General features: G+C 39.8%; 1 long non-coding RNA gene across 1 annotated transcript; it reads right to left on the bottom strand.

Moving 5' to 3' along the window:
- Positions 1–17623: 17623 nt before the first annotated feature.
- LOC134432414 (uncharacterized) lies at positions 17624–47004 on the bottom strand. The gene is made up of 3 exons (XR_010031328.1): positions 46915–47004; positions 45100–45204; positions 17624–18134 (listed from the first exon to the last, which is right to left on the bottom strand). It is a non-coding gene; the product is annotated as an uncharacterized LOC134432414 (long non-coding RNA).
- Positions 47005–72089: the final 25085 nt, after the last annotated feature.

Genomic DNA, 72089 nt, shown 5'->3' with positions numbered 1-72089 from the left:
CAGGCATTTATGCCAAAATGGAATGCAATATGAATCCCACAGAAGACTCCTTTTCATCCTAATAACACTATTACTTTGTTGGTCATTTAAAGTAAGTTATATATTTTAAATATCTGTGCCTCTGAGCTCTGAAGATTTATATCTGCATTTCCTAGATAAATCCAACTGCCATTTTACATTTGTAATTCTGTCCTAAGGAAGCAAGGTCGTGTAAAGCAAAGAGGTGAACAACAGAGGTTTACAACTACAGGTAAAGCTCTGAAATATTCTGTCCATTTAATTTGTACAGAATTAGTTTGTAATTTAATTTAAAATTATTTAAATTAATTTTGGAAATGAATGTGTAGGAAATTTTGCACATTTCACAACACACCTTTGTGATAGTGTTTTAAGGCTGCATTAATTATGTAATAGATGATAGAGCACTCATTCAGATCCCTGATATATCTCAAACTTTACTTTTAAAAATTAAATAGTCCAGGCAGTCCCACCACAAATTTCAAGCTCTATCCTTACAGTGCTAACCTGAGCAGTGTGCAGGACACACAAAGAGCCCACCCACCCCTGGAGGGTGTCTGAAGCCAAGATCAGAGCTTTGCCAATGAATTGGGTTTTTTCTGTTGTGTTTTCATTTCTCTGCAACCTGAGGAAGACAGAAATCCCTGTTCTGTTCTCTGGTTGGCAGCACCTGTATGACCTGGGTGACCAGGAGGCTCCAGCCACCATGTGCTGCTCCTCAAAACACCTTCAGGCACCACCCCAGTGACACTGAAAATGTGTTCTGGATGTCTGCACAAGGAAAGACTGATCCCAGAGGGACAACTTCCAGGGATGTGAGACACCCAAGGAGAACAAAAGTAACAGGAGACATGGAAATTGAGGTAATATCAAGCTGAAAAACTAGACAAAACTAAATTTAAAGTCATGTTTTAACAGAGCAGATTGAAAAGATATTCTGAAAGATAGCATCAATTGTTAAATCTCTGAGATAGGAACTGGAAGTAAAAGGACAAATCATGTCAGTTTCATCTGGATCACTGCTCTCATGGATTTATTTTCACATTTAAATTATACATCATGTATTGATTTAATGAAGCCTCTCTCACATACAGATTCCAAACTGTTACAGGCTGCAAGATGCCTAATCTGCGCTCTTTATTAAAGAATTCCATCCATTGCTTAGTCACATTTTCTTGTCCATGAATCCAGAGGCAAATATGATGCACCACACAGTGAGATGCAAATTACATGTTAGAAAGGTCTGGAAGGACAAAAGCTAGAGCCAGAAAAACAAGTTAATTTTGACATCACGACTACAGACAATCAATTTGAAAAGGAGACCAAAGGAAGAGCATTCACTAAGCCGCCACTCACAAGTTAGAGGTAAAACTAAAGAAATCTGAGGGACTCAGTTTTGGTTGGTAATTCCTGGCTTTGAAAGGGGGAAGTTCAAAATTCAGGCTGCCCTGCTGTACCTCAAACTGGGCAAGTTAATCCTGGGACATGTCCAAGTAACTATTACTTGTGAAAATTTTGCTCATAAAAGCATCTGGCATGTCTTGGGATGCCAATGCAAGCCTATTTTCTATGCACATCCTCTTTTCAGAAGGCACATGTGTTCCTCTTGGCTGGAGTGCAATCCAATGCCATGGGAGGGATTTTTTTTTTTTCATTCTTTGAAATGGGCTTTTTAAAATAATTTTCTTTTTTAAACTCACTTCATACATTTCAGTGTAGTTTAGGTTGCAAGTTGGTAAAGAGATTCAATCTCATTCTGCCTTTAAAAATTTGAGGTGGCATTTTAGTAAACACCAGCTGGGTGAAAAGATTCTGCTGTTGTGCTATTGCAAGTCTGGTGTAGGTCCATAAAAGTGTTTTTGGTGTATGCCAGCACTTAGCTCATGGTTGAATTTAATCAGTGATAGTAGCCCTACTTTGTTGAAATTTAATAATATAAAGTCTTGGGAGAGAACAGAAGTTAAAATATGCAGGGTAGAAAGAGGTCAACATTATTTGCTATTTCCATATGGGTCTCCTTCAGATGCCTGAGCTGCAGTAGGTGGTTGTTGCAACTTCCTCTCTGCTACCTCATGACAGCTCTCAACTAAAAAGCAGATGAGAAGTTTTGCTCCTGTCCCTTTTGTTTGTACAGAGACTGTTTCAATAATTCTTTTGTCATGATCTGAGCCAAAATACTCTTGGATCAGACAAATGACAGCAGTGCTCCTAAGGAAGTTTATTGGCCTTCTGAGAACCTGAAATTAAGGCTTGCGTGGTTGCAATACAAACTATAAAGAGAATCATTCTTTAGTAGAGAGGGTTCGCAATAATAAAATAAAATTCTCCTCACTGTTACAGTCAAAGTCAGAAATAGAAGTCAGTTCTATTTCAGTTCTCTGGATTTTTTTTCTCCCAAAGCCCTTTAGCAAAACACCGTCCAATTCACAGAAAAAAATAATAGGATCTAATATTTCAAAAATCAACAGCCTAAGTAAGATTAACAGATTTATTTTTTTACTATTAACTCCTTATGCAGATGAATTAGAAATCACCGGTTTGATTAGAAATGTGAAACTCCAGAAAAGGGGAAGTTCAGATGCCTTGAGTATTCTTAATCAGATAATGTCAGAAATTCAGACATCCCTGCCTGGGTAACTGTGAAATTAATGTTGTATTGCGCATCTTGTAGGTGTGCACGCAATGAAATGACCAAGGTGTTGTAAGGCATCTGTTCTCCTCCTTCCTGTGATCCTCCTTCTGCTTTGGTCATCTCCACAGATGAAATAATGAGTGCTATGGTTTGAGCTCTGCCAACACATGGAAAGTCTCACTCCATCCTCAGTAAATGGGGAAAGAGGCACGAGGAGTGCAAGCTCCAAGGCTCTTCCTGGAGGGTGTGTACAGGTGTGCAGGGGAGTCCCAGGCCCTGCCCCGTGGGGGAATGACCACCTCTCCCCAAGGCTGAGCAAAGACAAAGCAGAAGCAGCTTCCAAAGGAAGCCCCAGGAGGACAGGAAGGCTGCACAGTGAATGGCCAGAGAGAGTCAGACGCAGCTCCCTGGGACTGTGGCTCTACACAGAGAACTAGAAGGCAGATTCGCCTGAGCAGTAATTGAGATAGTTACTACGCCATGACATGACATTATAGACTCTTCTTACATATACAGAAATCTCCACTTTTTGACATACATTGACTTCAAACAGCACTTGTTATAAACAAGCATTTTATTAAAATGTCAGGTTTCACTCCCTTGAAAAGGCTGACACAGAAATCAGCAGCTCCAAAACAATTCCCTGAAATCTGTGTGAAATGAAAGAGGGCAAAACAGAGCAAGGCAGAAAACACAAACTTTTGCAACACTTGGAGCCAGATATATGCCCCTCCCAAGCCCTTCTAATAATTCACTTTCATAATTCAAAAATGGTCAACTGAATCTTCCTCTCTCATGAGCCAAAAGCCTGCTTAACCTTCAGCAACAAAAGCATCCTCTTTTCCTGCTTGTTTTATTACACAAACCTTCCAGTCACCTAAAAGTAGAGATGAAGAACAGAAAACTAAGACAAAGTTAAGCTTGTGGCTGAGGTCTTATTTTATCCACAAAGTGCCATTTCACATTCACTCCAATTTTGCCATTCAAAGTACATTAAAATTCCATAGTTTAAAGAATTATAGAATCACAAGAGGGGTCAGGTTGGAAGGGACCACTGTGGGTCATCTGATCCCACCTCCCAGCTCCAGCACGGCCATTCCAGAGTAGGTGGCACAGGATTGCATCCAGATGGGTCTGGAATATCTCCTGTGAGGCAGACTCTGCAGCCTCTCTGGGCAATCTGTTCAGTGCCCAGTCACTGCACAGGGAAGGAGTTCTTCCTCACATTTAGGTGGAACTTCTTGGGCATCAGTTCCTACCCGTTCCTCTGGTGCCACTGCTGGGCCCTGGAGCAGAGCCTAATCCATCTTCTGAGCCCTCCCTGCAGACACTGACAGACAGGGATGAGGCCCCTTCTTAGAAGTCTCTCCTTGAGGCTGAACTGCTCCCTCAACCTTTCCATGTAAGAGTTCCTTCTTCTAGTCCCTTCTTCACCTTTGTTGGCCTCTGCCAGACCCAGAGTCTACTTCATAACCTCTTGCACAAGGCATGGTAATATTTGTCTCTTTACATCCTTATTGCAATCAAGTGCCCAACACCTGTGTTTGATAGATTGTCCAGTATCACCAGTATCACTCAGGACAGGGCTGGCTGCCACAGCTAACCCTGTAAAGCAGCTGATCAGAACCTGGAAGGCCCTGTCCAATGCAGGAACTTATGGTACAGTCTTCAGGTACTGGTCAGGAGGGAACAGTGTGCATGTATTGCTAGTGAGGGCTCAGCTTCTCCCTTCTGTCATTCCAGTTCCCCTCTTGCATGCTTCTTCTGAGTAGAGTTGCAGCATTCCAAGACCAGCACTTAGAAAACACAAATATTTAGAGTGGAACTCCAACTGAACATTCAGACTGTGGTTTGTCCACATGAAAGTGCTTTAATGTGGTTGCTTTCTGGCAAGCAGCAAATTCTAAAAGATCTCTTTGATCTACTTCCATCTCCACCCAACAGGTGAAGGTAAGTCACAGCTGCTTTTGAGTTTCTGCCATGTAAAGGGGTGACTTTACAAAGGTTGCCTGGGGATGATTTTGAGCACCCTGCATTTACAAGCCTCCTTCCCTCTGCTGTCTGCACTGGCCCCCTGCAACTACTCAGCACCTGATAGGATGTTTTCCTGTTAGACATTTCCTTCAAGAACTATTTGCTTTCACAAATATTGTCTTTTGACATAGTTCCAGGCAATTTCCAACCATTTCCCTCATAAGAATTATTCTTTATTTCTGTTTTTTCTGGCAGGTGTTGGCCTACAGGTGCTAGATCACAACTAAGACCCTGTTTTGAAAGTCCATCTAGAAACAAGTGAATTTTATTGTATTCCCTGGGCTTTCCTTCCACACCAATGAATCTGGAGGGGAAACAACAAAACAGTAGGGGTGATGGATGGATTGAGAGCAGCCCTGCAGAAAAGGACTGAGCAATCTTGAGAAGGAAATATTGGATATGAGCTGGCACTGTGTGCTTGCAGCCCTGAAACCCCTCTGTACCTGTGTCTAAAGGGGGATGTCCAACAGGTCAAGGGAGGGAATTCTGCACCTCTGCTCGAGTGAAAGCCAGGAGCAGAATGCCCGTGGATGCTGTGGATGTCCCATCACTGGTAGTGTTCAGGGTCAGGTTGGGTGAGGGACTGAGGAACCTGGTCTGGTGGAAGGTATCCCTGACCATGGCAGGGGGCTTGGACTAGATGATCTCTAAAGGTCCCTTCCATCCCCACCCTTTCTGTCATTTCATCATTTCAGGGCACATGGGACAGGGGAGAAAAAGAAGTGAAATGTGATCGTGGCAGTGAGTTAATATGGGGAGTATTGGGGTACAGATGTGCAAGGAACTCAAGATGAAATCTTGGGCAAGAATCCTCTTAAAGGATGAAATCTCCATCTCCTGGAGTATCTGGGGCCTTAATTTCCCCAGGAAAAAGGGGAATATCTTGGTACTCTGAAATTCCAGCTGCTGCCTGCATATTTAGACGGTTAAAAGTCCAATTCCAAATGAAAAGGAATATAGCTGCATACTTTGACAGACACTTACTCCTAATAACAACACAATGAAGTACTGATGAACAAACTTCCATCTTTTTCCATGTGGATTGTGAAGCACAAACGTATGGCAATGGACATCCTCCGTTTGCACAGGTTTGAAGAGAGATCTCTGCACACTGAGGCAGAGCCACGTGGTGGTTGCACACAGCATCCTTGCCTGACACCAGCCAAGCCTCAAACCAGGAGAAATTAGTTCCAAGTGAAGAAAGAACTGCTTGGACTGATGACTCTCAGGGATGACGACAGCCAGAGGCAAGAGGGCATGATGGCATAGCATGGCCCATGTGGTGATGGGTCCTGGGCTCTCCAGAGTCATGACAGGGTTCCTCTGGTCCTTGTACCCCACTCTGGAGGGACAGCAACTCCAGCTCCTTCCTGAGGCTCCTTCCTCCTGCTGCGGAGGAGCACAAAGGCACTGCACTCCAGAAACACAGACACTTGGGAAGTGGAGAGGGATCTGGCACTGTGGGCAAGTGCCAGCAGGAGTGGATGGGGCTGGAGCAAAACATTCCTTCCTGCTTCTGCCTGAAGCACTGACACAACCCACAGGGGTGGGAGACTCTCACCTAGGGCTGGTGCCAGCACCCAGGTTCTCCAAATCCCAGCATTGCCCAGGGAAAGGCAGTGACAGGAGGAGGCATCATCCAGCCACAGGCAGGCCATGCTGACTGGTCCCAGCACTCTGCTCCTCACAGAAAACCTTGGCGAGGTGTCAGGAGCAGGGATAAGAGATGGCCATGGACACATGATGCAGGTGGTCAAGGCAGAACAACATGGACAAGCTGAAAACACAAAAAATATTTTCATCTTTCTCTTGACAACATGCACTGGTGAGGACATCACCTGCTGATGGAGGGTGACATCAGCGAGAGGCCCATTGTGACATCACCAAGCACGAGATTGTGACATTTCCCTCCTCACTGCTTAAATACAGACACGGGCAGAGCCGGTGCCAGTCTGGCTCTGGCCTGAAGTCCTACCAAGTGAGGTGCAACTGTGTGACTTCAAGGTGTGGAGGATTGATCCAGGTTTCTCTGGTGCTTAGTGGTGCCTGTTCTTGGCAGGTCCCAGTACCAGTCCCAGAGCAACCAGCAGGGTTTCCCCAGTCCTGCCTAGTTGGGGCAGAGCATACTTGCAACACTGACAGGAAACATCCCCCAGTCAGACATGGGCAGGTGACAGGGTTTTAGGGAGGTGGGAGGCTCTCCGTCTCCCTCCTCCCCTCTCCTGCAGGGTGTGACACCAGCAACAGAGAACAGCTCCTGATCCTCAGCGCTCTCCATGTGCTGCACAGGCCAAGTATGGCCACAGAGATGGGTGGCAACTGTGCCATCTGCCAGGACACCTGGGATGATGTGGCTACTATTCTGCCCTGTGGCCACCACTTCTGCCGCGGCTGCATCCTGCGATGGGCACAGACAAATCCATCATGCCCACTGTGCAGAGGAACCATAGAGACTGTCAGGTTTTCTGATGATGCTGGTGACTATCTAGAGATCGTCATCACAGCCCCTGAGCAGCGGCCAGCAGCCACAAGCTCGGCAGGGAGAGCTCCCGGTGGCCAGGATGGGAACAGCCCCCGTGGCCCTGTGCCGGCCCATCCCTCTTCTCCTCAGGGGACAGCAGCCAGAGCTGTCGGTGGTGTCCTGCCCGAGGTCTGGGCACAGCTTTTCCGTCGGCGACGGGAACTTCTGGGTCCTGTACAGACTTGGCTGCGCCAAAGGACAGAGACCATCCAAAGGGACCGGTGGTGGATGGCAAGGAGCACACAGAGTGCCATCTTGCATGCTCTCTGTGTGTATGGGCCAGACCAGGAGGTCATGATCCAGAGTTTGCAGGGCGTTCTGGAGGAACACACAGTGCCACTGGTCCAGGGCACCATCAACATCATTGCGAGACACTGCAGCTCGGGGGCCCAGAGGCTGCTGCGCTCTCAGGCTGCCGCAGATGAGGATGATAGCCCAGCAGCCAGCAGCACTTCCAGCAGCTCCAGTTCCATGTTCTCCAGCTTCTCCAGCCCCAACAACCCCAACACCTCCAGCCCCAACAACCCAAACTCCTCCAGCCCCAGCAGCCCCAGCTCCCCCAGCTTCTCTAGACCAAACAGCCATGACTCCTCCAGCCCCAGCAGCCCCAGCAGCCCCAGCAGCCCCAGCAGCCCCAACCCCAACAGCCCCAGCAGCCCCAGCACCCCTAACCCCCACAGCCCCAGCTCCCCCAGCACCAATAGCTTCAGCTCCAGCTCTTGGACATGGACTCTAGCCAGCAGCCCTGAAGCCTCCGTGGAGGAAGAGGAAGCTGCCACAACGGAGGCCACCCCTACCAGGGGAGAAAGCCACCCCCCAGCTGTTCCAGTGTCCCCAGAGCAGGACCAGCCCCAGGAGGAGGCAGGTCCCTCTGTCCAGGGCACCAACCCCAGCCCCTCTGCTCCCACCCATGGCGGGCACTGCTCACCTGGGCGGCCCCGACGGTCCCTAAAGAGAAAGGCCCCAGATGATGAGGACTCTCTCCACCCCTGCAAGAGATCCCACCACCACTAGCAAGGCTCTTTCAACCCTTTAATTAAGAAAAAATAAATAAATTGTTATTTCCCTCACACAGTCCTTGGGCTCTGCTTCCTCAGCCTTTCCCTTGTGCCCCACCTTGGGTGGCAGCCATGTCCTGTGGGGCACAGCCCTTGGCCCAGGGCCATGGGGGCAGCACCTTTTCCCACAGGAAATTCAAGGATCCAATCTCTCTGGAACTCTCTGTATGGCATCTTGTCCCTCAAGATAGTCAACAGCCCCTCCCAGTGTGAGATCAGCAGCAGCCTTGAATTGGGACATTTAACTGCAGCATCCCAATCTTTAAAAATCCCAGCCTTCTCCTCCAGCCCAGCCTCCAGCTGTCCCTCACTTGGTCAGTTCCCATGAGGTATCCCACAACCATCCAGGACCACAAGACCCTGCTGACAACCTGGCTGCCCCGATTCAGACACATTTTCCTTTATTCCCACAGTTCTGTACCTTGAACAATGAGAAGGGGTCCTTGTTTGGTCAGCAGTGAGGTGTCAGACTGCCCCTTGCTGACACAGTGCCCTTCCCAGTCTTCAGGTTTCAGGCAGGGAGGACAGCTCGCAAAGGCAGGAACGCAGGAAGAGAGAAATTGCACTGCACCTCTGTTGCACCATTTGTGCATTTGCAGATTTTCCTTTGTTTAGGGGCCCACATGCTGTCATTTGGAGTGTGTCCTTGTTACCTCAGGAGTGCTCCCAGGAAGGAGGCCTGGCCTTGTCATTGAGCAGATGAAAGAACTGCTGCTGAAACCGAAGACAGAGAGAATTCCTTCCTGGGTTTGGAACCCCTCTAGAACAGGACCCGTTCTGCTGAGCAAGCAAAGCTGAACATCCCACAGCCCTAAACACAGGTGCTAAGTGTCCTTGTGCCCATCACGCTCAATCCAATAGGGCTGCAGAGAGAACAAACTCTGACCTTAAATCAAAAGGCACAAAAGCTTGTACCAGGCCTGGTGTGAAAGGCCTGGATGTGATGGCCTCTCCCAGGGAGAGAGATGAGAGGCCCTGTGAACAGACACCAGGACTGTCCCCAGGAAACCATGGCAAGGTGTCAGGAGCAGGGAATAGAGACAGGGCCAGGGACATATAATGCAGGTGGCTGAGGGAGAGCATATAGAGATGTAGAAATTGAAACCAGGAAACAGTATTTCCTTTGTTCTCTGACAACATGTGCCTGCAGGGATGGAAGGCCTGATGTGGCATCACAGTATTAGAAATGAACTTTTAGATACAATTAAATGGGGACAAAATCACGGTAGCGAAAGAAATCTGCTTCTTAGTAACAATTCACCAGAGCCACATGGAGCAAAACACACACACTCTCCAAAAAAAGGACTACATTTTATCCCGTTTCCTGGCCAGGGGTGGTCCCCTTCCTCTTTTCCATTGGCTAGATACTCAGGAATTTCTATTCTCTCCTGATCACCTACTTTTCTGTCCCCTCCCTTCTCATCCTACTTCCTTTTTGGTCTTCAACCTGGCTGCCTTCCCAGCTCACAGCAACGCCCAACAAATTAACTTGAGCAAATCCAAACCAGAAATAGCAACACATAGAAACAACAACTTTTGGTTTTTTACCTAATAACCTTTTAACCTAATAACTTCAGCAAAATATTATCTCATCTCTCACAACAGGGTAGAGGACTCTGATGTCACCAGCCTGTGGATGGTGACATCAGACAGTGCTAGTTTGTGATCTCACATTTCCTCACTGCTTATCTTGGAGTTCCAAGGACTTGGAATGTCTTTTGGGCTGTCACAGGGGTTGGAGGCTGGTGTCAAAGAGCAGTGGGCTGTGACATGACAGGGGGATGGACTGTGACATTGTGCCCCTCAGTTCTTCCATTCAGACATTCTCAGGGCCACTCTGGCTCCAGCCTGAACTCTACTGAGCGAGCAGCAAGGCCGAGAGGATCAAGCCAGGCCTCTCTGGTGCTGGGCAGGGCCTGTTCCTACAGGATCTCGGTGCCAGTCCCAGACCCATCACTCCTGGAATGGCCACAGAGACGGACGGCGACTGCCCCATCTGCCAGGACTCTTGGAAGGATGTGACTTCTGCTCTGCCCTGTCACCACCACTTCTGCCTGGGCTGCATCCTGCGGTGGGCACACAGAAATCCCTCATGCCCACTCTGCAGGACACCGATAGAGACCGTCAGGCTTTCTGAGCACGCAGATGAGCATCTGGACACGGCCAACACCACCCCCGAGCAGCTGCCAGCGGCCACGGGCCAGGCAGGGAGAGCTCCCGGCCGCCTGGACGAGAACAGCCCCCACGGCCCTGTGGCGTCCTGTCCAGCTGCTCCGCAGGTGACACTGTCCCCAGCTGAGCAGGGCCTCTCAGGGCTGGAGCTCCCGGGTGGCCTCCTGCCCGAGGTGTGGGCCGGACTTTTCCGTGGACAGCCGCAGCTGCTGGAGCCTGTGCGGCCCTGGCTGCACCAGAGGCTGGAGGGGATATTCCGGCACTGGTGGTGGCTGGTTGAGGCCGCAGAGAGCTCCATCCTGCACGACCTGTGCATCAAGGGGCTGAACGCCGAGGCGTTGGTCCAGGGGCTGCAGCCTGTCCTCGAGCAGCACACGGCTCCGCTGGTGCACGGCATCATCAGCATCATCGTGGGCCAGTGCAGCGAGGAGGCCCAGAGGCTGCTGCGCTCTGGTGCCATCAGGGACGAGAACAATGGCCCTGTGGGCAGTGCCAGCTCCAGCTCCAGCAGCACCAGCAGCTCCCAGACCAGCAGCTCCTGCAGGGGGGCTCCTGCCCATGGCCCCAAAGTCTATGATGTGGAGGAGGAAGCTGGCACATCGGAGGCTGCCTTCCCTGGGGGTCCCAGCCACCCCCCACCTGTGCCTGTCCCCATGGAGTGGGACCGGCCCCAGGAGGAGCCACAGCAGGAAATGGTGACAGTGGCAGATCCCTCTGCCGAGGCCAGCAGCGTCAGCCCCTCCACCCCTGTCCTGGGCTGGCACCAATTGCCATGGGGACCCTTGCACCCTGTTAAGAGAAGGGTGCCCAGCCCCCAGGACTCCTCCCAGCCCTGCAAGAGGCCAACCCACTGGCAACTCTAGCAGGGATCTCACAAATCTTCATTGAAGAAAAAGGAAATAAATTGTTATTTCTCTCACACAGTCTCTGGGTGGCGCTTTCTCCCTACAGGGCAGCAGAAGCCAAAGGCAGAGTGGGCAGCGGAGGCAACTGAGCCTGATGCAGGACTGCGCTCTCAGCCTGCCTCCAGTGCTCCTCTCTGCCCAACCACTGGCACATTTGCTCTGGCTTCTCTGTGCTGCCTGGTACCAACCAGGACAACCTGCAGAGAGTAAATTTTCTGGCAGGAAAGCAGGTCTAGTGTAAATCTGATCCTGAATCATAATTTTATCTCAATATCCCAATCAAATAAAGTTTTTTCAGCACAGATTTATTGTTACTGATAATGTTACTGAAGGATAAAGTAATAAATTTGACACAACCATTATTAAATCTGGGAAAATACTTTATAAAGCAATAGTCTTCATTTCCTATTAATAAAAAGCCTGGAGTTGCCCAGTTTGAGGGAATTTACTGAAATTATATGTCAAGTAGATACACTATCCCGGGAGAGTAAAATAAAAATGACTTGTTGAAAGAGAAACCAATATAATAGTGCTGGATGAGAATCATATATCTCATGGGTAACACATGACTGAGATTAATGGGGACCTAGAGATTTAACAGCAGACGGATCTATTTCTTGTTTTTCAGTTTATAAGAGTAGAAAGTTTAGAAGCCACATTGTCTTTTAATGAGAAATAAAAAATCACCTTTTCAAAAAGTAGGAAATACAGTTAATTTTCAAATCTTATTATTTTAAAATATTTTAAAATAAAACTAAAAGAAGAACAGCAACTGTTTTAATTCAGTAAAGAAAAATTGACTGGGAGGTGGATAATGCACTTCATTGCCAAATATTAATTTTTTTCTTTTTCACTTCTTTCAGTCTGTCTCCACAGCAGACCCACATCATTTTTGTGCTGAGGACCCCAGAGTTGAATGCACACCTCCCTTGACTTCCTGGATAGCCTTCTTTTCATGCAGTCCAGGGTATCATTCGCATTCCAGGTTTCCTGCACATGTTGTACCTCTACCTGGAGAAGGACTGGGAGTAAGCTCTGCCTTCCTAATGACTTTAGAAACCAGCTTTCAATCTGGCCAACAGATGTAAATGTCAAACAGAAATGAACCAGAAATCCTACAAAATAAATAATAATATAAAAAGGGAAATGCCTGGGAGACATAGACACAAGAATGCCTGGAAAAGCAACATACAACTGACCCTGGTGACAGATCCCTGAAGTATAGATGGGCTCTCCAACCACTGTGATAACTCTGCACAGTATCAGGGACAGCTTTAGCTGGGATTAATTTTAAACTGTCCAAGTCAGACACTTTAGGTAGATAAGTAATAGGCTTTCAAATGCAAAGCCATTTTAAGAGTAGGCTGGTAGTTTTGACATTCTGCTAAGCCTCCAGCTCTAGATTTCAGTTTTTCATTCTCTATATGCATCTTAGAAATATTGTGGAAATATTACCAGTTCTCTTTCCACTGCCTCCCAGTGGGTTCCATTCTTTAGATCTCGTTGGCCTTGCCTTGGTTTCGAGACTCTTTTTCAGAATAGCCTTTAGCTATGTCAGAGGCTCAGGAAGCTGCCAAAGAAGGCTTTGGACAAAGTTCTTTGTTTGTCATTCACTTAGTATGAGTGAGCATTGTTCCACATGGACAGACTCGAAGAAAGGGTGCTTTGATCCCAGCTGCAGCCATGGAGACAGCTGGATGAACATGTTCATATTTGGCTTAGCGCTTCCTTTCACCTTCTCTTCCACCTTCAGATCACCAGTGTTAGATATGTTCTTTTCTTGAGGTCCACTGCATCTCTCAGGAAATAACTAGGTTGTTATATGCTCCATTGTACAACATTTTTACATAGTACTACCTATATAAAAAATGTCTTGAGATGTTTTCTTTGTCCCCCTCTGAGCTCAGATACACTGGACTGCCTGTGAACTGCTCTTGATGAGTGGCCATGAGTATTGCTCTTGGTGTCCATTTTTCCAAACTGGTTAATCCTTTGCTCATGTTATTTACATTTTGCCACAGCAGGCATTGTCATCTATCCTTTATAGATGGCTGCCATTGCTAAGTGCTACAATGTTACTACCAACAGTGTAAAAGAAAGGGCTCAACTGGAAAAATATTAGTCAGCAATGGAGTTTCAACTAAATCTAAGTTTTTTAGAAAACTTCAATTTCTTTTCTATTTTTTCAATTGTTCTAAAGAACTGGGAATAAACCACATCCCCTAAAGCAAAACATGAAATGTCATTGCTAGAACCTCTTTTCCCTACTTCTAAGACATAAAGCAATCATCTTAGAATCTCAGAGATTTGTGTCAGCTCTTTTCTCTGTCTTTTTTGACTTTTCTTCTTCTACAGAGATGTCATATTGGTTGTTTGATTAATCTGGGATCTGTAATACCTTTTCTACCCAAGTACCAATGAGGTATCATAAAGTTTTAATGAAAGGTTTTTAAATAAGTCACAGAATCATAGAATAATTTAGATTGGAAAGAACTTCTGAACATTTGTTATTCAGATGCCTTTGGACATTTGTTATTCACATCCTTTGTTCTCATATTGGCTGACTGTTGCAAGAACTATCTCTCTCCAAATTAGTGGATATCCTGGACTTGCCACAGGATGGAAGTACAGAGAGAGAAAAGGGTTTTAATGACAGGATACAAAGGGATATTTGGACATTTGCAGTGGTGCTGGGGACTGGAGGAACTGCTGGAGCAGTGCAAGACAATTGAGTTATGAGAGCCATGGAATGATAACTCTGAGTTACAAATCACCAGTAGTTCTTTTCCATTTAAATTCAGTGACGAGGTAGGTGTCTGGGATAGAAACACTTACATTAATCTAAATCCAATATTCAGCAATGGATATTTGCTGAATCAAACCAGAAACTCAAAAGTAATAGAATGGTCTTTTCTTTTTGCCATGGGGACCCTTGACATGCTCCCTTATTTTCTCTAAAGGAACTAACAAAGACATGTACACACACACACAAAAACCTCACAGCAAAGTGGAATTTTTAAGTGTGGAGTTCAAGGTCAAACTTTGATTTTAGAATATCTGTGGGATTCCTCTTCATTAGACATGTTCAAATGAAGTTCCAGCAGTTCCACACAAAAGAAGGAACTCCAGGAAAGGAAAATGCATATTTAGAAAGGAATATTTTCTAAAGGGAAACCTAATTTAAACAAATATTTAAAAGCACCACTGAAAAATTTAAAATTTGAAAACCTGCAATGCTTTTGGATTTTATTTTTTCTTATTTTCTTTCCTGCAGAGTACTGCCTATATAATATATTTATTTTCCTGCTATTTCTCCCAAATTTAATTATTTTAAATGAATTGTCATATTTACTGAACACCACTGATGTTGTTTTTATAACATTGCAGTCAAACTGATAAGTTTAAATTTGTATTGCCCTTGTAGTGAAGCATGTAAGGTTTTAAGACACAATTAACTTTGAAATACCCAGAAAACCTTCATCAGCTTCTTAATGAGATAACAGCAATTTAACTCCCTTTCACAAGAGAGAATTACCCTTTTAATTCCTAATCAAGGACTTTATGAAACTGATCAAAATGATCCTGTGATATTCAAACAAAATCTGTGGTATTTTCTGTACAAATAACTGACTACTTTTAAAGTTTTGTTTTTCAAAATCTTATCCCAAAACAACTAACCAACCAAAGTAAAACAAAATGGAAAATCCTGACAAAAAGTCATTGAACCTTCACCTTAAAATAAAAAAGGGAGAGCTGTGCTCTTGCAGAAGTGAGATAGAGCTATCATAGAAGAACTGAAATATTTCTTGTAAAATATTTCAATTTCTTGTAGAAACAGATGGGCAAATTTCAAAGACAATTTTAAATTTCTTTTTTAAAATTTAAATTTAAAATTTATTTTTAATTTTAATATTTTGGTTTAACATTCAATATTAACTTTTGATAGGTTTGCCTGAACAGCACAAATAAAGGACCTAAGAGAGAGAAAAAAAACTTTATTAAGCATGATATAATTCCAGAAGAGTAGGTGGCAATACCTGTGATGAGAGCAGGAGCATTTTCAGGATGTATATTTCTCCATGGAAAAGCGTCACTCTCAATAGTTATTAATACTTGAGGAATGAGGGACTCCCTTTCCCAGATTCTTCATTCTCCCACAACAATTAGCTGCTCTCTGCCACACTAGTTGATGCTAAACCAAGCAAGTTTCAATTTATTACTAAATAAGCCCAGGTGCTCCACTTTTTTTGCTTGCAGAGACAAGGACAGAGAGAATATAAAATGAACTGCCTTGAGAATCTCATATCGTCAAAATTTTAGAGTAGCTAAATGCAGTGCTTCCCAAGTGCAGAAAATTTGTCATCTTTTTATTTTTTCCTTACTTTTTTTAAATTATATTAAGCTGTTTGAGTGATAATGTCAGCTACACAAGTTTTTATCTCCCACATTTTAGTTATCTTACTAGTGGAATTATAAAATTGCTTATATTTTTACTGTTGGTTTTCCACTTGTTGATTTGGAAGTTATGCTTGGCTACTGTTTTTCTGCATCTCTCTGGATGGAGAAGAGCACATATAAACACAGCTCCAACAATTTGAGATGGATGCAGCGTTTTATAAGCTGCCCTGGTTGGTAACAACCATTATTTTTGAAGCTGAGGTCACACTTGCACACAAACCCAGCCATTTGTAGGAGGATTGTACTTTATCAAACTTATTTTTACTTGGTGAATTTGTTTTCTTCTGCTAACCACACCACAGTCAGCAGTAAGCTGCTTACAGTAATCTCTCTTCAAGCACACTTATTTATGACAAAGCCCAAATTCCTCCTAGTGAAGGCAATTTGCTGAGATGCCCTCTGCAGTTAATGGCAATTCAGAGGCACTAAGCTGAGTTGCTCAAGTGTCTAAAAAATATCTACTTCTCTCTACAGGTTGTAGTGAATTTCTAAATAAAAACCAGCAAATAATCACAACAACAATTGAAAAAAGCAGCCACTTTGGTCGAGTCACCTTGATTTGCCTTCACAGTCAGACCTTTCACCTGTTCTGTACCCTTGCAAAGGGTGAAGTTTATTCTTTTCAGGATGAAGATGGGACTGAAGGTTCCAAAACTGCTTCTATATTTTGTAGCTGAAATCCCATCCACTCCAGGGCAGCTCTAGTCAGATCTCCTTTGCTGGAACCTTTGGAATGAGGAGTGCGTCGTTTAAACTCAAAGCAGCCCAATTCCCACCTCTGTGGTCTCATCATGCTCCTTATTGATCCACACTATTGCCTAAGAACTCCAAGACCACTGTATTAAATATTAATTCAATACATTTTGATTTTTAAGATACATCCTTTCAGAAAGTCTGTACAAAAGCTTTTGAACTTCTCTCCTCCTCACTCTAAGAGTTTCAGGCACAGCAGCCCCTTAAATTCTGAGGAAGCGCAAAACCTTTCCATTTCATCTCCTGCTACAATTTCACCAAGTCTTCCAGAAGGAAGAAAACAGAAATCCTTTAATATTCCATTGAAATCTTCAGCTTGTAAATCACATCTTTTTTCCAAGGAATACTTTTGAAAACTACCTCCCAAAGGGAATCTTTCTGTTAGCAGATGGTCTGGCAAAACCCATGTATGATCAAGTAATAAGACAGAGTTTGTACTCTCACAAATTTTTCTTCCTAACACGTCCGAAAACCTCTATTTTTTCTGATTTTCTTTCTTCTTTAGAATTTGTGAGCAGAAGACAGGAATATTTTTGCCTGTTGGAAGAATGCCATTGCAATGTGCTGTTGATTGGGCATGCTCTTGTCCTTCCCATAAAGAAAAGACACTGAAGGACCAGAAACATCAGGGATTTTGTGGGAGGAGATAGGAGACACAAAATCTGTTCATTATTTAAGTTCCCTTGAATAATTCTGCAAGTTTGCAAAGAGCACAGAGACGCAGTCCCTAGATTGAGGCCGTTACTCACATCTGGCATCCCCAAATCTTTGCTTCACAATTTTCATGTAGTTTGTAAGTGAGGGATAAATCCAAGATTGGTCCAATTAGTAAGGGTAAAAGTAGACTTGGGGTTTGATGTGTGGGGATCCCTGCAGTCCCAGAAGGGATGTTGAGACCAATTTCTTTGGTTTCATTTCCTCACAGAAAAAAAATCAAGGAAAAAAAAGCCTCAAAACACACAAACACGCTTGTTAAAGCAGTTTATTATAATAAGAAAAATAGTCATTTGACATTTACATTGCTGTTTCTGTAGATATTTCAGGCAGAATAGTGTACATATCAACTGTGGTTCCTGTAAGTTATGTTTTCTATGAATTAGAAAATTATATTAATATATGAGGCAAAAGCATCTTAGTTTTGGTCAGCTAGTTGGCTGGACCTTATGCATGATATATTAACACCCTCATTCCAAGAGATGAGATAAAAGTCACCATAATTGAAGCAGCCAGCTGATGGTCACAACTGCCATGCTGTGGTTTGCAAGTCATGTGTGTAGCCATGCGAAATGGAAAGCTACCAGCGAACAAAAGCATTTGAAGTGCATTTATTCCAGCAAGTGTGGAAGAAAAAACCAGGACCAGTCACCCTGATTTCTTGCAAGAAACAGATGATAAAAGAACTTGAGAGAATTAGCATGTAAACACAGATAGATTGCTGCAAATGCCACCCTTCCTGCACCAGAGTACATGTGTGGGAAGATGAGCAGTTCATCAATGACCTGTTTTCAGATTTCCCAGCAGAGCAATGTCCTTTCAGAGAACCATCTTTCTCTCCATAAGTACTATCGGTTTTGTTCTAATGGCTGAAACAAAAAAAATCCAAAGGAATACTTTAACACAAAAAGTATTTCTTTTAATCCAATACCAGAGGAAATTCAACACTTACAACCATATTACATAATATAATAATTTAGAGCAACATAAATTGGAAGGAGAAGGTATAAAATTCTGTCTTTAGATTATAATAATTTGCAATAAAATTGATTCCTTTTGTGGAGTGGGTCATAACATTAGAGTTCTGATTTCTGGTGGAAGTATATATAAAGTTTACTTAATTTGTTATTTCAAATCATCTCTATATATCTGGTGAGCTAGGTGAGAATGAAAAGTGACAGTAAGAATGGTTCTGCATTGGTCCAATTGGATGCTAAATTCTTGAGGTTAGGTATCCAGGTACCATTTATGAAATCTTACCAATGCCATGTTTGGATTATTAAATCAAAAAAGCAGAAAGGCCCAAATATTATCCACTGCAAAGAGAGGGATTTCAAAGCTTCACAGGATTGTAGCATTAAGCTTTGCACTCCATTTCCTAGAGGCATTCAGTAGCACAATATATGAAAAAATTTAGGGCTTGTACAAGAAAACTTTTCTAAAATCAACCAAATTCTAGAGGTGTGAGGGAGACCTTCTTTAAAGGATAGCAAGGTTTAAAGGTTTTCCAGAAACAAAAGCTTTCAAAAAAACTGACAACAAAAATTAATTTAGGTTTCATGTCTCTAAACATAATGAAGTGATGGGATCCAACTGCTTCCATAGATTTAGAGCTCAGGTAGAATTTCCCTTGAGGTATCTTTAGGGAAGATGCCAGTTCAGCATAATAGTCGAAACATTATTATTTACAGCCTAAAATTCTATTGCACTTTTCCTCATAATTTTCAAAATTTAGGATACATTTTTATCTCTCCCCTTTTTTCTTAAAATCATTTCTGTTTTTATGGATGCTCATCGAATTTAGATTACATAATTCATCAAATTTTTGATTTGACCAGTCAGTGTAATACTAGATTAAAAAAAAAAAAAAAAGTGGGCTGTTAAAACATTTTGATTACTCTTTTACATCAGGAAAAATCATGATAAGTACCTGGTAAATACTATCACTAGCTATGGAAGATATTTATACATCATTATCTAGATGATGAAATGCCTCTACTTTAATACCAAATAGGTCAAAAAGCAGAACATTTTTTAGTTTGGGAAAGAAAGAATATTATGCATAAATGGAAAAAGAGAAAAAAGGGATATAAATGATATGAAGTTACTAAAACATCAAAGCATTCTTTCCCAAGTTTTTCCTATCAGACTTATCTTTAAAGAAAAGAAATCTTTAGAGTATTTTAAAAAGTCTGAGTGCCAGTGCTCATGTCACAGATCGTATGCCAGCCAGCATAAACCATTGTTATTCCAGAATATTTCTTTATTTTTCTCTCTAGTTCCAAGGAAGAATTGACAAAGACATACTGATAGTGATTGTTGTACCAAGTGTATGTATCATTACATATAATTTTGTGAGGCATCTTTCATGTATACTTTAAAAAAAATTGTACACTAAGAACTGAACATCTGAGGCATTCAAAACCATGTGAGCTGAGATCATTTCTACAAAGAAAAAGCTATGTCCATATGACATGTATGGATAACTTTAATTGAATTAACTCATTGATTACTTAGATTTAACCATAAATTTGAGCCTGTACCTTAATTCATTAATATCTTAAATATTGCAACATCAGTGTGCATAATCTGAGACAAGGCCAACTATATTGCAACCACATGTGTAAATTATGAATGTCTCATTAAAAGCATTACAGGGATATGTGTTGATGTGGAAGCTGTAGCTATATTCTATCATATCATCCATTTCTAAAAAACACAATTTCACTATAAACCATGTTAATTATAGAAATGGATTTGAATAAGTTGCTTACAGCAATGATAACATCATTTCATACACATGTCTTATATATTTGTCACTGTTCCTAAAACTTTTTAAATAAAACTGCAATGTATTTTAATTTTCCCCAGGCTTTCAAACTGTGGAGTAAATGCAATGCATAATAACATTATTATACATGCCAGTCTTTTTTAGGAGTAATCGTTGCACATGATATCAAATGCAGTTGTGTTTTCCAAGTAAGTCCATCTATAAGTCCATCTACTAGAAAATAAATTGAGATTAATAGGTTATTTCTCGAAGACTGCCCAAATAGCTCATTCTTAAGAATGTCACCTGGTTTAAAGGTCATTTAAATATCTCCTACCATGTTGTGTTCCTGCAACCTCCTTCATTTGAAGAGATTAGAATTTAGGAAGTGAAAAATGTGAAAAAAGAATATCAGGATACTGTCAGCATTCTACTCTTTTCAGGAAGAAAAATTTTAGTGAGTATCTTACATTCCCATTTTTTTCCTCTGGAGGCAAAATCAAGATTTGAAGTTTTTTGGTGTTATGTTAGAAGTACCCCTTTTCTCTTTCTCAACACAGTATAAAACCACTTTAAATTAAATGGGAAAAGTTAAGTCTGCATAACAAATCACTTAATTAGAGCCATGTAATTAGCTTGCCTTGAGAGAGCCCAGTAAAAGCAGCATGTTCTCAGTAATTAGTCACCATAACAGTGAGATGAGAATAAAAGACAGAAAATCACTAAAATCTTGGTATAGCAATGCAGTCTACTTTCCTTCTTCTAGTCAGGTTAATAAATGCCACAACAGTATGGATTTAATATTTCAAGATAGATTTCATATTCTATCAATAAAGAAATAGGGCAGCTAAACTCTAAAAACAAACAAATAAGCAAAAAATATGTTCCTTCTTGAATTTTTCAGTAAAATCCTGTAGCCATTTGTAAGGAGCAGTCCCTTCCATTAAAGGTTTCTATCTGCTTGAGTTTTCTTTTTTCATCTGCAACTTATTTTTGTAAAAAAATTCAGACACTCTTGTTAAGGCACACATCACCTTTTCATATGAGTTGCAGAGTCTTTGATATGTGTTTTCTTGGCTGTAAATTCCACACTGTGACTCCATTGCAGACTGCCTATAATCCCTTCAGCACCCCATATGTTCATGCTTTTTAATATCATCCTGTTCTTTTTCTTCACAGTTCAATAAGTTTGTGATGCCAACAGTGACACAAATTGAGTCCTAATTTACATGTCCTCTTGATAAGTATCATTACTAGAAATTAATTTTCTGATTAATTTCTGGTAATGATTAATCTTCTGAGTCAAAATGCTGATCAGATATTCATGTGTGCATAGGTAGGTGTGTATAATGAACATACACATAGCTGTGAAAATTATGTGTAAAAGAGTAAAATGTATTAGAAAAAATAAAATTTCCCTCTATTCTATATTCACGGAGGGAGAAGAGGAGGTAAGACAGACTGTCAACAGGTTTCACATGGTCTAGCCAAAGGAAAATAAACCAGTAGAAAATATCACATCATTTAGTTTGGTTGAGTTGTCCATATGGCAGGAAAATGAGTCTATAATGATTAGTCTCCATCACAAGTGGAGCCACTAAACTTCAATACTTGAAGGCTTCTCTAAAAAACAAAAAAAATTAAAACCAGAAACAACCACAACAATAATTTTCTTCCTGTAAGATAAAAAAATCACACATCAATATATTCTCGCTACTGAGTCATATCATGGATCAATTCACACTCCACTTTATCTGGAATTTATGAAAATTTATGAAGTTAACTCTTCTAGGCATTTGGCTGGCTAGGCGCAATTTTCTAGTATAATATCCAAACATTTTTAAGCGTTGCTGTCTGCCCAAATAATTAATCTTTTCCAGGATGAAGTGGAAGAAAATGATGTGGTGATGGCCTGGTGATTCATGACTGGTTCAAGACATACCATCAGGATGCTGGGCTGTAATCTAAAGGTTGAAGAGAACAGCTCTTTAACAAACACTTATTCTCAAGCCTTATGCATTCTATCCAGCTGTTAAGTACTCCCACTTCCAGCTTACCAATTATAGGAAATCATTATAATAATTGTATCCAACTGCTAGTTAGACTCAGATATAAAATGACTGACATGATAATACACTATTAAAATTCATAGGAATGGCAAGATATTAAATCAGTAGCATTTCCACTCTCATTCACAAGGCTGCAATAGAAGTCAAAACTCATTCTTTGGAGGGATTTTAATTGTTAAATCCAGTCTTATTCATATCACACTCTCAGCATTTTTTTATTTCAGAAATGGATTTCACTGTGAATTATATGATGCAGGAAGGGAATAAATTCACCACCTCTCCAGCTATATTCAGCATTCAATAGACTAAGGGAGAAACAAAAACAGAAAATGTAATGATCTTGTCAGACAACTGAAGTGTTAAATGAAAATAATTTTTCATATTGATTTTTCATTCTTCCTTCCCCCATTTTGACTGCATCAAATTCAGAGAATGCTGTGTTTTCCTCAGCTTCAACAAGAGTTGAGAGATGTGAAATTCCTTTGAAACCAAACAGTCCAAGGGACACTTGAATTGACCAGTGCCAGGGAGATTAACATGTATTAGTCTGTGCTCTTTCAGTATCCTAGGCAAAAGAGACACTTGAAAAGGTCAGCTCAGAATACAAGTTATAAACTGAATGAGTGAGGAGCATAAGAATTACATCATCTCAGCAGGATACCGATACACTTTCGAGACAACATAAGCTTGTGACTATCTACAGCGTCATTCCACTCTGGGCCCATAAAGACCTTGAAATCTAACACTACTGAGGCCATTTTACAGTCCTTTCCCCGTGTGATGTGCTGCAATCAAAGGAGAAGGAGCATAACACATTGCTTCAATAAAGCTATCAGGTTTCATACGATATTTATGGTTTTGGGTTGCACACACAGGGATAATGTGGAATGAGCAATGCAGAAATCAAAGCCTTCTTCTTTGGCCCCAGAGCTCTGTAGTCCCTACAAAGCATATAAAACAAAATAAAGCATTTCTAAGCCATCCATATATCATCCTAGTAAGCAGATTAAAAAACAAAAAAAAGAAAAAATAACTTTGTAGAAAATATATGTCGAAGGTGTTGCAGAATGAAATTTCACTTAAAGTTCATCTCACAGATTGTCTCCCAAAGAAAAATGTTAGAAAAGGCCTGTTCTGTGTTTGAAGAATATCTTCCATACCTCACTATATTGACTTACACATAAGGACAGATTCCTTTAAAATCACTCTGAACATAGAGAGAGATGACATTCTTTTTTTGACATTGTTATACCAGGCAACTCCACAGCACTTTATTGTCACACATAAAATCAAAAGGAGGATGGCTGCCAGGTGATATGTGAGTGTCTCTAATAAAATCACATCTGTCTAGTTGGGTCAAATGAGGCTGCAGAAAAGAAAAATAATAGCAGGAGGACTCTAGCACTGTGGCAAGTGTTGATATGCCTGTTCCAAAGGTTTCCTTTAATTCCTAATAGTGTGTGAAGGAATTTATTACTGGTGATTCCCTGACAGCAGGCTTCCTGTCTGTTTAAGACACAGTAATAATTAATGAGTATCTCAGTAGGGTGTTCCAGTGAATCCAGTTAGGAGCAGCCCACATCTACAGTGAGGTTAACATCTGAGAGTGAGATTATAACCTTGGCTGCAAGGATCAGAAGAAAAAAAGTATCTGTGTCAAACCAGAAAAGGCTTGAAAGGGGTTTCAAAGCAGGGGCAAATACTCTAAGATTAGATATCTCTGAAGAAGGGACAGTAGGTTAGTGAAAGGGCAATACAGCTGTGACAGAACAAAGTCCTGACCCCTGCCATGGCAGATCAGTGAAATGCCTGCAGAATCCCTCTGTCTCCACCTATTTAAAGACCAGCCTATACCACTCTCAGAGGGAAAAAGGAATCTGGCTGTAAGAAGACACAGAACTAAATTCATTAAAAGTTTAGTTATATGGTTGATGCAATGCGCTGCCATTTCCTTGGGCAATCCATGTCTACAGTGTTGCAGTAACCATTATTAAGTCCAACAAAAATTACCTCCATGAGCCTCAGTCCAGGAGGTGTTGTCTGTCCCTACTGTCACTTAGGACAACAGGAAGTCTCTCTGCCCCTACTAACACTTAGGACAACAGAAAGACAAATAACCCCCAGTCAAATTCCCTACAAATAACTGGGTTTGCCATTTACACTTCCTGTGCATTACACACTCAATGACGTATCTGCCACCAGTTTATTTTTAAAGCAGGAAGTTTATTGATGTGTGTTCAGTTTTGTATCCTGCTACATCTTCAGGTGAGTCTCTAGAAAGCACCCACAGATCAGACTTTGGAAATGAACCATTCTTCAATTTCTGAGACAATGTATGAAGATGAAAAAGCATCCTCTGTACTCTGCTGTAGATAATCTGATCATTAGAGACAAGTCTGTGGCAGATTTGACAGCTGTGAGCCAGGTAAGCAGTGAAAAGCACTGAAAAAGTGCTGTGAGGAAAAGTTGTAGGCATAGTGTCCTCTCCTGTGGAAATGAAATTTTCTAAAACAAAGCCTATTATGCAGTGCAGCATTTTGACAACTTAAGTGCATTGTGCAACATTCATAATAAAAGAGCAGAAATTATGTGGAAAATGTTCTGTATGTAAATGAAAACACATTTACTTTTTCTTTTTTTCCCAAGTGGAAGTGGAGAAGATGCTTTTTCTTTCCGCATCTGTCATCCACCCTCAAAATTCTTTACAAGCTGTTGCAAATGAATGATTTATGCCACTCAAGGAAAAACCAGCAAAAGTATTGGCAAAAGAAGGGTTAATATAAAAGTAAAAGCAGTAACAAAGTTTGTTGGCAAGACTCACCCTACTACTTGCTGGATGGTTAAATCATACAAAAAATAAGACTAAAAATCTAAAATAAATCAGACTGAAAATCTAAAATCAACCATAAATTATCTAGGTGGAGGTTGGGGATACAAACAATGGAAGAATGTAAAAGGGTAAGGACAAAAAGGGTGAAGGGATGCCCTTAAGTCATAAGATTCAGAGTGGACTTCCTTGCCAAACCTGGGCCTGGACTTGACAAACAGTTCAGGTCTAAGGTTTTCACAGCACTTAAATTGAAAGCCTAATTAAAAAAAATTTAGCAGTAGGTTTTATGTAGTTTGCAATAAGCATGATAGTAAGTCACTTATAGGTCTAACTTGAGTGCAAATCTAACATACCTAAGAACACAGGATTTGCACTTGCCTGTGCAAAAACAAAGAGTCTGTGCAAGTTATTCCTTTGAAAAATCCCCCTAAATTCAGTGAAATACTCACTTCAGATGCCTTTGCATCTTCTCAACAGGCAAAGGGCTGAGCCTCAAGGAGTGGGGGGTATCGGGCCGGGATCATTTTCATTTGCTGCTCTTCCTCACTTAGCAAACTCGAGAGTTTGCTGACTCTTAGAGGTGCCACTCAAGAGTACACAACCCAGCTGGTGTAATTTTAAAATGTTTTATGTCAGTCCCTAATAGGAAACTCAACGTAAATTTGAAGCAAACGCCATCATAATTTCATTCTGTGGGACCTTATTTAAATGAAGTCCTGTACCCTCCTGTTCAAACTTCAATGACTGAATCTCTCACAGGCCCAGCTCTCATTCTATAGTGCTTTGATGTTTGTCTTTAGTGACACCCAAATTTCTCAAAATCTTTCTCTTCTAGGACAGACTTTTCTGCCTCTTCACATATTTTTCTCCATTTTTTCATGAACAATTCTCTTACGCCTTAATATGTTTTTCAGAGTCTCACAGAGAAGACAAACTCGTCAGTGAGCGTACAGACACTAAACCACAAGTATGACACTGGCTTCAGCATCAGAAAAATGCTGTATTATCCAAAAAATAATTAGCCAGCTTTTCAGTTGTGGTTAATTTTAATGTCCATTCTAAAGGCAGTGATGGCATATGATGTAACTATTAACTTTGCAAGTTACACTTCCAGCACATTCAGGAGTTAACGTATTTTCTGACTGACTGCTATTCAGAGTCTTTTCTAGCTTGGCTGGAGTTTAGGAAAAATAATTAATAGATTTCCTGACTGACCAATTTAATGGTTTTAATTGAAGGAGAAAATTAGGCTCAGGCATGAGTAATTCTGGATAGCACCTTGCAGCACAGTTATGTAAGGGAGTCATCTGAAAAAAGCTCAAAGCATAGTAATGGCAAGGAATAAGCAAAGTATTCAGGTGATAATTTATGGAATGCAAAAGAGATTGTCATTTTTGACAGTGAGATAGACTAGAAGACTGGCCTGGAGGATAATAGTGTGAACAGATATATGAGACTGTAGAAGAGCTGGAGTTCAATAATATCCTGTGACAAGAGAGCAAAAATGTTGATTGAAGACATTATTTGAAAGCCTAGCACTGAACTCAAAAAGGTTAAGGTACTGTAGGTATTAAAATTAAAGTATCAAAACAGAGAAGTAAAAGGCACTGGAAATGTGAACTAAATTAATAATTTATCAGCAAATTAAGTTCATTGAGTTCAGAAGGACATTGGACAGATTTCCAGTAGTAAAGCAGATGTCCATTTACTATATGGATGTTTGAGACAGAGAATTCTGAGTTGCCTACAGAGACCAGGAAAAATTTAAAAATATGGAAAAGGTAATAGTCCCTTACTCAGAATTACAGCATTGAGACCTCTGGGTGGGCAGAGAGACATGATCCCCTCAAAAAACTCATCAGCCACTTTCAGAGAAGAGGAATAGCTGTGATGACTGAAGCTGTCACAAACCCCCACCAGATCAGTGTTAAGTTGTGCCTCCTAGTCAAAATACATATTCACCAAAGTGTGCTTTGGAGAACTGTAGAACTCTTACAGATCTGGGACAAATTTTCAGAAATTTTCTCTCAGCTTTGCCTACCAAAGAAAGAATAAATTCAAGTTTTTATAATCTTTCCTCATCATGAGAACAATTAGGTCTGAAGCATCTTTGTTTGAGAGTATTTTTAACAGCCTTCTCTGAACACTACCAAAAAATAAAGATGAAAACACGTCTCCTTAGATTGTGTTATCTTGCACCATTTAGCCTCACTGAACTCATTAGGATTGTAGCGGAGCTTGTTGCTCCAATCTTCAAACTCTTTTGTGAATAAAGCAAACAAAAAATGTTTTAGATAAAGGAAACAAAACCTTTAAACAGATTAAAAATGCATGGATCAGTTTCTAGCTTATCTGTAGCCTGTCCAAAATCTTCTTCAGCTGTGGAAACCTAGCAAGATTTATTATTTATATGGCATTTTTATGTTCATTTGTGTCTGTAGAAATGTTGACTACAACTCACTGCTTTCGACAGAATTTTCCTTTGTCCAAAACCAAACCAAGCCAAATGACAATAAGAAAAAAAATTCCAAAACAACACAGTCCAAAGATAACATTTTTCTCTCAGTGGACAAAGTTAATTTAATGCAAGGAAGATGTAGTTGAAGCATTTCAGTATTTTGTAATAAATATAGCTTATTTCATTTCTGAGCCTCTTCAGTATAATACCAACATAATTTCTTGGCACTTAAATTATCCCAAAGCTTTCAAAATGGTAGGAGTTGGAAGTGAAGGAGCCCTACACTTTTTTTGGCAAAATGTACGTAACTTTTTCAGCTCCACAATTTCTCCCTTGGCTCTGGCCACACTTTAAGAAGCCTTCTCTCCACAGCCCTAAAGGGTGTTGGGGAAGGGGCTGGCAGCCCCATGAGGGCAGGAAGGCCAGGAGCCTTGTTTTGGCTGACATGAGCAGTGATGAGTCAGGATGAAGAGTGACAATCTCAGATCAGCCTTGGGGCCAGAGACAGTCATCAGGGTCAGGCACAGACCAGTTAAAAGGCATTAAAAGGTCGAGCCAGGAGGTCTGAGTCAGCATGAGAACTTTGTGCCCACAAACCTACTTACATAGCTGTGGTGTAGCGCAGGCAGGGTTCTGCCTCAGGTTAATAAAACCTTCCAGGTCTGCCATTCCTAAAGGCAAAAAAACAAACTCAGGAAAGAAAACTCAGGGTTTTTTTCAAAGAATAAAGAATAAATGGTCTTACTTAAAATCTTAGTAATAAAGCTACTTTTGTGTCCATTTTCTAAAGTAAAAATTATTTTAAATATAGGCAAAGCTTTAGGAAACAGTAAGCTTCACAGTCTTAGCTTAAGCTACTAGAGGAGAAGAAAAGTTATAATCATCTCTGTAGGTGCTGAATAAAGACAATACTCCTGCAGAGATGCAGCTTATCCAGTCTCAACCAGGCTCTAACTAATGCTCATGGAAGGTTGTAATAACTGGGAAGAAGTGGAATGAAGCTTCCAGTTGAAGGGTTGGAGTCCTAAGGAATTTGGTTGGCTAAATCTCTATGTATTTATATCAAGAATTTTTGCACCTCATCTTTATTGGGTCACAACTGTAGCTCCATTCCTGCTGCCTCCCAGCTACCAGTAATTTATATAGATGCAGTGAACAGCAATGCATAGCACTGCTTGGAAGCTCTGCCAGGTCTATTACTTCCACTCTCATTTCAGAAAGCAGTAATAAAAAAATAGGCTCTGATTTAGAAGCACTGCAACGCTTCATGTTTTGCAAATGGGTCTAAAGGAGAAGGGAAATATGCAAATTAATTTTTATCTCTAGAGTTGAAATTAAGTTTTTTCAATTAAATAAAGTTGCCAACTAAGGACCTTCCTCATTATCATAAAATCCCTAAAATGTGATCCTGACTATGTTGAAATATCTTTTTAATTTAGCTTTGGATACATTGTGAAGAATGAGCCACTGAATTAATACCAAGATCTGGCTGTTTGCTTGCAATTGATTTCTACCCTGATAAATGTCTTTGTAGTCTAGTGGTTTGTAGCAAAAAATTGTTTCTACCATTCACTCTTTTTTTACAGTGGTCTATGCAAGAATGGTTTATGCATGGTTGCACCTTTGTAAGTATTTGCAAACAGATAACTTTCATGCTGAGTTTTTAAAACATGTTTTTACTGATGCAGACACAACACTCCCATTTGATGGCAATTAGCAGCTTTTTCAGAACAACCAAAGCCCTGACCCCTAAACAGCAAGTGAAGCCTTTTAAGAACTTCCATTTGTATTTCTTCTAGAAGGTTGGCTTTAAGGCTGATATGAGAATCATAAGACTACAAAGAGAATAAACATTTGATTTCTTTACAATTAAAAGCAATGGGAAAATATTTGGGAACTATAGATTACTATGGGAAAACAATTGGGATATCTCTTCCTCCTATCTTTGTCCGAGAGACAATTGCTATTTGTGCATTGCAATTTGGAAAACCTTGTTATTGCTGCAGTCTGGACAGAAGAGGACCAGTCACACACCTCCAGCATGTGCCAGGAGCAGTCCTGTCTGAACCACATCCTTGCAGACACCAGTCCCATGGGGACATGAGGATTACTGGGTTGTGTCTTTCTGTGGAGAGGAGGAGGTGAAGGAAAGGGAGGTTGCTCATCAGCTCCATGTGTAGCTGGTTTACCTTCCTCAGCTGAATACACATCTGTGACAACTTCCATTCGCACTGAAACACCTCCAGGTTGCTTGTTTTGATTCACTGGGCTGTAAATCAACCTTAGTGTAATTTTAGACCCTGTTTTTTCCTCTCTATGCAATTACAGTGGATCACTATAATAGAGAGCAGGTGCTCCAGCAAGATTGAGTGCATGAAAACTAGGAAGTCACAAAACTACATGGACACCAGCTTTCAATCTCTGAGTATTAAATTAAGAAAACATTACTATGCACAATCAATTTAGATTCCTTATCTCACTCAATTTTAAGAGTGTTCACACTCAAAAATATGTTAATGCTTTAGTTTCATGAGCAAGATATATCAGCTTTTTTCTCATCTGCATTTTCCTATCGATGGAGAAATCTGAGTGTAGAGTAGATTCATGAATGATAGGCCTCTGTGCCACTTGTCTTGCATTTCAATTTCTTTTCTGTCTTTCTGTGCCAAATTTATATAACCCCTGAAATCAAGGTGAGCTTTAGCTTTCACATATTTATGGCTTTCAAGCTGTGTGGCTAATGGCCAGCCCTATGTTTATGTGAGCAGTTTACTCTACCAAAGAAGTAGTAGTAGTGACAGCCAAATGATTAATTCCCCAAACACACTCTAGTTTCATTTAACATTATCCCACCTAATCATAAAAAATTTGGTGAGTTAAAAATAAAATAAACTAAATTAAAAACAGTATTAAGAATGCGGACCTGCTTCTTATGAAGAAATAAAATCATGTTAATAACTCATGTCCTTATACCTGCTCTCTGTTTCTTCATGCTCACAAGTTTAGTCTGTTATTTTGGTCACACCACAAAGTTATAATATTCTTGTAGATTTTCCAAACAAATCTCAGTCCTAGTGCTAATTGTCAGTAAACCTAGATTTTGCCAACATTTTATCTATCTGGTTTCCTATAGCACCAAAAAAGAAACAAAAAAATTCCAAACCAAACCAACCAAAAATCCCCAAAACAACAGCAAAAAAACCCACCAAACCAAAAACCAAAACAATGGAATATGTTGCAGCTTTTCCCATATGTGCCACATAAAATTCAGACTGCTTCTGTCAGTCTCTTTCATTGCACAGCTCTTCTTTCTTTCAGCAGCATACATTGGTCTTGCTTTATCCTTTTTTATCTTTTTTATCACAACAGCCTACAAAATATGCCTTTGCCCCTGCTTTCTCATTCCACATCCTTTGAAGGGTCCACTACAAACAGGAAAGAGTTTGGGGAGTTCTTCAGATACTCATCTGCATTATTTCAAGCTTCTGTAGGAATGATTTTGACTTTGCAACAAAACTTGAATAAAATAACAAGTATTTTTTATTGATACATATATTTCATTGTAACTAATGTTCTGATGTATCCAAAGATGTTTAACTGCATTATTATAACTTCTCAGTGATGCCATCTCACCTTCCCAGATTATGTGGTCCTAGGTAATAAAGCAGATGGTACCTAGCACAACAAATAACCTCAGCAGACACCAGTAACATGACTCATCTCCATTTCAGTTTGAAGCAGTTTGGCAGTGCCTGATCACTAAAGGCTGCGATACTAATGTGTGGATCTCAAGATTAGCCTGGAGGCAGGCCAGCAGGAAACAGAAATTTAATAGTCAATAAAAATAGGCAAAAGCAACCTGGAAAACCAGGGATTTGCTCTTCTGCCTCTTTGAGTAGTTTACATCTGGGAAATTTCAGTTATGACAACCAATTATTTTTCTGTGTTACATGGAAACCAGAATTATCAGATTCCCAAAGTTTATATAATCACTTGGAATAAAATTCTCAAAATGCACCATATTTAGGCAGATGCAGAGGAACAAAATTTTATTTTCCAAGTGCTGCAGTGCCCTCAGGGAAGTGAAGACAGATGCTTTCTTATCTTGGAGCATTGCTTACATAGAAAGTGAATAACTACAATAGTATCAAAATATCACCATCTTAAAAACATCTGAAAAGCTGTGCAAGATGTAATTTTTTTCCCTCATCCATCTGAAAACCACATGTCCCAAACCCACAAAATTATTACCTTGCCTGTCATTGGAGAAAAAAAATTGATAAAACACATTCCCAGCAGTTGCATTTGTAGAGAAGACCTCATGATCATGATGCATTTAGTTTCCAGAGTCAGCAAGCAAATTAAATTGTTTGACTTTAATATCAGTCTCAGGATTTTTTTTTTTAATCGGCCTAAGTTGGCAAAAGTGCTGATGGAAGCCAGAACCTGCAAGTTTCACCTCTATTAGCAAGTGCTTAGCACACTAAAAAAATGAGGCATACACTGGAAAATGCCCAACATTGTCTTAACTGAGTTTGAGGCAATTTAACAGGAGCAAAACCAGATCCAAACCCCGGGTTCTGACAAGAAGGATGCTTGTGGCTGTGTATCTGTCAGCTCTTAGCCCTAAGGATATATTTTTACTGTAATTCTCAATTGCATGGGAAACACATATGGGTAGCAGGTAAACAGCTGCTGTTTACCAGATGTTCGCTGTTCCAGAGACAAAAGCCAAGCTGCATTTGGCAACAGAGGAGCTGGCTGAACTTAGAGCAGAACTTTTGATAGATTGATGTTCAAGAATTTGCAGAAAAGATGTGCAGTCTGTAAGACCTTTCTGCAAACAATACATTGAATTAAAGCAATGGGATTTTTTGAAAGGCCTGGGCCTTCTAACCTCATATTGACCTGAATCATACCTGCCCCTTATACTTTCCTATTATTTCACTTTGACTTTAACTGCACCAGAAGGTACCTTCATACTTTCCAAAAATAAACTCAGATCAGACCAACTTGCACCAGACTGAAATTTAAGTCCCTGCTCATATAAGTACAGTGCTTACATGTCATCTTAAATCATCCAGTGCAATATGCACAGCAACATATTACAAATATATCTGCCTAAAAGTTAAAAATTCATGTAGCTATGTTTCTAAAATCTGGGCCTACAAAATTAAAGAATTACCCTCCAGAGACAGGCATGCTGGAAGACGATCCCTAATTCTTTACAAAAATAATTCTCTTTCTCTTCATTTTGTTCAGATAAAAAAGGAAAAAAATTCATCATGTTAGTTTGCAGCTGTTTTTAAAGAATTCCCTCCATGTCTAATGACTGCAACATTATTTTTCAAATCATAAAATACAGTGCAATAATTCTTAAGAAGTATGCAGCTAAAAAACTGGAACTATTTCATAAACAGGAAGAGAAAGAAAAAAAAAAAGAGGTTGAGGTCATTAATAAGAACAACAGCTCTGGGACCATGACACTTGGTCTATCATTTAAGGAGAAATTGCAGTAATTATGTGGGTCCAGAGGGTTTCTGCACAGTGCCTTATTTACCCAGGTCAATGGTGCCTGTCCAAGCTCCACATTTGTGAGCCATTTACTACTACATTCATTAGGGCATACGACCCAGCTGAGGATGGTTAATGATTTGTTATTATTCAGGAAGACCACATCATTGAGGCTGCTGGTTACGGCAAAATAGCCATCCCATCAGTGCTTCTGTTCTAGCATGCCCAAGCAGAAAATGCATTTTACAGCCTCAAATATGATGGAGAGATGGGGGATCTCATCCAAGTGTGCAGATACCTGATAGAGGATATTAAGGAAGATGGAGTGAGATGTTTCTCAGTGTCACCCAGGGACGGGACCAGGGTCATTGGGCACAAATGAAAGTACAAGAAATTCCACAGAAACCATATTTCTTTCACTGAGAGAATCACTGAGTATTAAAACAGGATGCCCAAAGAAGTTGCAGAGTCTTTGCCTTTGGAGACATTAAAAAGTTGACTGGAGACAGTTCTGGGGCAACCCACTCTAACTGTGTCTGGTGGGTCATACCTGCCAGCCCCAAGCATGCTGTGAGTCCATGAAAATTATGTGTTGCCAAGGAGACTGAAAAAGAAAAAAAAGGAAAGAAAAGAGAAAAGGAGAAAGGGAATAAAAGAGAAAAAGGGGAAGGGAAGGGAAGGGAAGGGAAGGGAAGGGAAGGGAAGGGAAGGGAAGGGAAGGGAAGGGAAGGGAAGGGAAGATGAAAACAGAACACAGCTGCCACTCAGATTGGAAAATATATGACCACTCCATAAGGATGGGCTGGTTTCTTGTCTTAGGTAGTTTTTTAGCAGCTCTGTATTGAATTCTACAATCCATGGTTGCAGCCAAAGCATTTAAAAGTATGAGAGGGAAAAACAAATTGGGTGTTGCCCTTTAAGACCTCCCACAGATTCATGATTGATTCATAAGAGGATTAGGACCAGAGAGATCTCCTCTCCAGTGGGTTGTTTGAATGTTTGCTCTTGAAACTTTGACAAATGATGAAAAGTTTTAGTTAGAAGCTTGTGGTTAGGCTCACTCTCAAAAAAAAAAAAAAAAAAAAAAAAAAAAAAGGGATTGCTAAGTGTGCAAGAAGATATTGTGGGTTTCAAAGCCTTTTTAAAGGCTTATTCCCAAATTCTGGTAACCTCCAGTCAACATCCAGCACCTACAGGTGTTGCCTGTCATCACATATAATTTTTGCTGGAGGCAAAGGAAAAAGTTCCCCTCTGGAATACTTGGGTCAGAGAATTCTGCAGCAAGAGCAACACCAGAGAAAATTAATTGATCTTGCAGAACTATGCATTTCATCTCTTGGCATCTTATAAATGTCACCCTTGTAATATGATTAGAACAGGGCAATTCATAATCCTAACTTATTACACTATTATGAGAGTTGAACAGGGAATTTAGTACATCTGGTCTTATTCTGAGCTCATAGTTATTGAACAGAACAAACAGTTTTCATTTCTCTGAAGGCTTTGTGTCCTTCTAATTACTAAAGCAATCTGTTTAGCTTTTCCAGCTGCACTAAAACCAGAGCTCTCAGCTTGGGACTGGTGTTCTCCAGTTCCTCCAAAGCCAAAGTAAGACCCAGGTACTCTATAAGAAAGTGCCAGTGGTATTCTGAGGACATAATTTCAGTTGATAAGCTGGATCAGAAAATGGTTTGGATTTAGTATATAGGACTGTCCAGGCACACAGATTTTAATCACAGGCAAACAGCTGAGCCTGTCAGGGTGTCAAGCAAGCATGACAAACTGTCATCAGTAGCCAAGCCAAACAGGTAATTAGGAAAAGTCTGCTCATTTTGCTCAAATACAATACAATCCCACCTCTGTGCAGTGACATTTACAAGATTGAGACTAGAGGGTTTAAATATATAGAGGCTTAAATCTATAGAGGCACTTTGCTCTTTCTACTGGCAGATTAGTAAATTTACCCATATTTTAACAAGCATTTCAAGTTATTTGACTTCCCTGAAGTTCCTGGTTCCAGAGCTCTTATACAATTTTCTAGTCTGGTATGATTTATTCCCATAAGGATGCTGACTTCCATGAACACAAAGAAATCCTTCTTCTTTGTAAGAAGGTGTATACTTTCACAGCATTCCATTGCTTCTGTCCGGAAATGCTACAGCTGTATAGATTTTGCTGATTTTATCCATTGCTGAAAGAGCTTACTATTAATTGCCAATATATATGAAAACTCACCTCTGTCATATCAGGACACATCCTCAGCAGACAATAGACCAGTTCCTCTACACACACCTGGAAAAAGGCCTGATCTCCTCAAAAGCTTTCTAGAAGAATTGGTGCAGGCCTCAGGTGAATCACAGGGAAATGTTCCTGAGAGCTTAACAGCTTTTTGAACTGTCATGGAGTTTCAGCTCTACTGCACAAATCCCTGCCTTCCTTTTCCCTTCCTTTTGCAAGTACACAATAAAGTCCCCTTTTCCCCCTACATTTTTTTACTGTTTTTTTTTGAAAACAGAAATCCAGGGTTTGATCTTTTCTATGGTAGTATATAACATGGAGTCTCGTGCTCAGGACACAGTAGCTTCACTGGAATTGGGATTTTTTTTCTATCATAGAAACTTGAAAAATTAGGTGAGAAATCAAACAAACTGATTAAAGCTCCATCAACACTGGAATAGAAATTTGTAATGTCAAATGGAATTGGCAGTACATGACCAGTTTTAGAAATCTTAGGGATTTAGAAGGAGACAGAATAAAACAGATTGCACAAACCATTAAACACCAAGCTGAGGAATCCCAGCCTCCAAGATTTACCTTGGGTACTGTCCTGAGCAGTGGTTTAACTACAGTAGTTTATTTCCTTTTGAGAACAAAAGGCGAGAATATGCTTCATTTTCTGCCTGCATTTGCTAAGTTTCAATCACTATCCATGGATTTTGCAGTAACTTTATACTACCCCAGCAGATCTGCAAATATATTCAAGCCTGTTTAAGATTTCAAACATTTTCTTTTTTTAAACTCAAAGAGAATGATCATGTGTTAAGCTACTAGTGTAGTCAAAAGGATATGTCCAGGTGTCTCAAGGACAAATATCTCCATCTTTTGAAAATTCACAGTGCTGCATATTTAAAATAAGTAACATACATCCTTGTCAATGCACCAAGGGTATTTGCACAGCAGAACTGATTCTAAGTCCCAGGGATGTCATCAAGTTCTTTCCACCCACTTTTCATCTATGCTGCCTTATATAATCATTGGACAAGCTGATGCAAATTTTACGTAATTTTTGTAAATGGAAATATAATAACTGGATTAATACAAAAGAGAGTCAATTGGCTGATCACAAAGTTTTTCAGCCCAATGAAAAATTGAAGCAGAGGAGCAAACAGAGTTCTGAAAGCCTTAAAACCCTCCTGAACATATTAGACATGTTATATGATGAGCATACTAATATTAGCATTGTTTAGATTGAAAGTCAATCAAAGAGAAATCAAATTGATTTTAGTTTAGGTCTAAATTATAAATAATTTCTAAATCGCTGTGTCCTCTCAGATTTATCAAGTGGGCAGGTAAGAATAATAAAACTGATAGGTATTCTTATATTGTGTTCTTCCAGTAAACCAGCTTGCATGCTGTACCATCAATTTCTCAGAGAATTCTCACTGTTTTCTATGTGTAATTTGGAACTATATTAACCTCTTAGATGCAGCCTTGCCTTCACTGTCAACTTTGCAAACCAGTATCCCGCTGATTTTAAACAGTTTCCCTGTGTTGTGCAGATTGGTGGTGCTTACATAATGAAAACGCAGCGGAGAGAGGGAAGGTTTGGCTTCCATGTGTTTCTTCCCCATTCTCTGGGACTGTAGGTACTACTGCAAACACTCTGATAATCCCAGCTCCAAATTGCAAGCGTGATGGTAGAAAATTAAATCACAGCTCAAGCACTTTAACTCGCAAAGACAGAAATGATTGCATGGCAATGTGTTGTAACAATTTCTTCTGTAAAATGGGGCAGAGTTGTAACAGAAAGGTCCTGGGGAAATTGTCAAGCATGATTTAATCTGAGTTGTATGATCATGAAAAGAACAATCTTCTGAAAAACCTAAAAAATCCAATTTCATCACCAAAAAGCAATTTCTCTTCTGGCTCCAGAGAAATGCACAAACTCAGAGAGGGAAAGGTGTCATTTATATATGCAAAATGCTCATGAGATAAGGATTTCCCTGCAGGTGTGGCTTTTAAAAACATCAGAATGATTCCATTCATTTTACAGCTGTGGATGTGGGGAAGCAGCCAGCCCTCACAATATGTTTACTGACTAATTATGTTGAAGTAGCCAAAAGCTAAAACTATTTCTGAGGGAAACATGCTCAGGAGCGATTCTCCCTTAGAGAAGTAAAACCATGACTTTGCACTGTAATAGTCCAAAGACCATCACAAGGTGTTGCACAAAGACCTGAAAGCATCAGAAACCAATAAATAACTCCCAAGTATGTGAACAGCACAGATAATTACAAAGGATCTGTTCTTGCATAGGCTTTAGCTTGCATATGACAAAGGATAGAAAAAGAGGAGCATGCAAGACAGCAGTGCCATACAACCACCATTCAGAGAAAGAATAATCAGCATTATAAAGTGGAGACTACAGGCTCCACTTAGCAGGAAGTAAGTTGAGTATTTTATTCAGATAACTCAAATAATAAAACCAGGAAATCATACTATTTTTCCCTAGCTTTTTGCCATGCTACAGCTGTTTTGTAACCCCACTTCCTAATTTCTGTGGTTTTGCTGTAACAGCTCCTAGAGCATTAAAGACCCGAAGGTACCTTAGTTCGTCAGCTGAGCTTTCTCAGAACTGACTCATGCTAGAAACTGTGTTTTATATAACTTCCTACACTGCTTGGGAAGCAAAAACTATAATTAACTTTGGTAATTAGAATAGGAATATTGCAATAACTCTCCTCCCAGAACTACATTTACTATGAAGTTATTAATCTTTGGAGCCTATTCTTGCATGAGCCAATTAATACATTGACAACATTACGATGCTTCATAAATAGTCTTAAAAAATGAAGCCCCAGAACACTGCAGTCTCAAGGATTAATGAACAACAACCTGGGCATCAGGTTTTAATAATGGCAGACCCTGCATTTGAAATTTTTATATGAATACTAATGAGTTAAGGCCCAGCTTCAGTACCCACTGGTAATTAGGGGAAAAACCTGGCAGTGAAGCTTGTAGTCATATACTCTTGGGTCTCTGCAGGTTTACAAGAGAGGACATCATTGTATGTTTTCACAGTGCCATTTCCACCACCTTGCGGGTTTGCACATGGTCAGCCCGGTGCTGACTCTCACCTCTGCCAGCAACATTCCCACACTGCAGTGGTGAGGAAAGGCTGCCCAGAAAGCCTCTGGAAGGACCCAAGCTCTGCTGGCACTGGTGACAAAGGCATTGTCATACTGGGGTGCAGGAGAAGCAAAGAAAAGCCAGGGCTGAGGGGTCTCAGAAGTTTCTATGGGGATCACACAGATAGGTTTGCCTTAGCCATTTCAAAATTTAAACTAGTCTGGAATTTTGAGTCAGAGTATATGTTTTCATATAAAATTTAGGTTTTACCAGAATTTTCAAGATTCAGAACACCCAGCTTTAGACATATCCAGACAGCACAGTATCCAGGCTCTGAGCATTATCCAAACCACCGCCACACTTCCAATCTGTGGCATCTCTTTTTTGTGTTTGGTCTTTCTTTTTCTGTCTTTTCCAGAGAAATTTTATTTTATAACCCTTCAATCAAGCTGCCATAGTTCACAGAGAACCAAAAAGGGCTTCCTTTTTCTTGACTACTTGCACAAGCTTAGCAGCTCTTCAATAGATAAATAAATAAATAAATAAATGAAGCAAATTTAATAAAGGAAAAAAAAGAAACAAGCATGATGAAAATACCAAGCAGTCAGTCATTGCAGGTTAAGAAGTGGTCTGTGCAGCATAGATCACATATTATCACATTATGCCAGCATTCATCTGCCTCTTTCCCTTTTTAGCAACATTCCTTATAGAGTTGAGAGAAACTGCAAGTGATCCTCTCAAGCATCCAAACAGCAACCTACAAACTTCTGCTTGGGTTTCAAGGTGGAAATGGCATCCAGATTTTGAGAAACAGGAAAATAAATCCAATTTAAAGGCATCTTTAGCAGAAGCAGTACAGACTTTATCTGCATAATTAAATCAGTTTTTATTTTTTTGCAATTCTCAGGAAAAAATTTGCATTAATTTAACAAAGTTGGTATAACTTAGAGGAGTTGTTAAGGTTAGTGGGCCACCTTTTCTCAGACAGTCTGCTTTTAATACTAAATGTACTCTTTTAAGAGAAAAGTGTAATATTAAAGATCAAGACTTCCTACAGGGGTTGGAAAACTTCTGACATGAAATATATCTTGAAAGGATTAAAACTTCATAGGAAAAAGACTCAAGTGCAAAGTCCTGACAACACAGTATTTATCTTGAAAGGGCACATATTTAGAAGTAAAATCATTAGCAAGTTCTGTACTTCACTTCTATATTTAAGAAAGCAGCATTTTCCAGGTTGATACTGATTTTTTAAGCTACTTTTAATACTTTAACAAATGCATTAGGTAGTCAAAAGAGAACTCTAATGTTTCAATTTTCTCAATTTTCTTTCTATCGTTGTTTCATTTTCTTAACTGAATACCTACACTTGGGTAGAAACACACACATATCTGTACATGTAGTGCCTATTTTAAGAAGAGGTCTGATATTTTGGTTTTTGGGAGGCTTTACTCCTGTTAGCGACACATCATGCTAAAGTCACCCTTCAGGCAGTGTATAATGTTGCCTTTTAATTAAATTTATGCTGTCTCTGCTATCACTCTTCTTAGATATATGTCATAATTGATTTTTACTTTTAATACAGCCTCTGGAATAAATGGATCTATTGGCTTTTGTTATTATATTGTTTGCCTCTTTAATATGATGGAAGAGACATCACCAAGAAAAAAATAATTTAAATTGATTTTAAAATAAATTATTGAAATATAAACTTCTGGGAATGAAAACTTACATGTTACTTTGAAAGTGAAATTACTTCTAACAAAAATATTTCCACTAACCATACCACTTTATTTTATTCCCTTAGAAACCAGTGTTCTCAAAACAGCATAAAAGCCATGAACTCTAGAAAGCACTCCCAAATTTACTAATAGCCTCAAATATGTATGTTTTTGCAAATGGAAATTCATCCTTGAAACTCCTCCCAGTCTCAAGACATGCCATCATACAGATTCCATCTCTGAAATCAGTAGTGCCAAGCCTCATTCCCCACGAAATAGCCCATCAAGTTCAAAAACAACCACAAAGTCTGGAGTGAAGTGGGCAGTGCCCTAAACGGTTCAAATGAAATTTTATCTGTTTGTGTGAGAGTGTTATGGAATCAGACATCCTTTCATTGCTAGCACAGGCTTTCATATGACAAGCCTTAAAGGGTAACCAGAAACCAATGGATTGTAGCAGCCTCATGACTGCACAGTCCAGCCTGCACTTTTTTGGTCAGATTTCTGTAGACAGTTGAGGTTAATTTGAATTGAGTCTGAAAGCCTTGATTTTCCACCCAAGAGACACATTATTCTGGTGGCACAGAACCAAAAGCAATTTCACATACTCTGAGCCTCTTTAAAAACTACTAATTATGTGTCACATTAGCAAGAGAATTGCCCAAAACTTAACACAAGACACGCTTCTTTTGCTTTCTTTAATCATTTTCCTCATTCCTGTCAAACTTGCTTAAAACAGACATGTTGAGAGAAAGTGATACATTCTCCTCTACATTTAGTACCAGAAGCTGGCTGTCAAAAGAAAGTTATCAGTTTCACCAAGCAGCTACAGAGAACTACCATAATGCAAAATTATGGGATTGCATGTGATACAAATCACTTTTTTTTTTTTTTTTTGTCTGATTTTGGTTTCAGTAAAATGCTCCTGATAAGCTCCTGTTATTGGTTGGTACCAAGAGATAAAATTTTAGGTAGATGAAGACCTTAGTGGTCCTGAGCAGCACAGCTATAGTCAGCCTCATCATATTATGCACGGAAAATCTTAACTTCCAGTCTGAACAGTTTGGTAGCTTTAGGAAATAACATGCACATTCAGAGAATTCTGTTTTCAGGATATGTAACATTACAACAAACAAACAAACTAAACCAACAAAAAAGCCACAACAACTACTACAACAACAAAACAAAACAAAAAGTACAAAAAAACCAATCAACCACATTTTAAAAACTCAAAACCACAGCCAATACCAAACCAAAAGGAAACCAACATCCTGCATAGTATCTGTGTGGTAATGGACAGTTTGGGACAAGCAATTGCTCCTCATTTAGTTCTTTAGCAAGTAAAGATTTTCCTTGCTGAGCTGCTGCTGTTTGTGGATGCTTAAAGCCTTGCTTCTTGTGAAGTTTGATTTTTCTCAGGAATGAAAAAAACTGGGATTATATTTCTATGTGATGATTCTTCAAGACCATGTAGGATTGACAGAGGTAAAAGCTGTGTGCACAAGCTGTGGGCACAAGCTGTGGGAGTTGACAGCCTGACACTGAAAAAATCTGTCATATATAGAACCCTTTGAGATCTTTGGCCACAAAAAAGGGAAACAAAGTCAAGGGAAAGAAAGACAAAATAAGAAATGCCAAGATATTTCTTATGGAGATGCTGTATCTGCTGTTTAAGATGACCTTCAGAGAAGCAGTTTAGTAAGAAATTCATGCTCACTCGCCAGCCTGGTCTTCCAAAAATCACACGTTTCAGTGACAGGGGTTACCCAAATCTGGAGCAGTAAACCAAACTGATTATTCACACTGTGGATCCCTTCCAAAGATAAGCATGGATGTTCCATTTCTTTAATTAATAGGAATTAATTATCTGTATCTTTCAGGCAGCTTGGCTGTCTCATCCCAAGCTAAGGGCAAGAAAGGAATAGGAAAGAATTACATCAAAATAAATATGTTCAGAAGAGTGCAAATTCGCTCTGATATTCTCCTTATATGCCTTAAGTCCAAAGACAGATTGCAGAGTCTACACAAAGACTCGAACTCCAGGGTCTTTTTGCATGCAAATTTTTGAGCCATGCCAAGAGAAGACTTGCAATGAATCACAGTAAATCACAGCTGAAATTCTGCAGAAAGGCAGTTGCAAAGATATAGCCTCTACTTTCCTCCCCCAATTTCAGTTCTGAATAACCTGACTTGTGGAAAGTCTTGGTTTTGCAGAAAAATTTTGGGCAAAATTTCATAAAACCTAAATCCTTAGAGAGTGTTCTCCAGTGGATTCTCAGAGAAGGGGTCTGTTCTGCCCTTCCGGGCTGATGTCAGTGATTCTGGCAGAGAGTTCGGTCTTTGCTTGGGGAAAAATTAAAAAAAAAAAATTAAAAAGTGACTGCCTGAAGGCAGAGTTCTCCTCACATGTTCTGCCTGTTTTCCCTTCCACACAGAAACAGGCTGGTGACTTGGATATGTCCCTGGCCTCTCATTGTGGTTGAACTGCCACTGTTAGCCCACAGCCTGGAGATAGGCTGGTGACAGCACCTCCAAGCATGTAAGGATATTAGAAAGGCAGACAACCACAGTCAAAATGGATGTGCAAGTACAAAAACCACTAACTGAGATTAAAATAAAGCTGATGAAGGCCGGGATCTTCTGAGAAATAGGCTTAGAAGCATTACAGGTCTAAATTCCTACATGGAAAATCGTAAAACGCTATTCCTTAAAATACCAAATAAAAATAACAGTATCAGTTTCCTCTTTGGCAGAAGGCTTCTGAGATGCTGCCTAGAAGTAACAGGTAAAATAGCTCCCTGTAAACAGGAACATCACCAGCCAGAATAAATTTCCCTGCAATCAACATCCCACCTGGCAGACCAACTTCAATTGCATGAAAATTCATAAAGAACAGACATAATCCAGGTTTTTTGGACTCAGGGGAATAAATATCCTGATGATGCATGGATCACCAGCCTAGAACAGGGATATTTTCCCATTCTTGCAAGATATTCCAGTATTATAAAACCAGATTCAAAGCTTGAGAATACCAACACAAATTTTGTCCTCACCTGTATTTATGAGGAATATATGTACATATACAAGCTTATACATAAAAAATACATAGAACTATACAAATGCAAACACATTCTTACAAAAAACACACTACACACACCTGCGTTAAAATATTAACCCAAATTTTATAGCACTGTCATAGAGAATTGATTTCCAGAAATGTTTGGACAATGCTCTCAGGCACGAGTTGTGGTTTTTGGGGTGTCCTGCACATGGCCAGGATTTGATGATCCTGGTGAGTACCATACCTTCCAATCCGGTATGATTCTATGATTCATTTTGCATGCAGTAGAGAAGGGATTTTACCAAGATTTTTTTGATAGAAATGAGAATTCATGCTTAATAACAGCAACAAAAACACTTCTCCTCAAATATAAAACAATTACTAAAGGGACATAAGCAAGAGTTCATTTTGTCTTCACAAGTAGTGCTATTTGAAAAAGTCATGAGAGCTTCATTTTTGTTACCCAGTTGTATAACAAATCCTCACATTTTGTTCTTTGTCAATGGAGAGACACCAGGCTGCAAAGGGTCAATGATATTTTTTCCTAAAAGAGCATTTCCAAGATTAAAACTGCCCATGAAGTTCAGCACTTGACAGCCTAAAGGTCAGCTTCTGAAAATGCAGAAAGAAAGAAAGAAAGAGCAAACTGTCCAAGACATCCTTGAAAGCAGAAGGTAATGCCAAGGAACAATCTTTGTGACTGACAGAAAGTTTGCAAGTGTTAGAGTTATTTATAAATTGGCTTTAAAGATCTTGGCTCTTACGTGTACGTGTTGGTGGGCACTGGTAGAAATAACACGAAAGGAAACCATATCTGAAACAAAGTTATGTTCAAAGAAATAATCTTTTCAACACACCCTTTACTGAATTCCTGCTGAAGAAAGTTGCATTACCTAGACCTGTCAAACTGCTACATTTCTTCAGCAGGACCATGATTTATTATTTATGTTGTGAGATACTGTAATAATAATAGTTACCTAAAACACTTTAAGAGTTTTTACTATTTAGCCTTGCTGCAGAAGGTTTCAAGCATCAGAAATGGGGATTCTAACTGAAAATTAACAGGCAAAACCTAATAAACAAAAGGGGGGAAATGCTCTAAGCAAACAAAGTGAGCATTAAGATTCCTGAGCAGGCTTGGAAGACACTGCTACCAAGTCAACAGCAATTAAAGGCAGAACTAAAATCTTATAAAGAAGAAATCTTAGGACAATGACTGAAGGAAGTAAATGAGGTAACATGCAGAAGCCATCCCTAATTAGGTGAACAATCTGGAAAGGCTTTCTCTGTTGGAGATGTGTCTGAAGACTTTGACTAATGCTGTAGGGCAAAGAAACATATTTTCATAGCTCTGTAACAGTCTTAGTCATCATTAGAAACCAGAAACTGTCAATTTCCACTTAATTTTTCTTGTGCTGGTAAATGAAAAGTAGTTGCCAACAACACCTTTTAGAATATGTTCTCTGTAAAAATCTCCCCATACTTCATGATGTTAGCAGCATCCTAAAAGGAACAGTTTTCACACAGAGAGAAGACAGCTCATTGAGAAGCCTGGGGAATATCTTGGGAGGTAAATATTATGGGCCTTTTTAAGCATCAGCAGTTTAGGCTGATGAAACATGGAGTTCTTAATAAAAGGGTCCAGATTCATATAGGAATAATACAGGGAAATATACAGAAAATGTTATACTTAAAAAAAAAAAAAAAATCACACTAAAATCCAAACAAAAAAAAAAAACCAAACAAAAACCAAAACACAAAAACCCAAACAAACAAACAAAAAATAACAACAAAAATACCTCCACAAAGACAAGATAAAAACAGTAAAACAATGGTGGCAAATGTTTTCTGAGAATAAAATTAATCTGCATCACACGGCAGAGTGCAGATAATGTACTGAAGACATGATTCTGCCAAAGTGCCTCCATCTTTCTTCCTTAAAAGGTTAAGTTTTAAATTAAGCGGCAACACAACAAAACCAAACAGACTTGCAATCCTACCCACAAATCTTCCAACAATGAGCAGCAGGCATCCTTAGCACAAAAATTTTGCTTGGAATTACCTCCTGGCACTTTTTCATGGTCTTCAGGCAAAAGTCTAACTCACTGAGGTGTTGCCATTGCACTGAAAAATGATTTTCCCCACTCTTTGTTGAAGCTTCTTGGCACTGTTTAAAGAAATAAAGTATGTGTCAGTTCATATTTGATGCAAAAAGTCAACTTTTGAAAAAATGTATATAAATAACACCAGAGGTACATGTAACATCCATGAAATGCTGGTAGAGACGTTAGTCCAGTTCCTGAGGTAAAAGGAAAAAAATGGGCAGTGTAGTAATGTCATTTTCTCTCCTCATTTCTTAGAAAAAAACAGTGCATATAAGAAGTAATTTTTGAACACACACATGAGAGTGTGATACACATAAACACAAAGTTTCTTGATATCAACTACAGCTTGGGGAAAAAAAATCCAAACAGATGACTCATAATTCTTCAGGACATAATAACTGCTGAATGGGGACATTTTACTAAAAAAACACAACATCATGTTTGATGAATCACATCTACAGGAAACATTTCCCAGTGGAACAAGATGATCTTTAAGGTCCTTTCCACCTATGCTTCTATGATCTACCTTGCCTATCCCACTCAGTACTAATTGCAAACCTGGAAAAAATCTGCTCACTAGTCCTCCAAAAATTCAAATATTATAGGCATATAAAAGTGGAAATTTATTTTTTGAGTCAAAAAGCATTATATCTGTAGATCTGTAAGGTATAAAATATCAGGAGGAGTGGAACAAGAATTTTCCTTATAACACTGTATGACTCATATACGTAAGAGCACCATCTTACAGTAGACAGAAATGTATTGTTCAGAATTCATTAGACAGTAAAGTGGTTGCTAAATCCTTTTTTTTTTTTTTTTGCTGCTAGCTTCATATCTCTCCCTTGCAGTTTTTAGCTGTTCTTCTGACAACTGACAGGCTGCACATCTCACTTTTTAAAATATTGGATATGAGAGTGTTTCTTTTTCCAGAAGAGACCTGGCTATTCTGAAAAGCACCCTGTTGTGATCAGGAGAAAATACAATGCTGTAAGCAAAGGAAAGGTGATCATTTTGTCTTTTTTTTTTTCTTCTTTCACCCAATTACAAAGTAAAAGAAATTCAAGACTGAAAGTACTTCCCTTATTATTTCAGAAGCAATATTATGAAAACAGCAAACTAAGACCCCCTTCCTACAAGCACTAACTGGCTTTCATGGAATGATTTCCAACAGTGATTGTAAATCCATGCATAAATGCTTGTGGCAACTGTGGACTTGTTTTCTGGCTCTCAAGTGTAAACATGTTGCCATAATGCACATTATGCTACTGCCAGATGTTAAATGACATTGCTTTTGTCATTACATTTACTCCCCTGTTTGTTTCCTCTGGTTTGGAAAGATACAGACTTTTGGAAAATCCCATTCTCATGTAATTCAAGGCTGCTTGTACTCACAGTATGGCTTCTTTGCCCTCACAAACTGCTTCATAAATATGCACTGACAAAAGCAATAAACCTGCTTAAAAAATGATATACAGACTTGTTTTTTAGGTATTCTCATAAAAAAGCTTCTCTTATACAAATCCTCTGAACCAAGGGTTTAGCTGTTAATTGTGACACTGCATGCAAGAATAGTAGAGAGATCCAGAGACAAATTAAAACAGAAATTCTACATGACAAACTATTTCGCTAAGTCCAGTCATGAATCACGACCTTAATCTTTCTGAAAAATTTATTGCCAACATGGGACTGAATATAAATAGTTTACAATGCTCGTGAATCTGAACTTTAAAATTAATTAGGGTCATCCAGAACTTCTTGAAGAATTTACTTACAGTTCAGAAGTAGCAGCAAATTTTGGATGAGAATATGGAAAAACAAGAACTGCTTTCTGTCCAGGACAGGGAAAGTATCACCAGATTCCCTGCACTTTTATATCTTCATCTCTCTTCCATAAAGAGAGAAATGTCAACCCCGATCCCTTTATGTCATGGGATAAAAATTCAGGCCCAAAACTCAGGGAACAGAGCACCAGGAACTTTTCTCTGTTTCCCACTGGCTACACTTGCTGCCCACAGTTCACTTTGCTGCTTTGAAGCTTTGGGCAAAAATGAACATTGGAAGCTGGAGTGGTACATGAAGAGGTCACAGTCAGTTTTTTTAAACTCAGACAAAACATTGCTTTGTCAAACCAATACACTCAATGACTTATAAGTGCACTTTCATAACCATTTAAATAAAGATTGACATTGTTTGTAAAACTGAAATGTTTGAACTGTTAGAGCCAGGCATTTCACACATTTCACCAAATTGGTGCTGAATGTGGGTAAGAGCAATTAACCTGGCACATCTGAGAGGACAGCAGCTTTCAGCTGGAATGGTCATTTGGGGATACACTCTCTTCACTAAAACAGGACCTCTGACTCCATCTTAGATATAACTCTAGCAGGACATAAAGTAGAAAATTTTCGATCAAATGGCCTCTAAACTGATGTTTCTCCTGAGTCTTCGGCAGAAAACCTTCAGCTTTTCTGGACCATCTCCCTGTCCTCAATTCTGTCACTCAAACCTCAAAGGAAAAAGAAAGAGAGGAAAGGAATTTAAGTTCACAAACAATGGCAACTACAGTTTAATGCAGAATTATCCTCATCTATTACTAGAAGGCATTAATTAATGAAACAAATTCTTTTTATTCTCATACACAGAAGCGTGTGCAAGTTATGAGGTAAAGAAGTTCTGTCAATTTCTACAGTAAGATAGGCATATAAAGCAGGACAGCTCTGATTTACTGACAGCAGATAACCCAATGTGAGCAGGTGAAGGCAGGAAATATCACTACTAAATATCCCTGTGGAAGTGGAATTTGTTCAGCTAGAATAAACTGTCACAATAATCCTAGGCAGAAATTTTCTTCCAGAGTTTTTATTCTCCAGTGAACAAAAATAAATGCGTGTGTGTGTGTTTGTGAGAGAAGCCCTCATCTCCTCAGCAACAGATAAGTTAGAATGGGCTTGTTTGAAATGTCTACAAAATAGGATGCTGAAAAAAAATTATGGTCATATAAGAGGCAAAAGACTTACAGAAAACACCTTATTATTTACAAGTGCCTACTGTAATTTTCCAGGAATTTCTTATTAATTTTGCAACTATCTTTATATCTAAATTGTGTTTCCCACACAAGATCAGGCTCTACACTGTTATAAGACTAACACCAGAATCTGACTGACTTGTTTATGCTGTTTTTGTTGTCAACAAGGAGAAAAAGGAATTCTCTATGGAAATTTACATCGCAATGAAGTAAATTCATGATAATTTTGAGGGTAAGCATTCGTGGAATAGATTTGTTGATGTTCTTTATGAGTACATTTAATCCTTTTTAATATCCATTTCTTATTCTGTTAATAGTTTCTCCAAATCAAATGTTTTAATCAAAATCTGTGTCTATTGTTAGATGGGTAGAAGACGAAAAGTTTGGGTTTTAAATTTTTTTCATGCTAGGGTATATTTTATTGTTGAGAGTACATCATCCAACTATCTTTTATTTATTTTACTCAGCGATTTATGCAAAACAGGAAATAATATCTCCAAACTGCATCCAAGAAAGGTTAGTCACTCACCCTCTATTAATGTTGTGTTAGTCGTAAAAGAGATCTGACACTTAGAAGAACTCCTCCTTGGGATCTCACAAAAAGTTTTTTCTCCTTGTTTTTACCCAGGGTTCATAGCCCTGGTCAGAGGCAGCTGCAGGTTTTCCTTCAAGTCAGTTTCAGCACACAAATACAAGTGCTGGTGTTTTACATTTTGCTGAGGGCTCCAAACTTTTGTTCTTGAATATGATGTAGAAAGGGAAAAAACTGACTGACCACAGCAAACACATCACTAGCTTGCAAAGACTTGGCTAAGCTGCTTTATGCATTTGACTCCAGGAAAACCAACATAGCTGTCATTTTCCTGAAAAGAGAAATACCGTCACCCAGATTAGAGCTAAGCACTTATGCTCTGAGTGACATGGACCTGGAAATCCAACACATTTAGGAGGAGAAGTCTTCCACTCCTGCCTTAATACACCCATTCAAAGCCCAGTCTTCTTAGTGCATTTTAGATTGCTTTTCCAGACAACTGCTGAGGCTTAATGCTGCAGTGCCTCATTCTAAATCCCCTTTGTGGTCTAATTGGATTTCCAGAGCTTAGATACTGCTCCAATGAAAATCATTAGAAGGTAGTTCTCATTTTTAACCAGCTGTTCTCATTATCAACTATCCAATTAGGCTTTTGATAGCCCTACTTGACATCTTATTGCATGCTTGAAAAGCTAATTTTCTTTAAACTTTGGCTGTTTACAGTAATTTTCTTGATGTTTTGTCTTGAACAACAAATGACCATGAAGATCAAGAGACATCAGAAACTGTCAAAGCTTCCCTGTATTTACATCCTTACTCAGTTTGTCTCCTCATACAATTCTTATTTCAGTGCTTCAGTGCTATTCAAGAACTAAATTAAATCAGTCATATTGTCATCTTCTCTCTATTGTTCTGACCTCATATCACATTAAGGCTAAACAAGAAATCATAGACTCACTAAGGTTGGAAAGGAAAACATGTTGAGTTCAGCCACTAACCTAGCACTGCCAAGCCCACCACTAAGCCATGTCTCTGAGTGCCATATCTGTGTACTTTCAAATCTCTTTAGGGATAGAACACTGCCCTGGGCAGCCTGTGCAGAGCTTAACAACCTCTGGGGGAAGACATTTTTCCTAATATCCAACCTCAATGTACCCTGGCATAACTTGTGTTGATTTCCCCCTGTCTTATTACTTGGTACTTTGGACAAGAAATGAGCACCTACCTAATTACAGCATTCTGTCAGTGAGTTGGGCAAAGACAGAAGGTTCCCCCTGAGCCTCCTTTTCTCCAGGCTGAGCGCCTTTCCCAGCTCCTTCAGCCACTTCTTGTTCTCCAGATCCTTCCCCAGCTCTGTTCCCTTCTCTGGACATGATCCAGCCCCTGAATGTTCTTCTTATCATGGGGGACCCAGAGCAGCCTCAGGATGTGAGGTGTGACCTCAGCAGAGCCAGCTCAGGGGACAGTCACTGCCCTGCTCCTGCTGCCACACCATGGCTGGCACAGCCCAGGGGCCATTGGCCTTCTTGGCCACCTGGGCACCCCTGGGCTCATGTCCAGCTGCTGTCACCAGCACCCCCAGGGCCTTTTCCAGACACTTTTCCTCCCAGCCTGGAGCAGGGGAAAAAGTGTCTGGAAGGGATTTGTTGTGGCCTGACAGCAGGATGCAGCACTTCCCCTGGTTGTACCTCACCCCACTGGCCTCATCCCATGGATCCAGCCTGTCCAGAGCCTCTGCAGAGCCCTCCTGCCCTCCAGCACATCCACATCCCACCCAGTCTGGTGCTGTCAGGAGCTCAATGAGGGAGCCCTTGATACCCCCATGCAGAGCTTTAGTGCAAATGTCAAACAGGCCTGGCACAGCACTGATCCCATGGGAGCCCCCCTGCTGCCAGCCCAGCTGGGTGTCCCTCCATGTCCCTCAGCCTGTTCTGCCCCCAGAGCCCAGGGCCCTGTCCATGAGCAGCCAGTTCCTCCAGGAGATGCTGTGGGAGAAGGTGTCAAAGGCTCTTTAAAGTCCAGGCAGACACATCCACAGCATTTCTCTCAGGCCTGAGCAGGTCACCTTGTCCCAGGAGGAGATCAGGCTGGTCAGGCAGGACCTGCCCCTCCTAAACTCAGGCTGGCCAGGCCTGATGCCCTGGTTGTCCTGCTCCTGCTGCTGATGGCACTCAAGGTGATCTGCTCCATGGCCTCCCTGGCACTGAGGGCAGGTGACAGGGGTGTCATTCCCTGGATCCTTTTTCCAGTTCTACTGGTAGATTGTCATCACGTTTGCCAATCTCCAGTTAACTGAGACCTCCCTGATTAACCAGGGCTGATCAAAAATGATCAAAAGGTGCTTGGTTTGGTCTTCTGCCAGCTCCCACTGCATCCTTTTGTGGATCTTATCCAGCCCCAAATGATCTCTGTGACACACAGTATTTACTACAAACATTCTTTGGGGGGGGGGGGGGGAGGAAGAACCACATTTTTATATTATGTTTTCAAGGATATTTAGTGATATCTCTGGTGCTGCAGCAGAGAATTACTCCAGCTGGACTGGAGGAGAGCCTTAAAATATTACTGAGGAGAGCCTTAACCCTCTCCAGTCACATGAAATTCTCTCTGTCAGTATAATACCTATATTTCATTACAGACCAAAAAAAAAAACCCAAAAATACCCCCCAAAAAACAAACAAACAAAAAGAAACAAAAAACCAAAACCAACCCCAAACAAAAAAATCATCACCATCTTTCAAGCGGTTCATCAAAAAGATTAGTTCTTAGGATACTTCCCAAACCTTCCAGAAACTGAGTCCAAACCACAAATAAAAAACTGTAGAGTTTGCCAGACTCAAAATAACAAAGAGACAGTTTATTGACAACCCATTATGTGGACTTTCTAGATGCATTTTCTCCCTGGTAATTTCTCCTTCCACTGACACCTTTAATGAAGGTTCAGCTATAAGGGATTTTTTTTACCAAGTGAAGTGTCATGTACAAGTCCCTAGCAGAGGTTCACCAGAGAAGGCCATGCTTAAACATCAATCTCAGTGATGCTTGCTCTGACATCTGTCCTTGTATATCTCCCTTATTTTTATCTCTGTCAAAAACAACTGAAATAACAAAGAAAGAGAAAAAAGAGGCTACCAATTGAACCAGCAAGTTCAAAATATTACCTATAAGTATGCTCAAAGCTCTTAATCAAGTAGAACAAAATAAAATCTTGTTGCGTTCAAAGTGAAGCTCCTCTTTTTATTCATTTACTGAAGTCTCTGTTGAGAAAAGAGTCTCTGGTTTGTAGCTCCAGCTAAGGCACAGTATTAAGAACCATTTCTGGTTGTAGAAGGTGTATTATATGAAGATGAAAGTCCTCTGGATTTTTAGTAAATACATTTTCATACATGCTAAGAAAGAACATCAATATTACTTTAAATTCCATATATATATATATTTACATAATAATTTTCATTTTCTAAGTAAAACATGAAAATTAATCTATTAATCTTCCCATGATCCAAATGCTGTATCTGTTCTTCTTGCAAGAATAAGGCAAGTGACTGTTTAGGGTTCTTCATATCAATCCCTCCTCACAGTCTCTTTTCATTCTTTTGCTGCTTAAATTGTGGGCAAAAGTTTCAAAAGTTGTTACCTATGAGCTGATAGATTTCTGAAATTTATTCTATTTTTACTACTGTAATCAGCAAATCAAACAGATGGAGAAAATATATTTTGAGACACATCAAATTAAAATAACTACAACTGGGTTTAGTTTCACTGAAAAAAGTTTAAAAATATTTCTATTAATTGCAGCACTATATGATAGCAAGCATCCATCACAAAACTCTAAAATCAACACTGAAAGTTCCTGTTAAAAATCATTAACTCAAAATTTAAGGAAATTGGAAAAGCTATCTGAGTTACTTTGTGCACATCTGGATTGCATTTGCTTGGGTTCTTATTTTAACTGAAGACATTAACAACACAGAAACTTCACATTTTTGTTATTTAAATTTCAAGAAGCTTGAATTATCCCAGAAATTATGACTTTATAGAACTATTATCAGACTATCTATACAGTCATGAGAAGTCGCAACTCTGAAACTCTGTGCGTGCTCCCAACACAAAAGGGCTGGGAAGCACAGAGCTTCAAAGGCAGGCAGTGATTAAACAGGGTGTTGCATTCTCAGAGGTGTTAAAAAACAAAGCAATAAAACAAATTCTGACCAGATTTTCTCTATAATATTTTATATTTCAGAAAAATTCACTCAATTAAGTACCACATGACTAATAAAATTAATAAAAACATTTTAAAAAAACAAAACAAAAAAAACCAAAACAAAAAAACAAACAAGCCTATAGCATGAATTCAGAGAGGTCTTCAGTGGTGCCACTTAGTAGGCTAAAAAATATTCCAATACATTTGCAATAGGCAGTTGTGGAATTCTGGTAAAAATTAAAACCTTTGCAGCATTTATAAACTGAAAGCCATAAACACATATCACACCCATGAGAAAGGGGCGGTTTTGAACTGGAGCCAGACTGAAACAACATTTCAAAGAAGAAAACGAAGGCATTTCCTACAGGGATTAAGAGCACAAAAACTAAATTTAGACCTTGATCTCACTGTCAGCCCTCATTTAACAAGCAATCAGCAAGTTTTCTATTTCAGTGAAACATTTCCATTCTGGTACTTCTTTTGCTAGTTTTCATGGCTCTTCTGCCCTTTGTGGCTGTAGCCCTTAAATCTGCATGATAAAAGCTTTAATCAGAAAGTTCTGTGAAACCAACTGCCTGACTCACAAAGTACTTACATTTCAAATGATCTGTTACAAATAAGTGTTTGATTTTAATAAAGCATTTATTAAAAGTTAATTGCTAGCTGATAAAAGTACTTGGTTTGGTCAGTGGGAAGCAAATAGGAATCTAGTCAATCTACTCTTATCTAGGAGTTAAACATGGAATGAAACTATGAAGTCCTTCTAATATGTTTTTGAGGGTTTTTTTAATTTCATGCTAGCACTTGGAAATAAAAGGCTAATCTTTAATTCTCTGGACAGACCTTACAACAATGCTCACTGAGATTAAATTGCATGACCTTAATACAGACATGCCACAGAACAGGCCCAGCAGAAAACTCATTATTCATACTCTGTATTCATAGGAAACAGCTGTGTAAATTCTATTGCATGACAAATTCACCACCAGAAGACTTGTAATTAGGAGCATTATAGGTGTTTTGATTTAAGCTGAAAGGCAACTAAATTATCCTAAACTTCCTTAGTGGAGCTGAGCGTTGATTCTTCACCATTTGCAGGTTCATGGAAGATTCATTCCCTGCAGGGAAAGAATTAGATGAGTGTCCTCCTTCTTGGAGGGAAAATGGAGCAGCATAAGTAGTTCACCATTCATAGAGTTTAATATTGAATGAAAATCTGACAAAATCTATGTATTCTTTCAAAATTTGATTGTTCTAACAAAGCAAATAATGTTGAAAAATTGTTGCAAATGCCAGTCATCCTACACGTCAGCACAGGGCGGCATTCTCTGTGTGATTAACCGAGGAAAGACAACAGCCACACAGCCAAATGCAAGCTCAGATGTGCAACAAGGAGCTGTTTTGTGACAGCTGTTTGGTGAAAGAAAACCACTGAAATATTTCTGTAGAAGCCTTCAGCTTGAAGACTTTGCACCCCAATTCCTGAGGGATGCAGAGCTCTCCTGAAGAGGATTGTTACTTGCCAAGGGCATGTTTCCTGCTGATGGAAGAGCTGGAGCATTACCAGCTGCCCCAACAATTCCTTTTGGTTTCTGTATTGTTCAGATCCTCAGATGACATTATCAAGGGGATCTTCAGACATGCTTGAAAGGTTTTGTTCAACCAATAAAAATGGTAAAATTAGTCCTATGATGGGATTATTTGTACAGTGTGGATAGCTGAAATCAATTGATCCTACTGGGACTACTTGATGTTTACGCTTAAAAGACTGAAATTTTAGAAAGTGTTGAACCTACGTTAACTTGTATTAACACCTTTCTGAAAACCAAGCCCTGTGAAAGTTTCTTGGGTTTTGGAATTTTTACAACAAGGCACTTTAAGTTGTTAGAGTCTTCTGAACGTCTTAGCCTTGTGCTAAATAAAGCAAATCAGAATGAGATTTGGGAAAGGAAAAAGAGATGAAGATCTGCAACACTGGATTTCCTTCATTAAATATCCTGGGCACTTACATTACAAGCAGAAAAATTTGACATTCCCCACAAAAAGGAGGAACATAAGGATAATTCTTCTTGTATTTTGATTAAGATTAATTCCTTCTTCTTCCAAGCAAGGAGACAGGGGGAAAAGGGATCTTTCCAGGGCTCTTACAGCCTCCATTTTTATTTATTAAAGTCAAACTTCCACCAGCTAAATAACTTTGTGTCTTGCAAACTGCAGAAGCCACTGGAAGTACTGACCAAAAACTACTCTTGCTGCCATTCACATGTTGAGAAGACAAAGGTCACCGATGGCTACCGGCAAGAAAGAGCATTAAGCAGCCAATGACTGAAACCCCAGTGCACATTTCCATCTGTATTCCATTAAGCACCTAGTCCTTATCACTTATTCCCTTTATTGTCACTCTTCCATATCAGCTGCTTTTGCTACCCAGTTGACTCTTTGCATCATGTCTTGACCTCCTGTTCCTGCAATTAAGAGCCAGTGCTAATTGTACTCAGCTGCAGGTCATTTTGCTACTGCCCCTTGCAGTGAGCTGGCTAAGACCCTCTGTCAGTTAGATTTATCCCACACTCATCCTTTAGCCTATATACAGCTGGGGAAAGAAAAACAACAACAAAAAGAGTACTTATTTCTTAGCTGCTAAGCGAAAACAGATATATTTGGGAAGAAAAAGATTGTATTTCCAAAGTCCCTCACTTCCATTCCAAATTCCCTTCTACCAATCCAAATTTTCTAATTTCCAAATTGTCAAGAGCAGAGTCCTTAAAAAAAAAGCAGCCACAGATATGCTGCCAATTAAAAGTACCACGATGCACAAAATCATAAGGACACATAGCTTTTAATTAGCAAAAAAAAAAAAAATTTGAAAGAAATGGATCTGTGTTAAAAATTTTTCTGAAGGAAATAAAACTGCCAATTCTTTTGAAATTAATTCACTCCAAGACTGCCATTAAAAAAACAAACAAAAAAACCTCTAGTATGTATAACTATGTATTAATATTTTGACAAGGGCAAATAAATGATGAGGGGGAAGAGTTTTTGAGAACCGCAGGTTCCTAAATTTGGTGACTCCATAAGTACAACTTCCAGGCAATTTCATGATCCCTCTTTCTGGTCATACTAAGAAGAAGAATGTATTCTGTTAAGCTGTAAGGTTTGAGTTTAGGCCTTTTTCGGGATTAGGCATGGACAGTTCAGCCAAAAAGCATGGAGAAAGTAAAATTAAAAATTAAATAGAAATTCACTTCCTACAACAATTCTACAAATGAAATTTTTCTGAATCATTAGGATTAGCATTCATTCATAAAGCTTGACAACTAAATAATTACTTAAACATTTTCTGCATTATATAATTTAGATCAGTTTAAATACTTCTGCTGAGTTCTAATGTCATGACAGGTGTTAAGACCAATCTCTCAGAAAAGATTTTAAATATGATCAAGACCTAGACATCACAGAGGATTACTGGATGTAAAAGCCTGAAATGCACACTGCTAATATTTCCTAGCTTATGGTAATAACTTAGATATTTAAAATGAGCCACAAATTTTGTTAAAAGACCATTCAATGGTCAGACACCACTGCTTTTAAGGGAGGCATGCTGTCCTGTCCACAGGTAAAAGCATCTAGACAGAATAAATCTGTGATATCCACAAAACAGACCAGTCTTAATCATGTACTTGATATTCTTGACACCCTAATAAAAACAGAATAATTAGTGAACACATTAATTGTAATAATAAGACCATACATCTCAGAGGCCTTTTCCTACCTAAATGATCCTGTGAGTCTCTAAACATGAGTTTCTTTCCTTCTGGTCTCCCCCTCTCCCTGTTACTGTGCTCCAGGTTTATTTTCTTCCCAAAGCACATCTCCTCCTCCCTGCCTCAAGCCCCCATGCCCTGCTCTGGACTGACCGATTTGCTGACATCACTTTGGCATTGGTAGAAAAGGAGTTTTGCCACTGGCACTGCCAGGCTGTGTAGTTTTGGAAGTCCTGCTTCCCAGCCCACACCTTGTGCAGCTCTCTGGGGAATGAAGGCGGGGCAAGAAAAGGCTGGGCTTGGCTTTGGTCCCTGAGTGGGGCTGATTTATTCTTTGCACACCTAGACATGACCTCCTGCCCTGTTTCAGGAGTGATAAAAGAGTGTGCAGTTTTCATCATTCATACAAAAAAAGAGTCCAAGGTTTTTATTAGAAGAAAATTTGGTTGTGCTGGTGCTGCTGCAAAGATGAAACCACAGCTCTGTGTAATGCATTTTCCTTTTGGAGGTTAGAAGGTACTTGGACTAAAGGCAGGAGGTGAAAGGAAATATTTGCTTTTGGGTTCTTTCTTGGTCTCCAGCTCATCAGCTGGTGCTCTTTCAAAACAAAAAAACCCCACCACCACTAAAAAAAAACAAAACAAACAAAACAAAAACTTAAAAATACTTTTCTCACAGAACTCCCAGAATTGAAGGTTTTCCATTTCTGCTGCTGTGCCTGAGCTGACACAGTTTCTTAAACACAGGAGCCTGCTAGGAGCTCCCCTGAGAGCTGCTCACTAAAGTGAATGCACCTGGAGAAACATCTATACCACAATTAGATTCGTTTTTCACCAACACAGCTGACACATGACACTTCCCAAAATGAGGATGCAGGCTTCCATGCTGCTTGAATCAGAAGACCCCCAAAAGTGGGCTCCAGAGGAAGCAGTGCTACAGACATTTCTGTCCTGCTGCCTGCAGGTATCACCAGATGGTTTCAAACAGGCACAGCTCTTCCTGTGGTCTGCACTTCTTCTTCCCCTCTCTTGCCCCACTAGCCAGGTCTGGCATGATCTAAATTATCATGATGATTTCTTCTCATTTCCTTCTGATCCAGTTGATAGGAAGGACATCTGCAGTCCTAGTCCTGTGAGCAAGAAAGGATTAATTCTTGGCTCAAATTTAAGTACTGTGTATAAGAAATGATCCCTACTCCTTGCCTATGATTTTTTGTACTTTGAATTATTTGTGCACCATTTGAAGGAAGAATCCAAGTGGCATCTTTTGCCTGCCCTCAAGAAAGGAAGGAAAAGAAGCTGGCTTGTGTTTCTTTTGTCTTTGAAATAAAAAAGACCCAGCTAATAGAGCAACCAAAAACCCACCCACACAAACCCACATATTCCACCATCACTGAACCCTTCTACCACCACATGGAGCAGCTGGAGTCGCCTCCCAGATATGACTGGAATACTTGTCCAGGACGGTTCAAGCTGAAGGAGACTCCTGAGCAGGGAATTTAGGATACCACAAGGCTCACCATGTAAGTGCAGAACACCACACCTGCTGTGGTATTCTCAGGAGGAAGGAACACACTGGTGGTGACAATTGATAACAACTTTGCTTGAGATGCTCTTGCAGCACAAGAAAGGCTTTTTTCAGGTTCTGAACACAAGTTTTATCTCTGTCTCAAAGCTCCAGTGGCCTCATACCATCAGGGAAATTATAGTAGTGCTACATACATATGTTTTCAGTGTAATTAGAATAATTCTTTTTATTCTAGGCATTTATGCTGCAGTAAGAGGAGACATTTAAAAAATAAAGGAAATATACAAAGAGGAGGATGAACAGCTCCTCCTGCTTTCCTGCCTTTTTTGAGCAAAGCAAGCATAGTGTTTTCTGTTTCCTCCTCTGCAAAGACCACTACCAAATTTTGGATCGAAACATCATCATGACAGGGCAAAGGGCCTTGTGCATGGATCCAAGAGGGATGTGTTAATCCAGTTCTTCAGAAGAGTGAGAAAAGCCATCCCAGACCACTTCAAGAGGAGAATGCAGCCAGCCAGCTCTGAAAAGAAAGTTAGCAGGCCCCTGGATCAATTCAATCATTGCTGTCCATTGCAACCTCCCAATTTAATTTTTTTTGAGATATAGAGAGAAATCCTGATCCCACCTGATGCAATAACTCAATAGAAGTGAAAAACCAATTTTCACCTGACAAAGGTCTTTCCTAAGCAGGAAATAAATGGGTGGTTTTGAAAAATCCGGATGATCATGTGACCTCTCATTATTATAATTATTTGCCATCATATAAAAACCTGGGACCCCTTACATCAGCAACTGGAAAGCCAGTATTCCCTAGAAGTGAGTCATTCAGCCAAGACTTCAACAACAAAACACCTTGCTTTTCAACTTTTAAAGGTATTTATGCTCTGAAAGGTACAAAGGAATTTTAGAAGTTGCAGGGAATGTGTATTCAAATGTAAGGGCACAGACCAATTGGAAGACAGAACCCTGATGTAAAAATAAATTAAAAAATCAAATCACAGTGCAAAGCCAGTCTGTGGATGCCACTGAAGCATAGTTCAGAGTAATTATAGTGCCTAATTGCTCTGTAAAGCAAAAGTCCTCTGTGCAGCTCTACAGGGAGAAGAGAATTAGAGGTGAAAGCTCATTTCTTTAAAAGTCAGGGCTAAATGGCATCTGTTACAAGCTCTTAGCCACACATTGGTATTACAGCCTGCCCAACTGAGCAGCTTAAGCTACCCAGCAGGTTATAGTTCTGCTTTCCCATCAGCTAAAGAAGTCTCTCCTTCCCCCTGCACACAAGCAAGAATTAGTCTTTACTAAAGTCACTATATATTTGTCAGTGAATGCTAAGATGTTTGTTCAGGTTTCAGTAAAAAATTCTAAACTCTAGATGAAGCAGAGAGTATGCCCACACATCACTTTTTAAATCTGCTCCTGGTAATGGAACAAAAACCCCTCCAACCCTGCAATTAATGTGTGGGAGAAGCTGGTCTAGGACACATTAAAATGTAAGTAACCTGAATTTTCATTCCACTCTCCTTTAGGTGGTCAAATTTACCTAGACACTCTTCCAGTTAAAGGCAAGCAGTGTATTGACACAGCACAGGGGTTGTTTTTCAAAGGTATTTGTTTGCTGCTACTGCTGTTTGTGTTTCCATAAATTAATGTGCAGAAAACAGCATTAAGTATTCTCCAAAATACTGCTCAAAGAGTGTTGGCTCTTCTCATTTGATGCCTACTCATGTAAAGGACCTCCTGCTATGCTGTAATTTCACTAGTCAGATGTAAGTAAACAGAGCAGAGAGGTAGGCCTGCCAAAATCAAAGATAACCTTTTCTACAAGCTTGTAAGAACAAACAGGGTGAACCTGGGGGGCTGGAAGGTCTGCTTCAGAGGATGGCAGATCTTCAGATCATGCCAGCTTCTCTGTGTGACAGTGATGGATGGTGCTTGTTGCAGTTGACAGATTCATTACACTCCAGATAATCTCTCTTCCTGCACGCTGATGTTTTTTAGCTCCTCTGGGAAACACCTATCAAATTGTGCTGACAGGTACAAAGTTAAAAACCCAAAGGGGATAGGATTTACCATACTTGTTCAGCATATAAACAGCTCCTTCAAAATAAGGATGCATTAGAATTGAGCTTATTTTATTTATTAGGGTTGTAATAAAGTCTCTCCTGATGTATAGCTCAGAAAGTTGGTTTAGTGTTGTATTGGCTTATTTCTTAACCAAGCTAAAATATTTATTTTGTCAGGATAGAGGACTGCCATGTGACCCCAGCAATAACTTGTGACTGCAAAACTGAATTCAGATCCCAAGCTATAATGACCTCAGCTACACTGCTGGGCCTGAGTTTTGTGAAAATCCAGTTTGCTACCTGCACAGGAGATGTCTGGTAACAAACATTAAGAGCTGCAACTCACTCATGTGCTAGAATATTAGAGACCTATCAATGCTGCTATGTCTGTAACTTCATTAAAGTAGTCAAGTTCTGGACACACCTCAGCTTTTGGGATGTCCTGAGCAGACTTTGAAAATGAGAAAGATGTTCAACATTTTCTGATGCTGAATGCCCTAATTCAAGGCCTTCCATCTTTTCAACACAGTCATGTTAACCTGGATCAAGTTTTTGGTGCTGCAAAATGTTCTGACTATAAGAGAACTTCAGTAATGTTGGCAAGCACATAAATGTCCATCTTCCACTAACATTGGAGAGTCCTAATTTCTAAACACTTCATGTCTTTCATAAAGTCTCTCTCAACATAAAGGCAATGCAACATAGCAGTAAAAAACCCCTTGGTCTTTTGCATCACTGGAATTGGAGAAGAGCTCCAGCCAAAACCTAAGGGGTCAGCTCAGGACTGATTGCTCTCACATGTTTTATTTTTTCTCAAGCACTGGACACAAAACTTAGAGACCTAATGTGGCTGAGATACCCCCTCTATTAGACCTTGTGATTAGGTGAATACTTGAGTTTATTTTGAGCCCTCTAACCTGGCAGTAGTTTGGAGCAAAGGTTGCTTTGTACTCTTCTATGGTCCAACAGAAGGCTCCATGATCCTGTGAAGTTCCTTGGTTGTCTTGTCTTCCAGAGTAAAGGTATCTTAGGATACATGAGTCTTAAACAAATGTCTTATTCTTCTGTCATTTTTGTTTGCAGCTCCTCACAACTTTAATATGAGTAAAATGATCTTGATAAAATTTACATAATTAAAATTTTAATAATCCATAAAAAAGACAAGACTCAAAATTATACTCATTGAATATAAGCATGTGTGAAAGGTTATGCCATCCAGCCTGAGGAATAGTTCTGGGAAGGCCTCAGTGGGGTTTCTTAGGTTTGTGTTTGTTGGGTTTTTCCCCATTTAAATTCATATTGTCAGACACATGCCCTTGCCCATTACTTCACCCTCTAGAGGCTATTCTGCTACAGAAGTTTAACCTTATGGGAAATTCACTTATGTCAGCTATTTCAAAAGTTAAAAGAGCAGAAGCTGTGGAATCTTTTTATTTTAGTCTCTTAATATTAATCTTTTTATATGTAAGACATTTTGACTTTAACTCCACCTACACAAAGTATCACTACCTATCCAAGGAGACTGGCCTGCATTTACACATTTATGTGCTGGTCATACCCTCTGTTTTCTGGAGGGAGCTTCCTGACAGTGATGGCAGTGGGAATTGTGAGAGCAGTCTCAGGCACCAGCCTTCTGGCAACAAGTAGAGGGAAACTGAGCTAAACCCATCTCTTTCCACCCGTGAACAATGATTCACACACAAACTCCCCCATACTTAAAACAATAGGGGAAAGCTAAAATTACAAAAAAAAATAAACAACTACAATACTTAAATATTGCTTTCTCAAGTGTGCAATAAAGCTTTCCCAAGTCTCCCTCAGACTTCCCTGAGAACCATGCAGGGATTGTTGGTTGCTTTCATTACCTGTAAATGGATGTCATCCGTTGTCACAATTTATTGCATCCCAGGGCTCTGCAGCACATGCTGCAAAGGGAAATCTCCCACCCAAGACAAAGATCTGCTCCTTTTCACCACTCTCACCTCCCCAGTCACAGACAGGTCTCAGCTGCAGGGAGTTTTATCTCCCATGTTACACCTGCTCTACAGGAAGACTACATATAGTAATGCACAACTAGAACATGAACAACTTCTTAAAATCTTTTTGGAAATTAATACACCCATTATATAAAGCTGCTGATTAGAATAAGGCCATTCGTGCCACATGCAGAACTGTGGAGCTAGTTTCATATATTAACAACGTGTGAAAAGAATGCTAGAAAATATGATTGATGTAGAAATTAATTATGTTTCATTCAAAAGCCCCTTTCATCCATGCGATGTTAACAGATATCTCTTCTCCTTCTGGGTTCTTTCCTCCTCTTCTACGTATCAGACAGCAGCTGGCATAGATATTATCTTTGTATATAATGCATAGAGAGAGCAAATATAAAACAACATCACTAAAATAAAATCCCATTTCCTCAAAAAAACCACAGTGAAACAAGTACATTCCTTTGAAGTAGCTCCATTAGAGTTTCTGCTGGAAAGTGATATCTGTCATTTTTACCCTTTTTTAAAACCTAATATCTGTGTGTGAAGCTTTAATCAAAGCGCTTGTCAGTTACAGGGGTAAAATTTATTTTGTGGATAGTTTTAACTGTAAAAGACCACTTGCAAACCAAATTACCTCATTGACTTCCCAAGCTGGACTTATTGGTGCTGCATAGTTCTGGAATGCCATAAGACAGTGGGGAAAAAAAAAAAAAAAAAAAAACAAAACTAAATCCACAACTTAACCAAAAAACAAAACAAAACAACAAACCTAAAAAAAACCCTAAACACACTAATATTGTAAGCTTGAAGCAAAAAAAAAATATTTTTCTGTTTAAAATAAGAGGACCAATCCATGGAAATCTCACAGTACGCTACCTGAAATGGAGGAAGACTTCAAGTTATTTAAATGCTTTCTATGAGATTGCCCCAGCCTTAATCTGGCCAGAAGAGAACTCCATTAAGAGAAGAATAATAATTACATGTTTCCAAGTAAATGTAAATAGCAATATACATGATGGTTCCCATTGGTTTTATTAGCTATTTGCCAAGGCTATCAGTTCCCACACAAATTCTTTTAAGTTAATTCAAGACTATAAAATTAGTTGTGCATTCCTCTTTGTGCTTTATTTTTTATAATTAAAGGATAAATGTTTGAACATTTCTTTGCCCAAGGCCTCTTAAAACAGATATTTCAGAAAAACAACTAAGCCACAAAGCCCCACTACTTTGCCTCATTTATATGATGATAAATGTACAATTAATTCCTCTGTTCTGAAGGGAAGCTTGAATTAGTTATTCATTATGAATAATATGTAAAGATAATAATATTTTCATAAAACTAGCATTATGGAGGATAATTACTTTTTTTAAATACCCCACCTGAAAATCCATTCTGCATACTTTATTTGGCAAAGTGTGCCAATTACTGGAGAAGCTCGATGAAACATAAAAATCACATTTTAAGTATTGAAAAAGTAAAGGACCTGATTTTTATTGGCAGGGGATTTTACCTAACAGAGATGAACTTTCAAACTGTCTTGGAAACTTTTTGTGGGTGAAATCCATCCCATTGCTGACTGACAAACCTCTCCTAGCGAGTTTCAGGATATGCCGTTACACAACTATTTTGTGTTAACATAATTGATTTTAAGAGTGTAAGACCCAGTGGAGCAACTGTCAGCCCTGACTGTAGATTTATAATATAGATCTTTCCTTTTCCTCCACACTGCCTTTACTTTTTAGTGGTGCTGATTCCAAAGATACAGAGGCACCTTTGGTGTGTCAGCCTTAGCTAATGGACAGACTCAGTGAATGTGAGCAGAAAATGCTCAGTGAGTCCTGAGCAGAAAATACAGCAGTTTACAGACTAAATCCAGATTATAAAGCTCATGCATCACAATAAAGACAGGGACATTTGTGACCTATTACTATTATGAGCGCAGCTGACTCAGGTTGAGAAGCATTAGTTTAATCTACTGCCAAAAAGTACCGATTTGGGCAGTGAAAAGCAAGCACTAAACCCTCTCTCCTTCCCCTCTCCCAGGCTTATCTTCCATCCTTCTCTCCTCTGAGAGGGGCACAGGGCAGCCCTTTGTTAAAGTTGGTGATTTTCTACTGCCCTCTCCAGGTTGGATAGTCCTGGTCCATTCAACAGCTCTTTATTTCTGATCTTGATTGCTGCCATTATCAAAACCTTTTTCTGTTAAAATATATCCCTTTTGAGGTGGGAGAGAATGCAGTGGCTTGAAGTATCCAAGATCTGAGTAAGTCTTACATGAAATAGCAGCATTTTATTCTCCCTCTCCTCATAACTTCTAATTAATTCACTTTTTAAATATTTTCTGAGGGCAGTTATTTTGTGCTGGCACCTGTTGCACTTCCATGGTTTCATTCTTCAGTAGTAACAACCTCTCCCTCTATAGGTGAGGTCAGGGTTGTTCTTTTCACGCTTCCATTGCTGTACTTCATCTACATTGAATTCTATTGAAAATGCTTTTCCTGTAACTGCTTTGTGCAGCTCTTTGCTGATGGGGGGGTCCTGTCACCGTCAGCAAAGCTTTGCAAGGCCATCCATCACTGTGTTGGCCAGCAGAGATTTCAGTTCATGGTGTCTTCCATGGCACAGTCAGGCTGCAGAGTCAGAGACAGTAACACTTTCTACTTTGCATCTGAATTTTTAGTGTATTTCTGAGCAAATACACTAAAACTCCCCTCTAGACCAAAGAATCTCATGGAAACCACAGGCTACTCTATGAGCCTGCACAGGAGAACTTTTGTTTTGGGGCAAATCTAGTGTAAAAAAACAACCAAGCTGAAACAAAACCACAAACAAAACAAAACCACAAACAAAAACAAAAGAAAAAGCAAAACCAAACTGTTGAATGCAGTATAAAGGTGGTAAAATCTGAGAAAAAAAATGTAGCTCCTTTTTAGAAATATCACATCTTTCTGTGCAGAGCAAGCATGACTACAGGGCATACAGTAACACTTCACAAAAATGCCACTGATCAACACCACCAGTTCTATCCCCATGTGTGAGCATCATGAATATCTCACATCACCTTCCAGCTAATCATTACACTTCTGTCACTAACACACCCAAAAATAAATATTCTGTACCCATACACAGAGAAAACAAATCCAGAGTGAATCATATTGTCTTTTCTGAGTTATCTAATCCTCAGTGTCAGAAAACAGCCTTAGACTGACAGAATTATATATCAGTCTTACAGAATATTTCACAAATGGTCTTTTCACAGTACCCTGTTTTCTTCTGAGGAATGTCTTCAATCCACTAAAGGCTTACTGACTTTGTGCAAAACATAACAGAAAATAGCTAGAGAGCAATCACTCTCCTCAAGGTCTTGACATGATGGCCTCTGACTTTGGATATGATGTCTGACATAGGATAAGCAAAAAAACCACAGAAGTTAAAACCTATTTTAAAGAAATTAAAACCTCTTCATCAGTTTTGTTTCAAAGGAAGAAACTTACAATTGTTACTACTTCCAAGGACTCTGATGATCCACTGAACAAAAGAAAGCAAAGGGACAGAGAGAGAAGCCAGCAAAGAAAATTATTACGAAAGAACTCCATACACTGGCAGAAAACTTCTTAAAGTTTGCACTCCAGCTCACACAATTCAGTTTTGGGTAATGAAAACTTTGACTATTTTACTTAGTAATTGCTAGCAATGATCTAGTTTAAGGACATTTCTGTCTTTCTACATTAGTATTTTTACTTTGAGTATTCTGCCTGACAGCTCTAATGCTGTCTGTGTTACGAAAGAGCAGATGACCCACACCTTGGCCCACAGAATAACAAGACAGTTTCTATTAAAGGGGCTGGATATCCCTAATGACTTTCTTTAAGATCCTACACATCATGACTATGAATGGAGAGGGAGAAAGAATAAAACTGAAAGATTTCAGCTTTTCATACGCTTTTAATGAGATTTTGGCTCAGACCATTAGAAAAGCATTATTTTTTGTGAAATCAGAGTTCTAGCATAGCATATTTTGAGCTGTTGACATAAATTAAATCTGATTCACTCCATTTCCTATTACATGAACCAGTACATATACCCAGAGACAGAAGCACAGCTGGAAATGTATGATCCATCTTTAAAATTCCCTTAATGTCCCACCTCAGGACAGTACTTGCTCACTGATCCAAAAAACCTGGGTAGTTACAGTTTGGTAGCCTAAAGCATGAGGCACACATGAAGAGAAATAAGACTGTAAGAGGTAAAACCACTCTCCCAGATCTTTCTGATTGAGCTGGCTACAGGCTCTCCTTCTTAAATTATTCTTAAAATAGAAGATTGCATGTAAGACTGTCCAGGTAAAAATAGAAAGGAAAAAACTGACATCTGAGAAAATGGCACTCACTTGCCTCTGCTTGATTATTGCAGCTGATTATTTTATACTGCAAAGTACCACTCAAATGGAAACTGTTAAACTGGATTCTGGAATTTTAACAAATTTCACACCATTACAGTGATGTTGCAACTCCTGCTCGAGCTACAACTAACCTAGACCTTCTCTGGCTTGAACTGCTAGTCAAATCATCAAATAAGCCCTGACCTATTGGAAAAAGGCTCCCAATATTACCAGTTAGATTGTGCCTGGGCCAGTCTGACCCTCGCTGCTGGGCCAAAGGCAGCAACTGCGGTGTATCACCCCAGAGATACCTTGGCTTGCTGGTGGTTGCAGCTGGGCACTGAACAAGTCCAGGCTTGTAAGGAACCCCGTCACCTCAGGAGGAATAGCTTCAGGCGATGGTGAAGAGAAAAAGGAGAGGATTCTGCTGGAGGGTTTAATGTCCAGAGGTTTATTCCATGGTTACAGAGGTCTGAACGTGAGCAACTGCTCCAACAGAACCCCGGCCACATGGTCTGATCACCTTTTAAGCTCAGGGACAGGGGGAGGAGAGGTACAGGTGAGCCACCAACCAGGTGAGAGGGGCAGGGTCTCAGGGGAAGATGACACCCAGACAGGCCAATGACCCCTGGGCCTGAGTGGCATCCTTTGAACTTGACCAACCACACGTGCCTTGCTGGAATGTTCAGCCTGATTGACAGGACTCACTCAGTATGGGGGCGAGGGGGAAGGGAGAGAGGTATAGGCACACCTGGGAAAGTGACCTGGAAGGCCAAAATGGGACAATACAGCACACCACAACACTGACCTGGATCAGTTGTAAAATGTAATGAACACAATGGAAAGAAATGAAAAACCAGCTGAAGTAGGAAGAGAATTCTGCCACCTGACCTTTGAAAAATTAATTCCTGTTGATCTACTGACTGGTGAGAAAGGAAAAAAGGCTTAGGTGAGGGGTTCTGCTCTTGGGGATATATCTATAAGAAGGAAAATTGAGTCATTCTGGGTGGGAAATGTCTGGCATTCACAGAGAAAAAAAAAAGGAAAGTAATGAAAAATACATCTAAAGACATTAAGGTCATACAACTGCCTTTGTCTCACTTTTCATAAAATTTGCACTGTTGCAGGTGAAGTTGACCCGCCAATTCTTCTAGGTTGCACACTTACACTGAAGATTTGGGGAATTTTAGCTTTCTTAAACATCAGACAGCAATTTCTGTAGTCTTGGCTCAGCAGTCACACACAGCCTCATCTTTCTTCATCCCATTAAGTAGCACTGTATACTGAAAGAAGGAAATTGGTGCATACGAGATTGAATTCTCTTTCCCTCTGCTCTCCATAGAAGCATTTAGTGGTAACATTGCACAGGTTTACTGCGAAGAATCACAAAAGTGTGTGATGTGCCCCTCCCGTCCCAGGTGTCAGATCTTTCTTTCAAACCTACCTACCCCAGCCTGTCAAGCAGGCTTTGTACATGGCAGCTCCTTGCTGATGATGCTGGAGGTGAAATGAGGGAGCAGGGTGAGCTGCAGATGATTAATCCATTTCCATACATAGTTATTCTAAACAAGAAGCCAAGATGAGCACAGTGCAAGTCAGAAAAATAATGCCTTTTTCAAGTGGATATTAAAGCCCTCAATAGAGCATGGTTTGCAGGATGAGCAGGAAAATCTAAATGATTTCTCAGTAGAAATTGTTGCACCTGTGCTGTTGTGAATACTCAGACTTTAGCAGAGGGAAAACAACTCAGGAAAAAAGACAGTTCACCAACTCTTCAGGTGTAGATGACTGCCAAGAAAAAGTCCTGGATACCCCAAAGGTATCTGCATGTACCACTGCATCTACAGCGATGTTTAAGCATATATATGTCATAGAATCAAAGAATGGTTTGTGTTGGAAGGAACCTTAAAGTTCATCCAGTTCTACATCCTGCCATGGGCAGGAACATCTACTATTCCAGGGTGCTCCAAACCCTGTCCAGCCTGGCCTTGGACACTTTCAGGGATCCAGGGGCAGCCACAGGTTCTCTGGACACCCTGCGCCAGGGCCTCACAACTCTCACAGGGAAGGATTTCTTCCTAATATCTAACGTAAATTTATACTTATATATCAGTATAATATAAGTAAATGAAATCTTCTGGCTTCCACAAGTTTGTGGTTCACCAAGGGAAGCTCTCTATTTTAATGCTGTGAACCCATGCAGCCTTGCAAGGAATTTCAAGTCAACTGCTCATGACTGCAGTAACACTGGTACATCAAAGATCAATATCTAGTCCTAACTTGGTTTTTCCTTATGCAGTTGTAATGACAACACCTCAGAAACAGGCTTCACAAGGTTATCTGATTGGCAACAGTTGTCCTAAGAACTGTATTTTCTGTACTTTCAAGACTGTTGTTTTCACCATATTTTCCTCTTCATGATGAAACCATTAGCATTCAGCTTCTCTGATTTTTCCTGCACCTTGTTGTGCAAGGCTCTCCAAATGTGTATGGCTGCTTATTTCAGCTTTCTTCTTCTCAGTGGTGCTGGAAGGAAAGTCTCCCTGCGCAGAGCAGCATGTATCAGAACTAAAAAAACAAAAGCCTGAGAGTCTTATTTGTGCAAAGCTCTTTGCTTCTCTGTGTTGCTGGCATTGTCAGAACTGTGTTTTGCTCAAAGCTGGCTTCAAAATGAGAGCAAAGAGCACTTTGATAAATGAGCTGGAAGAGGCTGTCCAGTCACACTGCCACTTTTGCAGCAAAGCAGCATAATTTTTTTTCAAATGTCTGAATGACAAGCAATGACATTTCAAAAGCAAGCAAAAAACTATCTCTCATAGGGTTTGCTATGATGTGAACAGAGCTTAATGATTAAGATGAAACACAGCCAGTGATATGTGTTTATCTTTGGGATAGAAGAAAAACTTGTTCTTGTCCTTTTCATGCACCCAGCCCTTGCTGGGGTTTTATTGGGCTTTGGGTTGGTTTGGTTTGAGTTCTTTGGGTTTTTTTTTGTTTGTGTGCGTTCACTTTTTTCAACTACTTGAGACAGGGAAAGCAGCTGACATAAAACTTCGACTTTTGCTTTAGGGCCTTTCACAGTACAATTTAATATCTCTAATTATTGATTTTTTAGAAGTGGAAGCTCTTAGGAAACATGCAACACAGTCTCTGAACTCATCTAGTTTGCGCTCCTAAACACTGAGCTGCCAAGCCAGAAAAGACAACCAGTGTAACCACTGTCCATTCCTATTTGTACAGTGTAAGAGCCAAAATGAGGGATGCAGGATTCCAAACAGCTCTTCAAAATGCAGTTTATTACACCCAACTGGTTACAGCAGTCCAGGGTCGTGGGTGACAGAGCCTGTGCCCACAGCTGTCAGCTCCAGCTGCAGGCAGGCCTGGAGACCCTTTGGTTTTGGTTACAATGCATTATATACTTTTCTTTGCTGAGCATCTTAATACAATAGAACCAATCTATACCTTAACTATTATCTATAACCTATCATAACTACTATAATTACCATATTCATGTTACTATTCTCCAATCACTAAAAGTTAGTATGTCACAGTTTAAGCTAGAAGTTGTTTCTCACTTTTCTTGCAGTGGAAAATTCTGAGGCCTTTTTTCTACTTGCAGCATTGGCAGCTTGTTTGCCTGTGCTTTCTTTCTGCTTGTTAAAAACATCTTCTTGTTTGAGGTGGGTTTACCCTTTGCTCTAAGTCATAAAAACCTCTTCTAACTAACATACCCTTTGCCTTCTTGGTTATCCAGTAAGACTGGCTCAGCAATTCTTTACTTCTTTATCAAAACTTGCTTTCATTTCTACTCCTTCTTCAGATTCTACATTCAGAAGGCTTTCTCGCAAGCATACATATCTGTGAGACTTTCTTGTCAAACTTTCATCCTTCCCAACAGTACAGCATACTGATGGGCACAGGGAAACAGTATTAATTCTTCATGAATTCACATTTTCGTTTCCCATGGTAAAGTTTCTCAGGTTTTCTGCATAAAAAGATTCTCACTTTCCAGGCTTTTGGCAAGCTGGAAAGAGCTGAATGATTTTGTAACATTCAGAAATAGGGAATTAATGCCCATAAGTGTTTGGATTTGGATGTGCAGATACCGAGACAAGGATTAGAGCATAAAACAGCCAAATCAGCAGCAACATTATTATTTCTCTTTGGTTTAGAACAGTGTATAAGCAAGAGGGTGTTTATGGTGCTTCCAACTACAGCTCCATTCTGATCCAGGACTGTGGATCAGGTGATCCACGCATGTGAATGAAAGGTCTGGGCACAAGCTGAAACACAGGAGGTGTTGTCTGAACATCAGGAAAGCCTTTACCACTGCACAAGTGACCAAGTACTGGCACAAATCACTGAGATAGGAAGGATGTGAAGGCTGCAATATTTGGAGGTATTCAAAAGCCATCTAAATGTGCTCAAAGGCAGCCTCCCATAGGTGACTTCTCTTGGGCAGGGGGTTGGACCAGATGGCTTCCAGAGTTTCCTTCCAACCTCAGCCACTCTATGGATTTGTGGGTTTGTGATGCTGCAATCTGAGTTTTATAATAAAATAAGTAAATTCAGGTGAACATGAAAAATTCTGCAAGTAGATTCCAGCACCGCCCTTGATCTAGATATGGATTAGGCACTAGGGGACAAAGAGAATACAGTTGTGTAAAAATATGCTAATGAAGACCAGTTTCACTAACTCGGTCCTTTTTAGTTAAGTACCATTTTGTTCTGGTGGGAAAATCACTTTAGATACCACAAAAAAGAAATTTTGATCTCTCTAAATAGGCTAGCTCTCTTGTAACAGCAGCCTGGAGATAAAAGTAGAAGAATCTTCTGATTATAAAAATAATATTAAACAGACCTCTGCAAAATTTTGTGACAAGTGTAATTCAGAATAATTATCTTAGTAATGCTTAGTAGCTTAAGCATTTGCTGATTAAGCACAAAACAAGCTTCATACAGCAAAAGAGCAGTATGCATAATCTGGCAATAACTTTATAGGCGACAAAAAGATAAAACAATCCTTTATAATACTGCTGTGGTTTAACTCAGAAACTAAGTATCATGTTCATTCACACACACATCTGCCCATGGTTTGAGGAAAAAAAGGTAAATTCTGTGGGTTGAGATAAGAAAAGTTGAACAATTTAATAACACAAAGGAAATCAACCAACAAGAGCAGCAACATCGTGCAATGAACAAAGAGACAACAAAAAGAGAGAAATAAAATCCAAAACCCAAAACTGACACAATATAATTGCTCAGCACTTGCTGACTAGTGAAAAATGAAAATTCAAGCCAGGATGTTAAAAGATGAAGCTTTTCAGGTACAAAGGATAAACTACCATTTTTTAAAGAAAAGAAAACCTTGCAAATAACCAGACCATGCTATGTCCCTCAGTAGTCTGCTCCACTATTAAACATGCTTGAAAAGCAAGCAGGCTAAACCAGACTTTTTT

This window comes from Melospiza melodia, chromosome Z (genome assembly GCF_035770615.1).
Source record: "Melospiza melodia melodia isolate bMelMel2 chromosome Z, bMelMel2.pri, whole genome shotgun sequence".
Lineage (NCBI taxonomy): Eukaryota > Metazoa > Chordata > Aves > Passeriformes > Passerellidae > Melospiza > Melospiza melodia.
The sequence above is the reverse complement of the archived record's forward strand: the minus strand, read 5'-3'. Positions and strand labels throughout refer to the sequence as shown.